The 72,089-nt window shown below is 37.2% G+C and overlaps 3 protein-coding genes and 1 non-coding gene across 6 annotated transcripts in view; 3 read left to right on the top strand and 1 right to left on the bottom strand.

Moving 5' to 3' along the window:
• The window catches only part of LOC140888969 (uncharacterized), a 1,947-nt gene extending 1,655 nt beyond the window's left edge, over nt 1-292 (top strand). Inside the window, exon 1 of the mRNA XM_073296662.1 lies at nt 1-292. This exon is cut by the window's left edge and continues 1,655 nt beyond it. Coding sequence (XP_073152763.1) covers nt 1-292 — 292 coding nt within the window.
• An 11,208-nt stretch (nt 293-11,500) lies between these two features.
• LOC140891053 (cycloartenol Synthase-like) lies at nt 11,501-47,533 on the top strand. Of its 3 annotated transcripts, XR_012152411.1 has the most exons (21): nt 11,501-11,601; nt 12,126-12,335; nt 14,705-14,890; nt 15,288-15,377; nt 15,502-15,696; nt 15,804-15,888; nt 16,713-16,879; nt 21,250-21,438; nt 22,132-22,245; nt 22,511-22,633; nt 22,742-22,864; nt 22,942-23,040; nt 23,537-23,593; nt 24,059-24,105; nt 24,409-24,552; nt 44,263-44,440; nt 45,480-45,560; nt 46,004-46,087; nt 46,791-46,927; nt 47,052-47,103; nt 47,186-47,533. XR_012152411.1 is itself a non-coding variant. In XM_073299297.1 (20 exons), exons 2-19 carry the CDS (start codon nt 12,138-12,140, stop codon nt 46,902-46,904), a joined length of 2,274 nt encoding a protein of 757 aa, XP_073155398.1. In that variant the 5' UTR covers nt 11,501-11,601; nt 12,126-12,137; the 3' UTR covers nt 46,905-46,927; nt 47,186-47,532. The 3 variants fall into 3 exon arrangements, 2 of the variants coding, with proteins under 2 accessions (XP_073155398.1, XP_073155397.1); XM_073299297.1 differs by lacking the exon at nt 47,052-47,103 and having other exon boundaries at nt 47,186-47,532; XM_073299296.1 differs by having other exon boundaries at nt 47,052-47,532.
• Nucleotides 47,534-48,295: 762 nt separating this feature from the next.
• On the bottom strand, nt 48,296-52,417 carry LOC140891054 (probable serine/threonine-protein kinase PBL17). Its single transcript, XM_073299298.1, has 6 exons — nt 52,064-52,417; nt 51,274-51,581; nt 50,249-50,384; nt 49,624-49,760; nt 49,319-49,442; nt 48,296-48,994 (listed from the first exon to the last, which is right to left on the bottom strand). The coding sequence occupies exons 1-6, from the start codon at nt 52,134-52,136 to the stop codon at nt 48,567-48,569; spliced, it is 1,206 nt and encodes a 401-aa protein (XP_073155399.1). The 5' UTR covers nt 52,137-52,417; the 3' UTR covers nt 48,296-48,566.
• A 9,376-nt stretch (nt 52,418-61,793) lies between these two features.
• Nucleotides 61,794-61,989, top strand: LOC140893916 (U2 spliceosomal RNA). The gene has a single exon (XR_012153475.1). It is a non-coding gene; the product is annotated as a U2 spliceosomal RNA (small nuclear RNA).
• Nucleotides 61,990-72,089: the final 10,100 nt, after the last annotated feature.

Genomic DNA, 72,089 nt, shown 5'->3' with positions numbered 1-72,089 from the left:
GCCTGGTGCTGCTCCGATTTCGAAAGCTCCTTACCGAATGGCACCAGCGGAACTCAAGGAATTGAAAGAGCAACTACAAGAGCTGTTAGACAAGAAGCAAATTAGACCGAGTGCATCCCCGTGGGGAGCCCCAGTCTTATTTGTCAAGAAAAAAGATGGAAGCATGAGAATGTGTATAGATTACAGAGAGCTCAACAAGATCACAATCAAGAACAAATATCCTCTTCCAAGGATAGATGACTTATTTGATCAACTTAAAGGAGCTATTGTTTTCTCCAAACTAGATCTGTGATCGGGCTATCACCAGTTGAAGGTCAAGACAGGAGATGTTCAAAAAATGGCTTTCCGAACAAGATATGGGCACTACGAATTTTTAGAAATGCCGTTCGGCTTGACGAATGCCCCTGCAGCATTTATGGACCTCATGAACCGAGTTTTCAAGCAGTTTCTTGATAGGTTCGTGGTGGTTTTTATTGATGATATCCTTGTATACTCACCTAGTGAAGAGGATCACAAAGAACATCTTCGTATTACACTGCAAACCTTAAGGGAGAATAAACTCTATGCCAAATTCAAGAAGTGTGAATTTTGGTTAAGAAGTGTGGCATTCTTGGGACACATTATCTCAGCAGCCGGAGTCTCGGTGGATCCCAAGAAATTTGAAGCAATAACAGACTGGCCCAGACCCAAGTCAGTGATTGAAATTCGAAGCTTCCTAGGGTTGGCTGGCTATTATCGAAAATTTGTTGAAGGATTTTCTTCAATAGCTATACCTCTTACGAAACTCACCCAAAAGAACATAAAGTTCGATTGGAACAAGGACTGTGAAAAGAGCTTCGGAGTCCTGAAGGAAAGGTTAGCATCTACACCAGTACTAGTGATACCCAAGGGAGGAAAATATTTTGCAATTTATAGTGATGCATCAAAGGAAGGTTTGGGATGTGTGCTAATGCAAGAAGGGAGAGTGATCGCCTATGCATCTAGACAGCTGAAACCTCATGAGCAAAACTACCCCACTCATGATCTAGAGTTAGCAGCAGTAGTGTTTGCACTGAAAATTTGGAGACATTACCTCTACGGTGCCAAGTGTGAAATTTTCACTGATCACCAAAGTCTCAAGTATTTATTCACGCAAAAGGAGCTGAATATGAGACAAAGAAGATGGATCGAACTCTTAAAAGATTACGATCTCACCATAAGCTACCATCCAGGTAAGGCCAATAAAGTTGCTGACGCCTTGAGTCGAAAGAACATGAGCAAGAATATTCTAGCTTCATTAACAGCACAACCGTGTCTTCGTGAAACAGTCAAGTTGAGTCAAGACCTAGATCCGTCGTTGGCTAAGTTCAAGGAGCAAATCAAGGAGGGTAAGTTACCAGATTTTCAAGTGGATGATAAAGGAATCCTATGGATGAAAGGACATTTATGGGTACCGGACGTCAATGATCTTCGGAATGAAGTCATGTCTGAAGCACACAAGTCAAAGTTTTCAGTACATCCGGGGAGTACAAAGATGTATAGAGATCTAAAAGGGAATTTTTGGTGGAATGGAATGAAGAAGGATGTCGCAGAATTCGTCTCTAAGTGTCAAGTATGCCAACAGGTTAAAGCAGAACATCAGCGACCTGGAGGGCTACTCCAACCATTAAAAATTCCGGAATGGAAATGGGAGCACATTTCCATGGATTTTGTAGTGGGACCCCCGAATCAAAGCAGAGGCATGATGGTATTTGGGTGATCGTAGATAGACTCACAAAATATGCGCATTTCCTACCGGTACGCATGACATATACTTTGGACAAATTAGCTACGCTATACATGGATAATATAGTACGGCTACATGGGGTTCCAGTCAGTATCTTGTCTGACCGAGATCCAAGATTTGTATCACGCTTTTGGAAGAGCTTTCAGCAAGCTATGGGGAGTAAAGTCACACTCAGTACGGCTTATCACCCCCAAACTGATGGCCAAACTGAGAGGACAATCCAAACCCTTGAAGATATGCTGGGGGCATGTGCCCTGGATTTCAGCAGCAATTGGAGCGAACATTTACCTTTAATTGAGTTTGCTTACAACAACAGCTACCATAGCAGCATTGGAATGGCTCCGTATGAAGCATTGTATGGGAGAAAATGTCGTTCTCCTCTTTATTGGGATGAAGTCGGAGAGAAGGCTGTCATTGGACCCGAAATTATTCAGGAGACAGTGGGAAAGGTTGCAATAATCAAGGAGAAACTTAAAGCTGCACAAGATCGCCAGAAAAGTTGGGCAAACCTGAAAAGAAGACCTGTCGCATTTGAAGTGGGTGAAAAAGCTTATGTCAAACTTTCACCTATGAAGGGAGTCGTACGTTTTTGCAGAGCTGGAAAATTAAATCCGCGATATGTGGGACCATTTGAAATTCTCGACAAAGTGGGAACATTGGCATATCGACTAGCTTTACCACCTTCTATGTCAAGGGTCCACAATGTATTTCATGTTTCTCAACTAAGAAAATACATTCCCAACCCAAGTCATATTTTGGAAGCCGAACCATTAGTGACGGATGGTAATCTGAATGAGGAGCTGAAGTACAACGAAGTTCCTATACGAATCGTGGATACCATGGACCAAGTTCTTAGACGAAGGACTATCCCTTATGTCAAAGTTCAATGGTCAAATCACACTGAAAGAGAAGCTACATGGGAGTTGGAGGAGAAGATGCGGGAGAAGTATCCATATTTATTCGAAGCACAAGTTGATTCAAGTTTCGAGGACGAAACTTCCAATAAGGAGGGAAGGATGTGAAGACCTGATTTTCCTTACGGTTAAGATTTTTAATTTACTTATTATTTTGTTTATTAATGTATTTTGTATAATTAGTATTAGATATAGTTGGAGATAGAATATATTTTAGATATCTTGATAGTTAGTTTACATATATTATGAAGATATAAGATTTAGATTTAGATGCAATCAAATCTTGGGAGATATATTTCTATTCAAACTTTGAAAATCATAATCCTAGTCTATCATTAATTCTTGTGTACCTATAAATACAGACTCAACCTTCACAATATTCACGCTCAAAAGTCTCTCACTTTCTCTCTTTATTTTCGAAAAACTTAATTAGCTTATAGGTTGAAACGCCTACTACTAATAAAATGCGGAAAAACTTTTTTTTTTTTATAAATAATACTATACATATACGCCCATACATATATGTATATAAAAATAACATATATTTCTTAAATAACCTGAAAAATATTAAATAAATAAATAAATCCTTAAAAATGTTTCATGCATCAATTTAAAATGATAAACAATGCTGCTGAAAAATCTCATATGCGGAATAATAATAATAAAATAAAACATGTTTCAAAATTCCATCATAATAGAATACATAACTGCGACGGTCACGGGGTCCACTGCCATGCTCGCTCATACGTCCTCGCCACCGGTAGGAGCTACATAAGACATCATCATACTCACCTGCACCATATAAGCGTAGTGAGCCTAGAGGCTCAACATGTCTAATCCTTGATAACGAGGTTTAAAATAATGCATCACATAATCATACTAATACATATAACTTACGTGGACATGCATGCATGATCTTAAAATAAATGCATCATAAAAATTATTCATCATCAGTCGTACATACATCATAACTAATCATACATAACATAATTGAGCATGTCATAATCATAAAAACTGAGTATGGTCATATCCATGAATGTGACTAATAACTGTGCCGACTGATCAGTCTAAAGAACCATCGTACGTGGCGGTGGATAAATCCACCTCTATGCTGGTAGTAAACTACCTCTGTGCCAGTGGTAAAACCACTTCTATGCCGGTAGTAAAACTACCTCTGTGCCGGTGGTAAACCACCTCTGTGCTGTCACACCACTTCAATTTCCATAAAAATATTTTTCATGCTCAATTCTTAATCATAAACACATCATAAAATATTTCATGTATGCATGCACTTAAAATATGTCCGTAATATATATTTAATTAATTTTAATAATAAATATACTTATACTTAAAATAAACTTCATGCATAAAAAAAAGAATTAAATATATATTCCGGACTTAGTTAATTTTCATGGGTTGGTCCAGACTGCTGACCACTCACTCAAAGCCCATTAAACTTAAATAAAAGCCCTATTATCATATTTTAGCCCAAATAACTTAACTAAACTTAACTGGGTCTAAATAAAAATATTTAAGCCTACTAACTTAATTAAACTCAATAAAACTCTAGACTGGCCCAAAAATCCACTTACTGGCCCAAAAATTCCCATGGGCTCCCAAACCCATAAAAATAATTGAGCTAACTTAAATAAATATTTAAGGCCCAAATAAAATTATTTGGAATCCCAAATAATTTTCTAAACATTAAACTGGCCCAAAAACCAATTAAACTCTTAATTACTTAAAAATTAAAATACCCGAGCCCGGCCCACCTAACCCGGACCCGGACCCTACTGACCCGATCCATGACAACCCAGACCCGACCCGGACCACCCAGCCCGAAATAAAACCCAGAAGTTCAAAACTTAACCCAAGCATATTTCTGCACAGAACCAACTCCGTGCAGCTGTACTAATTCCTTTCTTTCTCTCTGATCAGACAATATTTGACCATGAAACCACTTCTAGGACTTAGCTAACATCAAGAAGTTTCCATCAAGCTAAAAATCAGCCCAAACGGTGGTTCGAGGAAGGAGAACGAAGCCCTGCAACAGGCTGTTCTCCCAGCTCGCGTCCAGCCCTGAGCGGCTGCCGTAAATCCGATCGTTCTCCCTACTCCGGCCATATTTTTCCGTGAAACCACTTCTCAATCCTAGCCAACATCTATGGGGTTCAAACCCTTTAGACCTCATCCAAAACCATTGAATTAGGAGTGAGAACGAAGCTCTGCACCAGATGCCTTCCTCCTCCTCGCGCGCAGACTGAGCAGTCACCAAACTTTCGTTCGTGCGGCTTCCTCCGACAACCAAAGACCGTGAAACCACTTCCAAAACTTAGAAAACATCTAGGAGGTTCTAACCTAACAAGGTTTACCCCAAGTCGTGGTCTGAGGAAGGAGGACAAAGCTCTCTTCCCCGAAACCCTAATCTACGATCCTGGGCAGAAAACTCCATCTTTGATTTTAGCCTACCCCAGCTTCAAATCCCGACTTAGCTCTACCCTACAGACCCTTACTCACCCTCTGAACCATGGACCAGCAGTTGGTTCGAACCCATACCATAAAAACGTGATGAACATGCATCAAACAAGAGCAAACTCATGAATCAAAGGAAAAACCATTAAATTCTTGCATGAACTCATAAAAATCAGTGTCAAACTCATACATTCTTATAAAAAAGTGATTAGTAGCTTATATGGTGGTAAAGGAAAGGAATTAAACATGCCTTTTTAATTGATTGACGAAAGTGGATGCGTATACGGGTCCCCGGGACGACGAACGAACCAAAATCTTCAAAACTAGAGCTTGATCGGCTATGGGGATGAGTTTTCTGCTAAGAGGCGTGAAAAGGGATTGAAGAAAAGGGTGGAGGCGTCTGATGGGGTTTGGAATAGATTAGAGAGTGTTTTAGGTTTAAATTTTGGGTAGATAATATATTAATAATAGATATTACTCAAAATAAAGATATTATACCTTAAGCAAAATTTTTAAAACTCTTAAAAATAATAATAATCTGATACTAAAAACCATTATCCCGAAATTAAGATTTAAGAGATTTTTAAATATTAATAAAAGTCAATAAAATGACTTATTTTGGCCAAAAATAAACTATTAAATAAATATATAACTAAATACTAAAATTTTCTTGACAAAATACCTTAAAATAATATTTTAAGGCTCATAAAACTCATAAAATATTTTTGGCTCAAAAGTTGGTATATCGTCCGTCCACGGTCCCGTCTACGCGATCAAATAACTTATTTACTCAAAAATCTAAAAATACAATAATTACGGGTTAAATGCTAAAATAAATTTTAAATCATGCATATAATTCACATATTAACACATAAATGTCATTTAAACCAAATATAAATTTTTAAATAATTATTTTCCCTAATTATGCATGCGAATTTACGTATTAAAATTTCCGGGTGTTACATCTGTTCTCGGCTGAGAATTTCCATAGAAATTCATTCAATTTCTCCAATTGTTTTATCGTTTAAGGCTGCCACTTGGGAAAGGTACTTTGTCTTGTTTCCAATTTTTGGGTTCTCTCCATATACACATGGGAATATAGGGTAGCCAATTTATGTTTTGAAATTCTGTCAGCTTGTGCCATCAATTGTTCGAGAATTGGCCTAGGGAATTGAAGGATCTAGTGCATGCTTGTCCAATAAGCTTTCAACACGTGGTCTAGGAGGCATAGTGGAATTTTTGGAGATAATCAAATTCCGAATTTTCGAGTTTTCTTTTGAATTCTCGATCCAGGCTTTGCAAGGTTGTTTGATTTCTGTACATATTTACAGTAAGTGGGCTTTGTTTTAAAATATTATGTATGATTTAAAATTTCGATCGTTCATGATATTCCTTCGAATTTTGCTATGTAATTGATATTCTTGATGAATTTGTTATAAGTATGTTTTGACACTGTTATGACTCAAATTAAGAGTGGAAAGGGAATTTCCGAACCATGTTATGTTATGGCCTTGATGCGGTGGGTAATAATAACCGTTCTATGACCTCACCCCTTAGAGGGATTACATATAGGGGACTGATCAGTTAGCCACGAATAATGAGATGAATTTCAGTGTCTTGTCAAAGATTATGTTATGTCATGTCAAATATGTTATGATGTTATTTATGCTATGCTATGTTGAGACATGATATGAAATGTTTATGATTTAAATTAATTCATGAGTTTTTTGAAATAAATATATATGTATATATTTTGGTATGAGCGATCGGCCCCCACTTGCTGAGTGTTTCCCAAAACACTCACCCCCTTACTTTTCCCTCCCAGATGAAGATGCAGATGATGATTTAGAAGAGCGTGAACAAGATATGTTTTGGGGGTGGTGATAGAAGAATTTTTAAGAGTTTATTTGGTTATTTCATTTTGGGATTAATACATTAATATTTTGTTATTTAAGTTTATAGACGCTTCCGCAATTGTTATTAGTTTTGGATTATCGTGTTGTAAAGACAATATTTTTGGAGCATTCATTTATGAGAAAAGACTGGTTTGCATATACTGTACTACGAGGCTTGTTGTTTTATAATTTGTGTGAATTTGAAACAACGCCGGTGGCACGTCTCGGTCTCGGGGCGTGACACTATCAGTGATACCTAGGGAATCATGGGGCGATGTTGCTAGACGCTCTTACCATGATTCGTTGGGCAAGTCGGAAATTGTTGTTCCGAGTCACAAGGAGTTGTGAGCCCACGGCTAGCTGTATCCCTGAACCATTGAGGGTCACACAAGTAATGGATTACTAAACCCCGTTGAGATAGTTAAATTTAAAGAGTTAAATTTAATGAAAGAGAAGTTGGACTTCTTAACTAAAAGGGAGTGGAATTTCCTAAAATGACATAGGGATGGGCATTTTTGGAAATCACTGAATTCGGATTCAGAAAAATTATCTTGACTTTAAAAGGTGCAGAAATGGTTTCTGTGCACATTGGTGAAATTGGTTTATCAATCGGAGTCATGATGAATTTTATATTAATTTATATAACAACGGGCTTGGCTTGTTGGGCTTAAGTTATGGATTGTGGGCCCTAAGGAGTTAGAGTCCTAATACAATTATAACTTAATCTAGTCTAGAAATTATCTATAAATACATGTGTAGTATTCGAAAATTGACACAATTCATTCTTGAAATTTTCGAAATCACATATATATTTTAAAGGGGAATTTTCGAAAATTCCTCTGTCCCTTTTGAGAAAATTCGGTCTGTGATTTTTGTGAAAAATTATATTCCGAATTAACAGATCAAATCTGTTTATTCTCTACGATAAACTTCTGATTGATTTCTAGTGCAATCAATCAGAGGGTTTCTGTTTTCTGTTCATGGACCTTATTCCGAAGATTGATCGTGAAGCCATCGGTTCCGTGGGATATACAAGAAGAGCAGATTAAATTCTGTTGGTGTCCATAATCAAGCCGTTGCTTGAAGAGGTAAAATATTATTAATTGTGATTATTATTATTTTACTTGCAACATAATTTAATCGTAAAGTTTTGATACCCATGATATGGAATTGTTCCATATCGAAAAATAAAAAATTTTAAACTTCCGCTGCACCGGGTATCAATTCTTAATTGATCTGAACACGTTTTCCAACATAGAGTACGTGAAATCTATGAATTTTTGAGAAAATGTCATTTTCCAATCGCGTAGACGAGACCGTGGACAAACGAGACGAAGAATTTTCACCCAATATATTTTTACTAAGGTTTCAGGGGCCATAAATTATTATTTTAAAATTTTATTTTCAGAAAATGGAAGTTTTAATACATATATATGTATAAAAGCCCAGTTTTTACTAAAATAAGATATTTTAAGGACTTTTAATAGGCTTTAAAAATCCCATAGCCCTATGTTACGAAAATTACATATTTATTATCAGATTTTTTAGTGGTCTTATTATATTTTAACTTGGTTATTTACTTGATTAAAACCCGGCCCATACTACACAAAAAATACCAAAACTTGGCTTCCATTCTTCAACACCCAAACTTACGATACCCTAGCTTCCATCAGTTCTTCAGCCTCCATACACATATTCACACACAATTTCACATGAAAATCAGAGAAAACTTGAAGGTTCCAAGCTCCGTTTGTCCCGGAAAATCGAATACGCGACCATACTATTATTTCGAGCATATAAATACAAAGGCACGTTCGAATTCCTTCTTGACCACCATTTAAGTCATATTATTCTAATTTTATCATGAAATGTTTGATCTTGCATGTTGTATGTGTTTTTGAATGAAGAACATCCATGTTAGCATGAGCAGTTCATGATTTCATGCTTTTCTCTCATAATTCTCACGTTTTTTCTAGCATGCCTCGTTCTAGACTGCTGATCATTGGCTTGGGGGTTGATTTAAGGTCCCTAGGGTTGGTCTATGTTGTGTTTAGAACCTGGTCTAGGCTGAAAACAAAATAAAAACTCAGAAAGTTGACAGCAGCGCGCAAGTTGAGCGGTTTTGGTGTAAGGGTTCGTGTAGGCTGTAGGGTGCGAGTTAGAGGCTGGTTCTAGTTGGGTTAGATCCCCAAGACCATGGGGAAAATCTTCACGGTGGTGCTATGGCCGGTGGTGGCCGGATCTGGGCGGTCGAACGGCCTGAAGTCGGGGGTCGTGTTCTGTACGAGCGAGCAGAAGAGGGGTTGTGTTGTTTTGGTTCGTTCTCCTTTAGTGAACGGTTTAGGGTCAGGTTTGTTGGGTTAGGACCGCCTGGATGTTGACTAAATTTGGGCGGTAGTTTCACGGCCAAAGGTGGCCGGAGCAGGCGACATGAACGGATTTGCTGCACTTGCTTAGGGCTGCACGCGAGTGGGGCATAGGGTTGTGGTGTTTTGGTTCGGGCAGCGGTCAGGGGGCTCGGGCAGCTGGTTCCCGGGTTGGATTAGATATTAGATGGGTAAATTAAAGTTAGTTGGGTCTGGGTTCGGGTTGTATTAGTTGGGCTCGGATATTTTTAATTTAATTTAATTAAGAGTTTAAGTATAATTATTGGGCCTAAGTAATTTTAAATAATTATTTGGGCTATTAAATTTTAAGTGTTGGGCTTAATTAATTATTTAAGTGAGCCCATTAGTTTTCATGGGCTTGGTGATCCATGGGAATTATTGGGTCGGATCATGTTGAGTTAAGTTTATTGGGCCCGAGTAGGTGTTAATGGGCTAGATGAAGTTTAAAGGGCCAAGTTAGGTGTTAATGGGCTTGAATAATTTATTTGGGCTAAAAAGTTAAGTTAATGAGTCTAAGTTTACTTATTGAGCCAGCCTATGATTGTTTGGACTTAAGTCTTTGGGTCAGCAGCTTGAACAAGTCCATGAAAAATACATTGTCGGTAAATATATATTTAATTCATGCATGTGTTTTTATGTATAAGTACGATTTTATGAAAATTAATTAAATATATATTTACGGGCAAATTTTTATGAAATATGATATCATGAAGAAATTTCAAGTTCATGCATAACAAAAAAATAACTTTTATGAATAATGTTGGGCATGTAAAAATATTTTAAGGAAGTTGAAGTGAGCGTGTGACAATCCATGGGATTGGGGATGTGATGCCTTGGCCCGGAACCCTTTCCATATGCTACGGGACTGTGAGTCGGGATATTGGGGTCTGATTGCCTTTCCACATGATTATGATTATGCGTCTATGGATCCGGGTTGAGCCTGGTATTGAAGTGAGCGTGTGACAATCCATGGGATTGGGGATGTGATGCCTTGGCCCGGAGCCCTTTCCATATGCTACGGGACTGTGAGTCGGGATATTGGGGTCTGATTGCCTTTCCACATGATTATGATTATGCGTCTATGGATCCGGGTTGAGCCTGGTGAAGTGGCATAAGAGGTGAAGATCTCACCGCCACATACGTTGGTTCTAGATTGATCAATCGAATATGTCACGGTCACACGACATTGATACAATCTATATAAAAGTTTAAGTTTATTACATGACATACGTCATTATGTATAAAGCTCAAGTTCAAGATATGTTTATATACTCGATGATGTGTATGAAACAACATGATAATAAATGTTTAAGTTGAGATATGATGATGTTTAAAATGCATCATTATGACATGTTTTTAAGATCATGCATGTATAAGTATATTCACGATATTTTATATGATGCGTGCATGCATATGGTTTCATGTTGTTATGTAAGGATAGAACGTGTTGAGCCTTTATGCTCACTAAATTTAAATGGTGCAGGTGAGCAAGAGTCTATTGAGGATGTTGTCCCAACTGGCGGCGATGACGTATGAGTTTCATCAAAAAATTTCCGAACTTCTTTACAAATAGTGATATTGCATCACTACTCAATTGCTCAACAGTCTTCTCAACCGAAGTTTAGACCTTGGTTGTCGCAGTTATTTTAATTTATTATATATATCAAATTTTGTTCTCAAATTATTGATTTTGGGAAAGTTTAACATGAAAAAATAGAACTTCGAATATTAAATTTAGTATAAAAGGTACCCTAAAATAATTATATATATGATTGTGATTATTTTTATATATATATATAGAGAAATTTTCAGCTGTCCAACCATGTTTTCTCACTTGGTGTGGGTTTTAGTGATGCAAAAAAAAAACAAAAACCACTAAAACCCGTCGCAGGCCAAGTAAAAAAACATGGTTGGACAGCTAAGCATTCCTCTATATATATATTTTTTTATATTAAAATAAAGGGATGATTTTTTAAAAAAAAAAAAAACAACAAATTTGATAAAAAAAAAATATATATATAGAAATGTGCAATTGTACCCTTTTACCCCTCATTTCCTAACGTCCAGGAGAGCTATCAGCCAGCTTGTCTTCAGTTCCGCCGACTGGAAAATCAGCAGCAGCTTGCTTACAAATCTTCACTCCATTCCTGATTTTTAGGGTTCATCTTGTATGTTTAAAAATCCAAATGCGTTTTTTTTTTAACAAAAAAAATCTAAATGCGTTGATATTTTGTTCTCAGAACATTTTACGGAGTGAATTTTGGATAATTCTTCACGATTTGTATTATTATGTTGTGGAATTTTTTTGTTACTTTATTTTTTTTATTTTGCGGAATTTGGTGGTGCCTGATATAACTAGCTGTTGATCGGACCTCTGAGCTTATTATTTAGTTTGATTTTTTTGTCTAGTGAAAGGAAAAATTCGGGAGATTGTTAATTTTGCAGTTGGCGGATCAAAGAATTTGTTACGTTCTTATACTAGTGACAGTTGTCATTTTATCTCTGACTTTGAATTTTATTTATTTGTCTTGTGTGAGTCCTAAAGAGAATTGCATCATCTGACGATCTTTACTTTTCTGGATGTTATTGCTTAAAGTTGCCTGATGTTCTGTTTCATATTGTGTTTGGGCTGCTGGTTGCAATTTGAAAAGCATATACAAGAATCTGAGAGAAGATTCATCGTATCTCACAGGTGAAAGTTGAAATGTGGAAGCTGAAAATTGGGGAGGGATCAAGCCCCTGGCTGCGGTCAGTAAATGGACATGTTGGCCGCCAAGTGTGGGAGTTTGATCCAAGTCTTGGGTCTCCTGAAGAGTTGGCTGAGATTGAGACCCTTCGAGAGCAATTTCATAACCATCGCTTTGAGAAAAAGCATTCCTCTGATCTTCTCATGAGATATCAGGTTCAGTGAGGCACTAATATAGTTTTCTTTGTTTAAAGGTTTGATATCGCTTTTACTTGTTTCCTGTTTGGCACTATTATTTGTGTCAAGAGTATGTTTGAGGGAGCCGGATCATATATGTGGAAAGCAAAGAGAATGTCCTTTTCTCCTTAGGATATCTTTTTGGAGTTTCCCACTGAATTTGCCTTCATGAATTGGAAATGTCAAGCTTGTGAACAGATAACTTTGTGGTAATTAGTTATTCATTGCACCTTCTACTTTCTGGGTGGCTGATATTGCTCTGAAAAGGTTGGTAATAGTTCAATTGGCTATAAGTGGCTTAATAAGGTGGATGAAGTTTTACCGGGATTTAGGATCATATGATGATGCATTAGAATTGTGTTGAAGCCAATCAATATCCATGCAGTTAACTTTTTAGTTTGTGGTGTTTCATTCTTCTATGGAACTTATTCCGCATCATAAAGATCAGAAGAAAATATGATCCATTCAACAAGATCTATTATATTTTTCAATTTGTGCAGTGAAATTATTGAGGATTCAGATTTTTAAGGAATGGGGAGAGTGACAGGTCTTGTATCCACTTGGAGAAAATCTAAAGTGAAGGACAGTGTCTCTTTCCCTAGGAATTTCACTAAACTATAATTTTGGAACTTGTCATGCATTTTCAAAACCCACTAAAAGAAAAGTAATATGGTAAAAAAAAAATGCATTATATTCTCAGCGGTATTCACAAGCCCAATGTAGGTTGGAGCTGCTTACTCTTCTGCTGTATTCATAACAGAATGCCATATTTAATATTCATATGTCTTTCATGTAAATAATATACATGCATAGCTCTTGAGCAAATTATACAATTCCATTGTCCAAGACTCCAATGCATGTGCACAGAAAAGTTCACTGTTTGTCTAATCTACCAGTCAAATTCAAAACTCTTGATTCGGTAAAGTGCTGCAAGTTATTTAATGACGAACAAACAGAAGGATATAATAATACCGCATGATTGGATTTATTCACCTATCTGGAGTTGAAATTTTCAAAATTTAATAGAGCCTCTACATCATTAGAAAATGATAAGTTTTGCAAAAATAGGGTACCTTTTTTGACAGGTGAAGAATTGGAAATTTTCTGTTAGTCATATTTGATATAATGTATCGGCCTTTTATGTTTTGGTTTAGATTTGGATTGCTTGGCCTCATTCATTACAATGTAGAAGTATGATAAGAGAGTGATGGTTTAATTTTATCGATTAAGACTAATTGTAATGATTTTATTTTATTTTTTGAAATGGTGATGAAGGATGAATTTTATTTGAACCTATCCAGTGGATAATAATTCCCTCACGTTAAAAAACACATGTTAAATTTCCTGGATATATATGTTCAAGAACTATTTTTTAGGTGTACGTCATACCACCAGCGCTTACGATATATTTTTAGAAGTGTGCCTAAATTTTTTTCAAGCATCAAATTGGAGATGAGAGGGTGTTTGACTAAACTTATTAAAAATAGCTTATAAGCTCCTATAGCTTAAAGCTGTTTTTGGAGCTTATAAGTTGTTAGGACTTATTTTAAAAATAAGATGTCAAAGCTTTTAGATAAACTTATTTTAAACAACTTAAAGATGTTGATATGTTTGGTATTATAAAATCTTTTTATTGTTAAAATTGCCAAAAAGAGTATAATGTTATGAAGATGATGTAACAAGTTATATATATACGAAAATAGTTTTAGGGTGAACCAATATTAAAAAATTAAAACAATTTTATATTTTAATAGAAAAAAATTTGTCATTTGAAAAAATTTTAAATTAATATTTAATGGGTGGAGGATATGATGGGGATTTATGAAAATATGCAAGGATATTTTGGAGACATAAAATGTTAAAATAAGATCTTTTTAAATAAATTAAGATCACCCTTACTTTTTTAAAAAGAGTTTATGAGTTGTTTGGAAAAAATTTTACCAAACAAATTTTAACAGCTTAAAAGCTCCAAAACAGCTTATAAGTTGTTTTAAAGAGCTTATAAGTTCAGCCAAACATCCTCGAAGTTCAGGCCATACTCAATGCAGTCCTATGAGGATTTCAAGTGGATAATCTCATTCATCTTGGTATTACTTTTTTTATTCTAATTCGACTATAGTTTTCTCCATTAAAATTAGAAAATATCGTTTGCAAGATTATAAAACATTTTTGGCGCAAAATCGCTAGAGAGGACCTTTATGAATTTTGTGCAACTTTTCAATTTCTGAAGTGCCGATAATGTTTGATTTGTGATTCCAATGATGAATTGCCAAATACAAGGATTATCAAAACTTTAAGAGGCTTATAACATTGAGTGACTTTCAGTTTTCATTTCATTTTGAATTTAGTTTACCAAGGAAAACTCCAGCACTGTACAATTGCCCCAAGAAAAAATTGAGGAAGCAGAAGATATTTCAGAAGACAAAGTAGCCAACACATTGAGGAGGGCCATAAATTACCATTCTACTCTGCAGGCTCATGATGGTCATTGGCCGGGAGATTATGGGGCCCCAATGTTTCTAATGCCTGGCTTGGTGTGTTGATTTTCTCCCGACACTTTGTTGTGCTCTATATTGATGGTTTCAAAAAAGGAAGAGAATTAGTAGTAAAACATCAATGCTTGAGAAGATTTATCCCAAACGTAAAATGTAAATAATTTTTTAGTGCTTTCATTGATTATTTTTGTTGACTACTTAATCTCATTTGAATTCGAAGTGTAATAAAGATTTTTTCTGTAGATGAAATTTAAGATCCGGGTGAATCTTTAGGATTTGACGTAATTGTTTACAGGCCAGAAGTCTAAGAAATTGAGTCTACCGTCGGCCAACATGTCTGGCACTTATCACTAGTCAATAATTTTGAATTTTTTATTCCCTCCTATCTGTTTTGCATTTTTCAATATTTAGTGTGTTAAACCATATTATCGAACAGGTTATTACATTATCCATTACTGGGGCATTGAATGCTATATTGTCAAAAGAGCATACACGTGAAATGTGTCGCTATCTTTACAATCATCAGGTTAGTCTGTAGTTAGCATTCAGCTTTTCCATGCCTTTACTTGTGTTGAGGTCACCTTCTGCTTTAGTTGTCTTCCATACGTGAGGGATGACACATGCTAACTCCTATTTATATGATGCAACAGAACAGGGATGGTGGATGGGGTTTGCATATTGAGGGTCCAAGCACCATGTTTGGTTCAGTCTTGAACTATGTGACATTAAGGTTACTTGGGGAAGGAGCAAATGATGGAGATGGAGCAATGGAAAATGCACGAATGTGGATTTTGGATCATGGTGGTGCCACGGCAATAACATCATGGGGAAAAATGTGGCTCTCAGTTCAGAACTCATCCTTCACCCACTGTTTTATATGATTTGAATTCAATTGGACTCTGTGCATGGCAACTGCTGATTCTCTTTCCTTGTTTTGTTTTAATGGTACTAGTTGCTTGGGGTTTTTGAATGGGCTGGGAACAATCCTTTGCCTCCTGAGATATGGCTTGTTCCCTACATTCTTCCATTCCATCCGGGTAATATTTACTTTGTATATGTATTTCAACCCCCTCCCTTTCCCTTTGTTTGCAAGTATTGGTAAAATTAATCTATAGATTTGTTTACTTAAAAAAAAATCTAAAGATTTATTTCTTTTAAGGCATTAGTATATCATGATGTACTTCTTTGATCAAGAATGCTTGATCTCTGTCTTTAGTCTGACAACTTTGTTGAGTCAACACAGAAATTAAACTGCGGTTTTGAATTTATATGCTCCTAAAATATGTATAACCCGTTGGAGTAAATTCCACGCTCATTGGTGTGATGATGTGTATGCAATGCAAATATAAACCAACACTATCTTTATATTATCATTTCACATACTTGAGATTCTGAAATGGAGAATTAAAAATACTGTGATTTTGAGATTTTTTATCATAATCATGGAGGATTTGATGATATCTTTTTGGCATCAGCTTGTCATATCTCTTGGCATCTAGTTTTTAAGAAAAATGTTTGATAAACACAATCCCTTGTTATGTGACCCACCAACTAGCTCAAGTGGTAAAATTGTTGCTTTCTCACTGTTAGCCATGAGTTTGAGACGTATTGGACATGAGTACAGGCTACAGACTACAGACTACTGACAAAATATTCAATAAATTAAGAAATCCTTGTATTTGCTTTCTGAAAAATGAATTATGATGATTTAATTAATCTGTCAATAACAGTTTATGGATGTATTAATTAAAGCATTCTCTTCACGAAGGAAGATATTGAAACAGTCAAATGGTTCTAAGCTAATTCATTTTTTTGGAATTTTTGTTGATGAAATAAGTACTTTCACGCATTTATGTTGCAGGACGGATGTGGTGTCATTGTCGAATGGTTTACCTCCCCATGTCATACTTGTATGGGAAAAGGTTTGTTGGCTCAATTTCACCAACTGTTATGTCATTGAGGAAGGAGCTCTATACAGTTCCCTATCATAAAATAGATTGGAATAGAGCACGGAATGAATGTGCAAAGGTGAGTAAAATGAGATATATTAATTTCTGTTGAATAATAAATATTAGACCCTTATCAAGTAGTTAGATAATAACTTATCTGCTAGTTAGGAGTTGTAGGACTTGTATCTCATCAGATTCCCCACTGGGATTATGTAGATGTAAATCTTTGAAATACTTGTACACTTTCTATTCTGAATATTTATTGAGAAGAACTACTTTCTTTATGTCTTTAATTCTTACAAACCACACGGTATCAAAGCGCTAAAGACCCACGACCAAATACGGCACGGCGTCTCCATCGGAACCCCTGATCACGGGCGCCACCAAAACCTTCTGCACCCATTGCACTAGTAGTCGCCGACAACACTTCTGTCCCAATCACTAGCCACAAATTAAACGGACAGGATTACCTTCAGCTGTCACAATCCGTTGGCCTGGAATTCGGAGAACTATAGTCATGTCGTGGTTGATTAACTCCATGACTACAGAGATCGATGAAAACATCCTCCTTTGTACTACTGCAAAAGATATTTGGGATGCAGCTCGAGATACTTTTTTCTCCAAAGAAAATACGTCCTCGTCACTGGCAGCAGCTAGACCTCTTTGAGGTCCATGAATAGAAATGTCCTGACGATGAATGTAGTTATAAGACAATCATGATTCATGGAGAAGCGACGGATCTTCAAATTACTATCAGACCTTAACAGTACACTTGAAGTTCTGGTTGAATTTTGGGCAACAAACCTTTACTCAGCCTCTGTACTGTGTTCTCCAAAGTTCGACATGAAGAGAGCCGCAAGATATGATGGGTCTCACGACCACTCTACCTATTGACAGCCCATCCGTTACTGCACATAAACCCTCGGTTCCTTATCCTGATGATTCTGCATCTGAACACCACTCTCAATCATCCAATAATGTAAAATGAAGCCGAGCCACCCTTGGTGTGACAAATGCAAGAGTCATTGTCACAAGTTGGAAATTTTGGAGGATCCATGGGAAAATGGATTGGAAGCCTGCTCGGGAGAGACAAGCAAATGCTGTTTTGACAAAAAATAATTCAACAGCGCGGCAATCATTCACCAAAGAACAACTGGATATACACCAAAAACTCTTAAGTTAGTCCAACTCTCCGCCTCCAGGAACTAGTAATGCGGTGCATCGAGGTAATTTTTCATATGCTTTACTTTTGCAGCATGACCTATGCATCTCTTGGACTGTTGACTCGGGGTGCCTTGGACCATATGACTGGAAATTTGTAATTTTTTACATCATTCAGTCCGTGCACGGATTCACATCACTTCGCATTGCTAATGAGTCGTGCTCCAAAGTGGTCGGTTATGGACCAGTTCAGTTAACTCCAGATATCTGACTTCAATCTATTCTATATGTGTCTGATTTTAATTGCAATTTATTCTCAGTGAGTAAATTGAATGCTGAACTCAAGTGCACGACTAAGTTCTGTGTTAACTTGTGTGTTTTTCAAGATTTGGCATCGGGGAAGACGATTGGCAATGCTACTCTTTGTGTTGGACTGTATCTCCTCAAGACGAATGTTTCCAAGAGAAGTTTGACTCCCTTTTCTTCCCCACCCTCGATGTCTTTGTTTTTAAATTTGTGCTCAAGTAAAGATAGTGACATTATTTTATGGCACTAATCACTATCGGTTAGAGCATTCGAATTTCTTGTATCTTGAAAAAGTATTTCTCTTTTTGCTCACTAACAAAGTTTCTCGCTCTCTTCAATGTGATAGTTGTCAATTGTCTAAACACGCTCGCACTTGATTCACACCGCATTGTTATAAACCATCTAAGTTATTTACAATTTTGTACCAAAATCCAGATTTTAAGAACAGATAGAGCCCAAGAATATTTCAATTTAGCCTTGGACGACTATTGGAATCCCATGACATTGTCCACCAAAGCTCGTGTGTTGACACCCCGCAACAAAAAAACTCCACCACCTTGAAATAGCCCGATCCTTGGTATTCACAACTATTGCTCCAAAACGTTTTTGGGGGATGTCATTCTCACCGTCACTTACCTTATTAATAAGATGCCTCGAGTCCTCAATTTCAAAACTCTAATCTAGTCTAACCTTGCATTTTATCCCAACGCGCACCTTCTCCACGATCTTCCACTTGAAGTGTTTGTTTGCTCATCCTTTGTTCACATTCATGCACAAAACCGGGGTAAGCTTGAACGGCGGGCGGTCAAGTGCCTCTTTTTTCTTCGATATTCTCCAAATCAAAATGGGTACAAGTGTTATTCTCCCACCAAAAAAATTATATTCATCCATGGATGTCACCTTTTTCGAACCGAACCCTTTTATCCCATATCTTCGCTTTAAGGGGAGAATTTTAGTGTCGAACCTCAAATTGGGAACGCATAACACTATCCACGCCACAAATTAATCCACCCACAAATCATATTGATCCCTCACCAGAAGCCGAACCAAATACAGCTATTAGCGAGCATCTAAACCCGAATCAGCCACTCTAGGTCTATTCTCGAAGGCAACAATCTCATTGAGGGAGCATACATGATCTTGTGCAAGCTCAACCTGTCCAAGACTATTCTCTAGAGCCAAACCCCACCCTCTATGCAATTTTGTCTCACTTGATCGATTTTCTCCTGTACACCGTGCTTTTATCTCAAATTAGACCAGGTTCATGTTTCGTCAATTGTAGAAGCTTTGAATGATCTGGGTTGGAAAGAGGTTGTCCTTGATGAAATCAAGGCACTTGAAAAGAACAACAGATGGGAGATTACAAATCTCCCATCGGAAAGAAAACAGTTGGGTGAAAATGGATCTTCTCGGTAAAACATAAGTCTGATAGAAGAATAGAACGGTTTAAGGCATGACTTATTGCCAAAGGATATACACGATTGTATGGTATTGACTATCAGGAAACATTTGCTCCAGTGTGTAGGCTCAACACAGTTTGAGTACTCTTGTCAACTGTTGCTAACTCAGACTGGCTTTTGTATCAACTTGAGTGAAAAATGCATGAGGAGGACGTGTATATGGACATTCCTTAAGGTTTTAAGTCAGAAAAAAAGAAAAAAAACAACCAATGAGATTTGCAGATTAAAGAAGTCATTTTAAGGTGTCAAACAATTACCTCAACCCTGGCTCTATCGATTTACCAATGTTTTGAAAGGAGATGGCTACACACAATGCCAATCTAATCACACCTTATTTGTCAAACATTTTGAGGAAGGTAAAATCACAGTGCTCATAGTCTATGTTGATGACATTGTAAGAACAGGTAATCATGGAGAAGAAATTGTCCATGTGAAGTCTATGTTGTCAAAAGAATTTGAGATGAAAGACCTTGGGGCACCTAAAGTACTTTCTGGGAATGGAAGTGGCAAGGTTAAATCACGTGGTATCTCAATCTCACAACGAAAGTATGTGATAGATCTCTTGAAGGAAAATGGCATGCTGGGGTGCAAGCCAGTGGATACACCAATGAATCCAAACATCAAGATATGATTGAAAAAAGATTGTCCACCAGTTGACCAAGCTATCAAAGACTAGTTGGCAAATATTGCACACACAACCAGATATTTTCTTTGTTGTGAGTGTCATTAGCGAATTCGTGAACGATCTAACTGAAGAGCACATGGATGCAACATATCGAGTGTTAAGATATCTAAAAAGAATTCCGGGGAAGGGACTATTTTTCAGAAAAAGCCTCCAATAGAGGTATCAATGTGTACATTGATATTGATTAAGCTAGATCTCCTATTGAAGCAGTGCCAAATATCCAATAAATCATTATCAAAACCAAACATGTTAAGTGGATCGGCATTTATGAGTGAGAATATCGAAAATGGGAGTTTCTACCTCAACTACATTCCTACCAAATGGCAAGTAGCAGGCATTCTAACAAAAGCACTTTTTCGGCTAGTTATGAAGATTTGAGTTCCAAGCTAGGCATGATCAACCTATTTGACCCCACTTGAGGGAGAGTGTTGAATATTAAATATTAGACCATTATCAAGTAGTTAGATTGATAACTTATCTGCTAGTTAAAATTGTCAGGAGTTGTTAGACTTGTATCTCATCAGATTCCCTACCTCAAAGGATTAGGTTGATGTAAATCTTTTAATTACTTGTACGTTTTCTATCCTGAATAATCGATGAGAAGAATTATTTTCTTCATGCCTTTAATCTCATAAAGTACAATTTCTTCTAAGTATAGATGACAAGGTTGCTAGCTGGTCCTGGGAATTATAAGCAGAGTTCCTAAAGAGGTCTGCAAGTCATGGGAATAAATTTTACAAAGTTTTGTCATGACAGATGCAACAACTACCTGATTTCTCACTGATAGTATTCCGTGAATTATTCTATATAATCTCTCATCATGTGACATCCCTGCAGGAGGATCTGTACTACCCACACCCTCTGTTACAGGATGTACTTTGGGCTTCTCTTGATAAGGCCGTTGAGCCTATTTTGACACGATGGCCTGGGAAGAAGTTAAGAGATAAGGCTCTTCACACAGTTATGGAGCATATACATTATGAAGATGAAAACACCCGATATATTTGCATAGGCCCTGTAAACAAGGTATTCTTGAGACATTTGCTGCAAATAATTTGTATTTCGTTGAAACTTGAGTTCCTACTGGGATTGGATACTTTTTAAAAACATATTTCAAGATACAACATCACAATGGAGTATTGCAATGTTACCGATATACTTGAAGAAAATTTGAAGGGTATTATAGTTATTCTGTGTTTATATTTGGATTGTAATTGTCTAAATTAATCATTTAAATTTAAAAAATAGATGTATCAATACATATGTTTAGTTTTTATCATTTTAAACGTGGATACTTTTTTTGAATTAAACTATTTGAAACAATGTGGTTTGTTAAATTTACATAGATGTTAGCAGAACAATAAAAGGATGGTTCCTTGCCAAAATACTATCGTTATAAGAGCAAGGGAACACTATCGTTACAGGATTTCAAATATGTTGTATTTGGAATCGATATGCGACTTTTGTATGTCTCCTTGCGATGGGCTTGCAAATGAGATATGGGCCCCCATAACCTCATAATTTTTCATATTTAGCCTCAACTAGTAAAGTTTGGATAACAAATGACAATTGATGTGAATTATCTGTGTAATTAGAAGTTATTCAAGTCACGTCTAAATATTTCTCCTGATTTGACTTTGTGATGCGACAGCCAAATTTTACCATTACTAACAAATATAACCTCTTTCTTTTTGTGGTTTCCAAAAATGAACTTTGCAGGTGTTAAATATGCTTTGCTGTTGGGTGGAAGATCCAAATTCAGAAGCTTTCAAGTTGCATCTTCCCAGAATCCATGATTACCTATGGTTGGCTGAAGATGGCATGAAGATGCAGGTCAATTATATGAAGAATATTATCTTCTTACCTGGGAAATAACGTTCAATGTGTCACTAGGTTTCAAATACAACAACTCGATGTCCATGACAAATAGTTATGGACCTATTTGAGGCAGAAGTTGGTAGATTTCAATCTAGAATGCATATCTATTTCAACTTAACAATTAACTAATTGTGGTTGACATTTGATGATAGTCAGAGTGAAGTTTTCATTAAATGACCGTAGCAGAAATAATATTCTTATGAGAAATATATTTTTGCAGGGATATAATGGAAGCCAGTTATGGGACACGGCTTTCGCTGTTCAAGCCATAGCTTCAACAAAACTCATTGAAGAATTTGGCCCAACTTTGAATAAGGCCCACGCGTACATAAAACGATCACAGGTCTATTTCATTTTTCGTGAGGATGTCTTGAATGGTCAAATTTTCTTATCACTCTCACTTCTGATTTTGCTTGTTATTTTTAAAAGGTTTTAATCCCTTTGTTTTAAGGTATTGGATGACTGCCCTGGAAATCTAAATTTCTGGTATCGTCACATCTCCAAAGGTGCTTGGCCATTTTCAACCGCCGACCATGGCTGGCCTATTTCAGATTGCACTGCCGAGGGGCTGAAAGTAAGAACTTTTCCTAATCTGGAGAAAGTATCTGTATTCCATAAAGTCCTCCTAGTAACCTGTACTTGTTGGTTTAGGCAGCTTTGTTGCTGTCCAAATTACCAGCGGAACTTGTTGGAGAAACAATTGAAGTAAAGAGGTTGTATGATGCTGTGAATGTTATTCTTTCACTGCAGGTACTAACAAATTTGTGATTTGATTTTTTATTTCGTAGCTTAAATGGCTAGCAACACTATTTAACTTGATCTAAAAACGTTAAAGACGATATAAGATATTAATCTTGAACACAAATATAAGATTATGCCAAAGAAAATGCTTAAATTGATCATTCATTTCTTGGTAGAAGTGTGCACTTTGGATACTTGACTATACTGAGTCATTTTCTTGGCTTTGGAGTAATTTCTAGCTATTAAGACCGCTATTTGTTGGGCTGACATATTAATACAATTATTAGGAAAAAACGCCATCCACTATTGTGACATTTGTAAGAAATTTGACAGTGGCAGAACTTTTATTGTAGAACCGTAAAACATCCAGAAAACTCCTTTTAAAGTAAAACTTAGGCAATCCTGGAACTACCACGTATTAATTTTTTTACAATTGATATTTTGCACTCAACCCTTCTACAATTTTATGCAATCCAAAGAAAGTGTTAGCTGACATGTTTTGCAGAATGATGATGGCGGCTTTGCTACCTATGAACTCACAAGATCCTACAGTTGGTTGGAGGTACTTAATTCCCTGTATACGAAATGTATTTATTTGTTATAACCTACATTTCTTTCATCATCCATATTGTTTAGGGGACGTGTTTCCTAAAATCTAATATTGTTTCGTTGATTCTAATATTTTAAAATTTATTACTGTAAATGGGATGCAGATAATTTTCTGTCCATGCTTTGTCGTGATCTGGCAGATTAGTTATATACTAAGTGGGCTAATTTTTGTGCTAATTCAAGTGTCTGATTCTCTGATCTCATTGTAGAAATAAGCTTTCACATTTTTAATTGGTGATTTAGTAAATAGTAGTAACAATGTCCTAAACAATCACTTTGCACATTGAGTGATCTATTATTAACTTTTATGTTATTCTCTCAGCTACTCAACCCTGCTGAAACATTTTTGGTGTCATTGACTATCCGTAACATGTCTGCAATCGAGTGTTCTATTTTAACTTTTATGCTATTCTCTCAGATACTCAATCCTGCTGAAACGTTTGGTGACATTGTCATTGACTATCCGTAAGATATCTGAACTTTTGAAATTTATTATCTCTTCATACGTCACTTTCGTCACAAGTTCGTTTCTAATTCTGTGTTCTTGAAACCATTTAGAAGTGGGTTACAGTTTGTCCTGCCCAAGGTTTAAAATATTCCAGTGTTTGAAGTACATTGTATCCTGATGAAATAGAATAACAGGAGCAACACTAGGAAAATTTTCGATGCATTAATTCCATTTGGCTGATATTGTTTTTTCAAAGTTTTAATTGCAGACACTAGTTTCTGGCAATATTTTAATACATTTTTACTTCAATGACTTTCTAGCTATGTCGAATGCACCTCAGCTGCTATTCAAGCATTAACAGCATTTAAGCAGTTATACCCTGGACACCGAAAAGAAGAAGTGGAACGTTGTATTGAAAAAGGTGTTAAATTCATTGAAAAGATTCAGGGATCAGATGGCTCCTGGTTAGTTTATCCTTATGTTGCACTTCTCTTTGGATGAATTGTTTAATGATGTATTAGACTTGGTAACGCATGTAATTGTGTACTTCCTTGCCACGATGCCATAGTTTTTGCGCTTATTGTTAGAATACAGCCAATACTTTTGACAAAAGTTAAGAGAGAAAAACATAACTCGTATGATTAATAATGATGATTACAACGATTTATTATATACACAACAATAAAGATCTAAATTAGGAAGATTAAATTCTAGAGAATATTTACTCTAATCTAAATCCCACACGATTTGGGATATACATTGACTAAATAATTACAATTATACACACAATTCTCTTTGATTGGGAGGAGATTTTCCCACTCTCCTGCTGAAGCTGGGGAATGGATGTCGTTCATTTCAAGCATGCTTACTAGTCTATGGAAAACAGTCCCTACCAATCCTTTGGTAAATACGCCTGCACGCTGCTCTTTCGTGGAAATGGAGGGGATGCAAATCAATCCACTATCCAACTTTTCTTTTATAAAGTGACTGGCACTTCAATGTGCTTTGTACAGTCATGCACAGGATTATGAGCAATATTAATAGCTAATTTGTTATTACAAGAAAGCTTCATTGGACCTTTCCGTTAACCTTTTTTTTTATAAGAAACTTTATATATTATATCATAGGGTAAAAATTTACAAGAGGTATGCGGACAAGATATCCGCTAATTGCAAAAGAACCTAACAACTCCCTATTATATCAACAAAAAACAAAAGACCAATCCCTTAATAAATCCGAAATTGCTAAGTTCTGAAAATCTTTAAACGCTCTACTCCACATAGCTATCCGTATCTTAATCTTTTCCCAGCACTCTTCCGCCGTTTGTTCCATATCCTCAAATATTCTTCCATTTCTTTCCAACCACACCGACCAACAAATACCATGAACCACCAAGGACCAAAATTTTCTCCTCCTCTTTCCAAAAGAAAAGCAAGATCAGTAGTGTATAGCTCCTGTATAGATCGAGGTGTCACCCACATTAACCTCAATTCCGTCAAAGCTCTTGACCACAATCCATACGTGAAAGAACAATGTATAAGCATGTGATCCTGAGTTTCCCCCTCTCTCCGACATAATACACACCAATTCGGGTTCAAAGCACATGAAGGCCATCTTCTTTGCATCAACTCCGAAGTCGGCAACTTACCCAAAACTGTTGTCCAAGAAAAAATTTGAATTTTCGAGGGAATCGGTAGTGTCCAAATAACATCGAAGAAAGAAAACAAAGGATAATTAGTATCAGGAAAGGACTCCAAAAAGGATTTGACCGAGAAAGTGCCAGAAGGATCCCCAACCCACACTCTCACATCCTCAGTCCCCTCAGCTAATCTAACTCTCATCAACTCCTCTAACAATACACCTACCTCCGCTATTTCCTGATCACTCAAGTCCCTCCGAAAATGAAAATCCCACGAAGTGTGACCGCTATTCATCGAGTTTTCCTTTGACACAAAATGAGAAATATGCATATTATGTGCATAAGAAATCTGGAACAAGGCTGGAAATAGAACTCGAAACGATGACTTCCCCCACCAACTATCTTCCCAGAACCTCATTTTGTTTCCTCCTCTAACCACCGCCCTTACCAGAGGTTGAAAAGACGAGTAAGACCTAGAAATAAACTTGCATGGGCTCCTAAACGTAACATTTATAGCCAAACCAGCATCCCAACCATTATCTTGTATTCCATACTTGCTCTTAATCACCCTTTTCCACAACGTCTCTTGTTCCACTGAAAATCTCCACCATCATTTCCCCAACAACACTCTATTCCTTTGGCTGATATTCCCTATTCCCAGGCCCTCTAAATGTTTTGGCTTACAAACCTGCTCCCATGCCACCAAATGACAATGCGACTCCCCGTCTACTCCGTCCCAAAGAAAGTCCCTCATATATTTTTCCATCATATCTGCGACACCCCTCGGCACTCGAAACAGTGACATAAAGTAGATCGGCATGGCATTCAACACTGCTGATATGAGTGTCAACCTCCCCCCTTTAGAAAGAAATGATTTCTTCCAACTCGCCAATTTTTTCGACAAACTAGTCAAAATAGGCTCCCAAAAAGAGATTTTAAGTGGATTGCCTCCCAGAGGTACCCTAAATACTTGATAGGCCATGACTCCTTCACACATCCTAATTGTTGTGCTAGCTCTTCCACCTCTCCTTCCCCGAGATTAATTCCCAGCAACGCACTCTTTTCCCAATTGATTTTTAACCCCGACATACCACAAAACGATTTCACCACATCAGCTAAAAACAAAACATGACATTTCTCCTTAGCAAAGAACAAAGTATCGTCCGCAAACTGAATATGTGAAACCTCCACCTTCTTCCTGCCTACCTCGAGACCCCGAATGAACCCCGTAACCTTAGCTTTATCAATCAATCTCCCCAAAACATCTGCTACCAAATTAAACAAAAAAGGAGACAAAAGATCCCCTTGTCGAAGCCCTTTATGTCCCTGAAACTTACCCCTCGGTCTCCCATTAATCATCATTGAAAATGATACATTCGATAGACACCTCTAATCCACTTCCTCCAACGAACGCCGAACCCCTTCTTCGATAGGACAAAATCAAGGAACTCCCAATCCACATTATCATAAGCTTTTTCAAAATCCAACTTGAAGACCCAACCACTTTTTTCCCTCCACCTCATCTCATCCACCACCTCGTTTGCTATTAGGCAACAATCTAGAATCTGCCTCCCACTTACAAATGCATTTTGTGACTTAGCTATCGTGAATGGAATAGCCTTCTTTAAACAACCTGACAACACTTTGGCAATTATTTTATACAAACTTGTAGTTAAACTAATGGGTCTAAAATCCTTTACCTTACTAGAATCTTGTTTTTTGGGAATCAAGCAAATATAATTTTCATTGGTGATACCATTAATAATATCACCTTCAAAGAATTCTTCGAAAACCCTCTTCAAATCATCTTTTACAATGTCCCAACACTCTTGGTAAAAAGCTAAAGTAAACCCATCCGGTCCCCGTGCCTTGTCACCTTCACACTCTAACACTGCTAATTTGTTCTCTTCTTATGAAAACGGTTTTTCCAATTCCAACCCCATTTCACCCTCGATAGGACTCCATTCCACCCCTTTAACTCCCCATCCCCTCTCCCCAATATTGCAATATAACTCTTTGTAGTACTGTACCAGCTTATCTTCTATCTGAACCTGGTCGTAAATGACCGACCCGTCCTCCCTTTCCAATTTGTTAATGGCTGCCCTACTTCTCCTATGGCTCAATAATGAATGAAAGAAATTCGTATTATGATCTCCTTCTTTCAACCATTTCACCTTCGCCTTTTGATTACTAATCTGGTTCCTTCGACACAATAACTCATCTATTTCATATCGCATTACCTTCCTTTGTAGAGCCACCTCTTCTGAACCCAAGCCTTCACTCTCTTTCTCGTCCAAAATCCACACTTAGTGTTGCATATCGACCAATTTAGCTTCTACTACTCCAAAGACCTCCTGATTCCATCTATAGATATTATCCTTTAAAGTTCGAAGTTTCATCATAAACTTATATCCTTCCCACCCCTGAAAATCTGCATTATTCCACCATGACAGAGCTGCTGATCTAAAGCTCTTATGCTTCAGCCACACATTTTCGAATCTAAAGGGTGCTGGTCCCCATTTTACCTTCTCCGCATCAAGTACAATTGGGAAATGGTCCGAAGTAACCCGGGGTAACACTGTTTGTCTATGAAAAGTATAAATCTCCGCCCACCCTGACAGGAAAAGAAATCTGTCCAGTCTAGAACAAATCGGGGATGTCCTCAAGTTCGACCAAGTGAATTTAGCATTCAACAAAGGTGGGTCGCACAACTCCAATTCCTGGATCAGCGAATCGAAGGCACACATATTTGCTGTTAAAGTCGGAACTGTTCAATTTTTCGCTCAATGATCTTACCACATTAAAATCCCCTCCCAAACACCATTGCTCTCCACATATCACTCTTAACCCTGCCAATTCATCCCAAAAGTTCTGCCTCTGGCTCGGCTTGCATGGCCCATACACCGCCGTAAACCACCACGAATTATTGTTCTCCAATTCTATTTTAATAGAAGCTGAAAAATCCCCAATTAGATTATCTGTGACACACACTGATCTTGGGTCCCACATGGCCAAAATACCCCCTGATCTACCCTCCGCTGGTAACACAATCCACTCCACAAATCTGGATTTCCAAACACTGGCGATAAATCTCCTATCCACCACTTCTCGCTTAATTTCTTGTAGGGCCACCACATCCGGTCTTTCTCTTCGTAGAATTGCCCTAATAATTCCCCTTCGTTTCCCTGACCCCCCTCCTCTAATATTCCAAGAGCACGCCTTCATTAAAACCGTTCCAGCCCCTGATGGCCAGCCTCGTTCTCACCGATGCATATCACAAGAAGCCTCTGACCCTTACTGCCATCTTTGCTCCATCTTGCCCCCTCTATCTTAATAAACAGCACTTTTTTGACTCCCATCTTAATCAAACACTCACCACCAGCCTCAACTACTGACCTATCTACACCCGCCCTGTCGTCGATTCCCACAATGTTACATTTTTGTTCTAGCCCAGGAAGTTTTTCACTCGATTTACCCGACTCTTCCCTCAGTAAAGACTGCCTCTCATTCTCCAACCCTTTCTCACTGACATTTTTGGAAAAGGAAGACGATGGGAGAGAAAACGAAGGCAATATATGAGGTGACAAAGAATTGGACAAGGAACATACCTGACCCGTTTGAAAATTCAAGTTTTCGTCGTAACACTTACTAGATCCAGCAGATTGCCCGGCGAAGATGCAAAGAGACCCCCAATGTCCTCCAAGCCCAAAGAAGCTTTTGTTCTCTCCTCTCTTCCGACTCTTCAGAAAACTGGCTGCCAGACACGCTAGAAGCACTCCCTTCTTCATCGGCATCCTCAATCATTACCTTCAGCAGCTGGTCCTCCCAATCGGCATCATCCCTAGCCCTTGGTGAATTATCTGCCTCCCTTACCATCGCTTCTTTTAATAATTCACCTTCTCGAGAACACTCCAAACCCGTCATTTTCTTCAATCTCCTTCTAGTATAAACCCACTCAAAAGCTTGCTCCGACTTTGATTCCACCTCACCTTGCTCCAAAGGATCTTTTACTACTTCCACAATCTCAATAGTGGACTGAATAGACCCTCTGACAAATTCCTCCACTCCTTTAGGATGCAATCTTTTAAGAATCTTCACCTGTTTTTTCCCCCCATGGCTCTGATCCACAAGATCTTTTATGAGGACTGCTCAAGGTTGTAGTGATCTGTGTATGGTTTGGCTTAAGATTGGCCCCCTTTTCCACCTCATCCATAGAACCTACGATTGCACCTCCCTGTACCAACCCCTGCCTATTACAATCAGCCATATTTTCCTGCTCTCAAACTTCCTTTGGCACATTCTGTATCACCTCCCCCTCTCGACGACTCACCCTTGTTGAAACCCACACCGCCCTTATCTACGTCACAAAATCCCGGTGTTTCCCTACACCCACTCACCATGGCACCTCTACCCCCCAGCCAGCCAGCACCGTACTCCCATTCACCACCACTTGAGCATAGGATTGTCGCTCGTAGGCCTCATAAGCTGTGACATCTACCAAATCCATAGCAAGACGAACTACCATATAAGCGATACCAGGTCTTTTTGTGAGATAGATATATAAGTCGTCCCACCAATTCTGATAAGATCTCTTGTCCACGGTTGGGTCCTCCACACTATCTCCAAGCTTCTGGTTGAACTCTATGGGTGTCTTCGTTGGTTTGGCACCCAACTTACCTGCTTCCATCAACAAATCTGTTGTTTACTTTTGAGATATGAAGATTCCTTCTTGAGAATATGCCGCCTCAATTCCTAGAAAATATGTGAGTCTTCCATGCTCTTTTATTTCGAATTCTGTCATCGAGCATTTCTTCAAACTCTCCATTCCTTCTCAATCATCAACTATGACTATAATGTCATCGACGTAGACTAATAATGCAGCCACTCCCCCTGAACTCTAGTGTTTTACAAATAGGGCATGATCACCATGGCTCGGTTTGTACCTTGTATTGAGCATCGCCCTAGTAAATCTCCCAAACCAAGCCCTTGGGGATTGTTCCAATCCATATAAAGACTTTCTTAATTTGCATACTTGTTTGTATTTGAGCCAAACCCCGGTGGAACGTCCATGTAAACCTCCTCCTCAAGTTCCCCATGTAAAGTTGCATTTTTGACATCAAATTGCTTGGATTTCCATCCTCAATTAACAGCTAAAGGCGACACTCTCACGGTGTTCATTTTTGCAACAAGAGCAAACGTGCCAAGGTACTCGATCCCATATGTTCGAATGTAACCTTTGGCGACAAGTCTTGCCTTGTATCTTTCCCATGAACCATCTGAATTGTATTCACTGACCGAAGATAAGGACAATGATTTTTTTCCCCTAAAGATATGGACTAGGAAAATATGAATTGTCTTAATTAAAAGTGACACCGGCAGAGACTTTCCTTGTGGAGGATGGTTATATTTGTACTATTTTTGAGTGGAGGAATAGCCAAGAAAACAACATTTGAGAGCCCTAGTATCAAGTTTTCCCCTACTATGAGAATGAACATGGACAAAAGCAACAAACCAAATATTTATGGAGCAAGATTGCAAGAAGCATTAAAATTCCTTGAAAGAACTTCAGCAAGGTATGCATGAAACTCTGAAAATCAAGAACTTTGGTGGGTAATCTATTAATGATATGAGCTGGCGTTAAGACTTCCTCCCCCCAAAATTGTTTAGGAACATTTTTTTGAACCAAGGGTGACTGCAAGAATGTGTCATTTATTTTATTTTTTTTCTTGGAAATATGGTGGCTTGCCCTCAAGCCACTCCATTTTGTTGGGGTATATTAACGCAAGAGGATTCATTTATAATGCTTTTTCTTGGAAATATGGTATAAGAACTTGATTAAAATAGTCTCTCAGCATTATCTGCGGACTTTAAATATTTTTCGCTGTGAGACTTGTACAGGAATTGGAGCTTCATTTTGAGTTAGTGAATTGAGGTGTTAGTTTTGGGTAGTGTGTTGACCCTGGTCCACATCGTAATTATCTACCATTTTATTATTTATAATATAATATTCGAGTTTTCTATCCAAAAAAAAGAAAGTCCCTTTGATCAAGCGATTTGCACCGTATAAAACCACAACGATAATTTCTCAATTAAGCTCGATATAATCTCAAGTGCACGAGTCAAGTTATAGTAAATCGAACAAAGCACAAGTATCGTCCCACAGAGACTGTATCACGATAATTTCTCCTATACATATTTCTTTAGCAAAATTTCAGAAAATATTTCGGAACTTCAAGGGATGTATACTTAATACTTCCAAATTCAAAAAATGAGCCCGAAATTAAGTCTTTGAGTACTTGGTGAGAATAATATATTAAGTAATTTTCATTCATGTAATCAATGATGATAGTTGATATGATAATTTGCGGTGAAGTGAGATTTACAGGGGATGAAATCATAGAAAAAAGTGACAACAAAGACTCCAGAGGTGAACATCATGGGCTAAAGAGAGAGCTCCCACCGAAGTTGTATGGTGTAGCACTTTTCCCCACGAGTCACGTAAAATCTATATGGTCGATCATTTAATGATCAACGAGGCAAGGTGAACCATTCTCCGGACCGAAATATTTGGTACGCGTTGTTTAGATGAATCATATACCTAAGTCTTTGACCCGTTGTTCATTGAAATCAGTTGGCTGAAGCCACGTTGTTCAATTGACTCAATTCCAGACCGGAGTCCGTTGTCCAGAGCTGAATTACAATCAATCACTGTAAACGTTCAATCAATATTTCATTATAAACATTTCAATACCAGTGATTAACCAGAATATCGTTCATTAGAGATTTTTAAAGAATGAGGATCAACTCAATAATACCGTAAAAACGGTATGATGGAATATTGGGTGTTTAAGAATAAGTTGAACAATTAATAAAAATATGTTCAATAACATGAACCTATCATTGATATGCAATAATATGGTGGAACAATCAATAAGATATTATCAATATGATGGACGTTCAGTAGAAATGAAACAAGCATAAAAGAACAATTGGTACAACTGAAGATACAATCAATAGAGGGTTTTCATAGTACGTCTCAGATCTGAAGGCCTGCGTCTCTTCTCCTTCTTCTCCTCCATCTCTCGAGCAAGGATGGACTAGAGCGCAGGGGAAAGGGTGGCATTGGGCATCGTCGAGTAGAGACCCTTGGCTTCGGCAAAGTTGGGTTAGGTTCGAGAATGGCTTCCAGAGTAGGGTTTCAGACAGGTAGAGGGGTTTACTATGAGCGGCCGATTTCGAAGGTGGTGGAAGAGGTTAGAATAGCTCAGAAATTGTTTCTTACTAGAATGGGGTCGAGGGGAGCTTCGATTTGTTTGACAGAGAGAACTGGAAGGCCAGTTATCTTCTGGAGCTGGACTTCAACAAAGCTCGATGGTTATGGGCTACGATTTGGGACCACATCAAGAGTCCTAAAGCGTTCCCAGCATTCAAAAAATGGAGAGTCAAGGACGAAGCTTTCTGCATCCATCGAATTAGCAATGACAGAGGCAGCTCGATGGAGGTGAGCAGAATTTCTCAGAATGGGATTAAGCAGCGCATAATTATTCCTAGCGGGCGCGGAAATTGGGGGTGGAAACGTCTGGCAACCCAGCTTCACTTCTTCATCAACCACGGAATAGTTCAGAGATCGGATTCTCGGGAAGCCAGAGGCAAAACTCGGGGGCCTCAGAAGACGCAGGAGACTCAGCAGCTTCAGCAGCAAAGAATCAAGGTTCCACAAAACGAGAGGGAGGGATCATTAGAAGCGAAGGAGAATATTAAGCAGTGCTTAGTCAAAGATTGGACAAAAGCTATTATTATTACTAAGGCGAGGGTTGACACTTCATGGGACTTGGTTAGATCATTACTTGGGAAGGCAGTGAAGAGCAGGTTAGAGTTACTTCCTTTCCAAGCTAACAAAGCAGTATGGTGGCCTTACAAAGCAAAAGACGCTTCATCCTTCTTGAAGCTCAAGAAATGCTACATAGAGAATAGAGTTACTTTATCCTTCGAAGAGTGGAGACCCCTAATCAATAGGGAACAGGAAGTTTTCGCTTGTTGTAACAGCTGGGTTAGCATTTTAGGGCTCCCGTGGGACTTATGGTCCAATGATTTGTTCAAAACAGTGGGCGAGCAGTGTGGGGGATTGTTGGATATCAGCTTGGACACCATCATGTTCAAAGATTTGTCGGCAGCTAAAATAAAGGTGGTAGGTCCTGTAGGTGGCTTTATTAACAGTTTTTTGCAAATCCAAACGGATCAAGGACCCTTGGTGGTTCGCATTGTGGTGAATTCTGTTAATCTAGATGCTTATGAAATCTATGAAAAACGCTCGTACGCCCAAGTGGTGGTCGATGGTGTGAAGGTGCCAGTTGTTTGGGGAGGTGGATTAGAAATTCGATTAATAAATCGGTAGATAAGACTGATTTTGCTGCGAAGCCAACGCTCAACAACAGTGGTCAGCTCAAAATAAAGACTACAGTAACGGAGAACTGTCCTGGTTTGAGAGAGGAGGGAGTGAAATCATTGTCCATAGGTGATCGCATCAAACTTCTCAACAAGATTAGCCCTAAAGGGAAAGAGGATTTTTGTAAGGGTGTTATCCAGTCTAGTTCGGGGTTAGCAGCGGCGGCAAATGAGATTAAGTCGTTAGATGTTGTGACACCATTCAAGCATCAGTCTCTACCATGTTTCAAGAAGGTGTACTCTAGGAGAAAACCTATCGTGGCTGTTCAGCAAACTTCTGGATTTGCGGAGGGGGGCAGCGTAGTGTGCCCTTTGGATCCAGAGGTCATTTTGTCTAGTAACAAGGATCCCGAGTGGATTAAGGAAGATTCGGTCTTAGAATTCGGCGGAGATAACTTGTCGGAGGTCTCAGACTCGTTTGCGTCAGACAGTGATCTAGAAGGGGGATCTGGCAACAATTCACAGATTCAAGATGGATTGGAGGACATCATGGACCTCTTTGGGTCTCCAGCAGGTAAGCATTCTTTTCATCCTTTGGTTCATGTTAATATTCCTGATCCTGAGGGGGTTTCGACTAGCGATCCTTTCAACCTTTGCCTTCCTTCTCTTTCGGGCCATTCTTTTCATTATGTTGGGGGGGTGAGGAGTCAGTGGGGGAGGGGTTAATCTCGCTGTTGGATAATAAAACGGATGATCAGATTGGAGATGTTCTGGGAAACCGGAAAACCTTAACTTCTCAAGGAATTGAGGAGGACAGTGCTCTTCTGGGGAAGAAAATAGGGATCAACGATTGTCTTGCTAGATTGGAGGTTAGTCGGGTGAACTTTAACAAGCCAGAATCAGAGGGCATCCTTCATAGAAGCTCATTTTACCTTAGAGATCCTACCGCTGATAAAGCATCGGTGGGAAACCAGCAGTTCTCGGGCCGTGGGGTAGTTTAATGCAGATTTTCTCTTGGAATATTAGAGGGGGAGGCTCCAGCAGAAGGAGGAGTTTGATTCGTGCGATCCTTAGGAGGGAGAAGCCGGACCTAGTGGTCTTCCAAGAAACCAAGCAAATGAGGGTTGATAGGAGGTTTATAGCGAGTTTGTGGAAGTCAAGATTTATTGAGTGGCTGGAGTTGCCAGCTTTGGGCAGTAGAGGAGGGGGTATTCTGGTGGCATGGGATTCTAAGACGGTATCAGTGAAGGACAACTTAATCGGAGAATTCTCAGTTTCGGTTAAAATAGAAAAGGGCAGTAATTCTGATTGGTGGTTTTCAGGGGTTTATGGCCCATGCAATCCGAAGGATCGGCAATATTTTTGGGAGGAATTGGCAGGACTGGAGGCATTGTGTAATCCTAACTGGTGTGTAGGCGGAGATTTCAATGTGGTGAGGTCTCTGAGTGAGAAGTTGAACAGTACCACCTTGACCAGTAGCATGAGAAACTTTGACTCTTTGATCAGAGAGTTAGAGTTGTGTGATCCTCCGCTCTTGAATGGCAAATTCACTTGGTCCAACATGCGAGTGTCCCCTATTTGCAGCAGACTTGATAGATTTTTGTTCTCAGGGGGTTGGAAAGAGATGTTCAAGTTCAGTAGACAACGGATACTGCCGAGAATCACTTCAGATCATAATCCAGTAATTTTGGACACCACAAAAGGGGAATGGGGTCCAACTCCTTTTAGGTTTGAAAATATGTGGTTAAAACATAAGAACTTCAGAGAAGAGTTCGCAATTTGGTGGTCGAGTAAAAGTTTGCAAGGGTGGGAGGGGTATAAGTTCATGAGGAAATTGAAGGATATCAAATCGGACATTAAGAAATGGAATTCAGATAAGTTTGGGAACTTAGATGCGAGAAGGAAGGACTTGGAGAGCAAGATCAGTGAGCTGGACACTAAGGAAAGCGAGGGACTTTGGGAAGACAATTTGGTGATAGAGAGAAGAGTTCTTAGGAGTAAAATGGAGGAGTTAGCTTGCAGGAGTGCTCAAAAGGAATTTCAGAAAGCAAAAGTAAAGTGGTTGAAGGAAGGGGATTGTAACACGAGATTTTTTCATTCTTTACTCAGCCAGAGGAGGAGTAGATCGAGAATTGAGAAACTGGAATTGGAGGATGGAACCTTTTGCACGGACAGTGAACTTATCAAGGCGCATTTGATCGATTTCTATCGCAACCTCTTCAGTAAAACAGGTAATGGGGAGGGGTTCGGCATAGAGGGAGTGGAATGGAGCCAAATTGATCACGATGATATGTTACAGCTTGAGCTTTCGTTTTCAGAAGCAGAAATCAGAAAAACAGTCTTCGAGTGTGATGGATCGAAATCTCCGGGCCCCGATGGTTTCACAATGGCAGTTTATCAGGATTGTTGGCAAATAATCAAGGGGGATTTGCTTAAGGTATTTGAGGAATTTTACGAAAAAGGAATAATTAACGGTGTAACAAACGAAACCTATATTTGTTTGGTCCGAAAAAAGAAAGATTCAGAGCGTATCAAGGACTTTCGACCTATTAGTTTGGTAACCAGTTTGTATAAGATCATCGCCAAGGTGCTAGCTTCGCGTCTGAAAAATGTAATGGATTATACGATTGCAGATTCACAAAGAGCTTTCATCAAAGGGAGACAGATTCTTGACTGCTGTCTCATTGCTAACGAAATGGTAGAAGAGTTCAGATTGAAGAAAAAGAAAGGATGGGCTTTTAAAGCAGATTTCGAAAAAGCATACGATAACGTGGATTTCAGATTTCTGGATTTTGTACTCATGAAAAAGGGATTCGGTGAGAGGTGGAGAAGATGGATAAAGGCTGCCTAGACAACGTCAACTATTCGATTCTTATCAATGGCAGGCCTTGTGGCAAAATAAGAGGAGAAAAAGGTTTGAGGCAGGGAGATTCTCTATCTCCCTTTCTTTTTAACTTGGTAGTTGATGTTCTGGCTAGGCTGATGGACAAGGCTAAGGCCATGAACTTTATTCAAGGCTGGGATATAGGGAGGGGAGGAGTCGAGGTTTCTCACATACAATTCGCAGTTGACTCTCTATTTTTTGTGAACGACGTAGGACATCTAAGATTTTTGAAGGACATTCTGTTTTCTTTTTGCGAAATGTCGGGTTTGAAGATCAACCTGGATAAGAGTGCTTTGTTGAGCATTAATTGTGAGGCCGAAGTGGAAGTAGAGATGGCTAGAGATTTTGGTTGTTGGCTAGAGTCTTGGCCCATTACTTACCTGGGGTACCTTTTGGAGGAAATCCTCTCAAGATATCCTTTTGGGAGCCGGTGTTGTTCAAAATGTCAAAAAAGCTGGCGAGTTGGAAAAAATCTTTTCTATCGAGAGGAGGTAGACTAACCTTGATTGAGGCGGTGATGAATGACATTCCGTTGTATCAGTTATCGCTATTCAGAATCCCTAGGGGGGTGGCGAAAAGGACCATGGAAAAGTTAATGAGGATTTTTTTGTGGGATGGGCCGGACGGGGACAAACATTGTCATCTGGTATCTTGGGAAAAGGTTAGCTTGCCAAAGAGTAGGGGAGGGCTGGGGATCGGCAATATCCGTTCTAGGAATAGAGCTTTGTTGGGTAAATGGTGGTGGCGTTTCTCGGAGGAGGGTAATTCGTTGTGGAAGAGGATTGTGGCAAGCAAATACGGCATGCATGAGAATGGATGGGATGCGGGACTGGCAAAATATAACACTTTTCGGAGTCCCTGGAAGTTCATCTCTAGGATTTATCCGGATTTTATTCAATCAGTGAGGTTAGAGGTCAAAGGGGGAAATAGAATTAGGGCAATTCTCATTTCAGTTTCTGTTTCCTTCACTTTTTCAGATCTCTAGCGCTCATAATAAATCCATTTCTCATTTTCTTTCTAGCGACTCCATCTCTTCGTTAAATTCTCCTTCGTGGGATTTGCATCTTCGTCGTAATATTAGGGATGAGGAGCTGGGTGAGTTGTCTAGTTTGTTGGAAGTTTTGGGTAGGGTTAGCTTAGTGGAGGGAGGGGAGGATGTTCGGAGGTGGAAGTGGGTTGATTCAGGAGTGTTTTCAGTTAAATCCTTCTTTGATTCCTTCTTCTCGGATGATTTGTATCCAAAATTCGATCTTTTCCACATAATCTGGAAGGCCAAGATTCCCTCTAAGGTAAAGGTATTCGCATGGACAGCGGCGTTGGGAAGATTGCCGACTTGTGATGTGATTCAAAGGAGGTTTCCGAATTGCTCCTTGAGCCCTAATTGGTGTGTATTGTGCAAACAAGGGGCAGAGAGTCAAGATCATTTGTTGGTTCATTGTACATACACAAGTTCCTTATGGTGGTTGCTGCTGCAGGAAGTGGGTTTGTCATGGGTGGCACCAGGTTCCACGAGAGAGCTATTCGGAGCAGATTTGGGTTGGTCACTGGGAACTAGGGGGCAAATTTTGTGGGGTGTTTTAGGGCATTGCGTTTGTTGGATTGTTTGGCTAGAAAGAAACAGAAGGATCTTTGAAGATGAAGAAAATTCGATTGAAGTTACTTGGGACAAGATAAAGTTGAGCGGATCAACTTGGTTACACAATATAAAGAATTTCAACATTTTGCTATTTCAGATTTGTATAGGGATTGGAGCTTAGCTTTGAGCTAGATTTACTTGAACCTCTTTTGAGGATTAGTGGATCACTGGTCCACAATTTGTACTTTAATTATTTTAATTATTAATAATATTTATGTTTCTGATCAAAAAAAAAAAAAAAGATACAATCAATAGAACAAATCATTACGATGATATGATCAATAGGTATAATAATAAATATGCATGTGCCAGATTTCAATAAATATGATGAAACAATATTTTAAATTTATCATATTATAATTTTCAGGTCAAATGCCAAAGGGCTATAAAAGAACCATAAAAAATCCTCACGAGAGGAACCTCACCTGAGTAACTTATTGTATGGGATGGGCGACAAATCTTAGGCTAATAAAAATCACAAGGAAGAGCTTATTTGCTTTTGCGCTTTCTTCCCTCTTCATATTAATCACAAACCAAACCTAAAGTGGAAAAGAGTCTTGAGTGATGAAATATGAAGAGACTTAGAATGGAACACGCAAGTTGGGTGATTGATAATATGACTAGCTTTATATAGGCATTAGAAAACATGTATTGATACATGTGCTTCGGTATTAGATGCATGAATGTTATCTTATATGATTTATTCATAAATCTATCTATGTACCTAATTATTTCACAGATATAATGTACCTAGTTATTTCACATAAACATTGTATCTAGTTATTTCACATATACATTGTACCTGATTATTTCACAGAGACAATGTACCTAGTTATTTCACATATACATTGTATCTAATTATTTCAGATATACACTACCTAATTATTTCACGGATACAATGTACCAAGTTACTTCAAATATACATTGTATCTAATTATTTCATATATACATTACCTAATTATTTCGTAGATACATTGTACCTAGTTGTTACAAATATACATTGTACCTAATTCTTTCACATGTACATTACCTAAATTAGTTTAGGTGTACATTGTATCAGTAAGATAAGATATTTAGCATGTTTCTTAGAAACACTAAAAGAGAGAATTTATTAATTTTGGTTATTTTAAATATTTATGTATTGTTAATAGATAGGCATGGCTTATAGATAAACACGACATAGAGGTAGATATGATTAGTAGATAACCATAGATTTATCAATCTATCTAAATTCATTTTTCTAGTTGGTAGTCAAACGTTGGTAAATAATCATTCTTAAGTACCTTAAATTTTTAGGGTGTTACAGTGCCGCCCCTAGGTTTTTTTTATTTTTTTACTCCATCCAATAGTCCATCAAATCTTCTCCTCTTCGGCCCACAAAATCTATGCAGAATATTATTTGACGCGACTTCTTATATAAAGTTCCTTCGGCTCGCGCTAAGGCGGAGATTTTTGCATGCCCTAGCGCGAGCCACTTTGATTCAAACTTCAAATTTCCTTCCACGCACGTTGGGGCGTGCATTGTTGCATACCCTAGCGCCCAGTCTTCTGCCTCCATTCTTTTTCTCCACCACTTGAACTCATCTTTCTACCACTTTTTACCTTTCTACCAATTTACCTATAAATCAACAATTATCATGGGTGGCTCGTGGGCATAAACTTCAAAATAAATGAACAAAAATGCGGACTCGACACTAAAAATCATGCAAAAATCAACCTCACCATGCTAACATTTTGCTTGCCCTCGAGCAAAATAGGTTACAAAACACAACTAAACACAAAAGGAAATAAGGCCAATTCACAGATGATTCCATGGCTAGTATTCATGCCTCGGCGAATTTTCTGACACACTTCCCAAAGATTAAAGCACAACTGTAGTTGTTGCATACCCATTGAAATTTTCACAATACATCTCTAAATGTTACGTGAACGTGTTGTTTCCAGTGGCATGCACTTCAAGTAGAATTCATTTGCACACGTGTAAAATAACACGATTAACAAGTTGGTGCAAGTAGACCTCTCGTGTATCTCATTTCTACTACTTAACACCCGGCAAACACAAATCAGCAGGACTTTTAGGCGTATAGTAGGTGTGTGCTACCAAAGAAAAGAAGCGGTGTTTGCAAAGAAGGGAGTATAACGATCAAGAATATATTATGCACAATTAGATTTTTTATCTGACTTTCTTCTACTCCATACATTCCCCCTTTTTTCCTAGCCTTGAATTCGTTTTGAATTGATTTCAATATATTTTTTTAAGGCTCCTCTCACCTTACATTCTTATTTTTTAGATTCTTTTTGCAAGAAACAATTTTCAACTGGTGCAATTATGAACCACTTGTGTACTCCCTATGGGTATAGGATTGATCTTGTATTTTCAAGTGGATGATAGTGGAACGTAAGGCTCGATTTTTAAATGAGAATATTTTCGAATGGGGTTAAACCACTCGATTCTCCACTAGGCTCAAGGGGGGTTACATAGGATTACATGTTTTCTCTGTAGGCTCAGAACGGTTCAAGTGTAACAAAAAATATGACTAGATCATATTCATGCTAATAGAGTGTAAGAAATGTTTGAACGGGTATGCATTTGAGTTTCCCAAGTATTGGCTCAAGATTCAAACAACTCAACAAACTTCATCACTATCCGCATAATTCACTAGTTACTACATACATGCTTCAAGACATTCACCGCACAATCAGAAACTTCATGATTCAACACAAGGGCATCCTAAACTTATGAAATGATAAAGTTCGATAGGTATGTATGTCATTAATTCATGTTCGTCATGGACCATGTGTCACCATTTTATCGACCTAAATTAGTGTGCAAATGACTAGACATGACTCGATGCATGCAATTCTTTTTTTTTTTAATCATGACATGACAACTAAAAATCACTAAAAATCAACCTACCCATACTAAAACATTGCATTGTCCCCGATGCAATAGACACAGTACAACAATGTAAAATAGAAACAAAATGAAAGAGTAAATGCGAAACGGAATTAAAAAGGGAACACCCCTGATCATTCGTCCTCCAGTGGTGGTACACCTTCTTGGGAGCGGCATATTGGAACTGAAAGGTGGCGGGTATTGTGTTGGCTGTGGGTAAACGGAAGTGTCTAAACCCATCTGTGTCGTCATGCTTCTCATCAAAGCATGCATCGAGGTGAGATAAGCACTGTTAATTGACTGACATTGATTTTAACGGGCTGCCAGGCACATAGTTTATCATCTTTCGAATTGGTAGTGCGATGGCGAGGCGTGCGGCTAGTGCTGGTGCTGGTCGGCCTGATCATTCCTCTTCTTCTTCATCCTTGGAGAATTCTTGAGCATGTTCCCCCTTCTTGCCTTTGAGATTCGAATTGTCTTCATAGGTTGCAACCGTTTCTCATCCTCTCAAAAAACTACCCCTGCTTGGACGCATAACTCGATGATTATGGTGGGGAAGAAGAGTCTGATAGTTCTACTATGGATGGATCGGTGGATTTGGGAACAATCAAACGGCTGACGTTAATCGGAATATCTTTCATAAGGGTATAAACCACCACGACTCGTTCCTCCTGCACATCGCTCGTGTGAGAAGCTGGCATCATACGCTTCATCAGGAATGCATACCACGCTGCAGGTTCGACCGTAAGAAACCTTTCTGGTAGGTTCAAGAGTGTGTTGGGATCCCTTCAAGTCACACCCTCATGGCATAAAGCATCGATGATTTCAAAATATTCCGGGTTAGCTTTTAACGCATCATATGCCATCTCATCCACCAGCGGTGTTTCCAAAAACTCATTCAGTGTGGCCGCATCAAAGGACACCAATTTTCCCCTCACAAATGCCTTACTATCCTCCGAAATGTCACTGTATATGAGATTAAATCGAACTATGGTTCTTTTATTGCTTATTGGGAATGAGGCATGTTTGTGTGTTGCTAGTTCACAAACATCACACTTAAAATTATCAATATCCAAATCTTTGAACAACAAAGGAAACATAATCCTAAGGACCCTAAACGATGGGTGACCAAGACGAAGGTGTCGGAGCCAAATCTGGTCTTTATTGACTTTAGAAAACTCCGAAAGCAATGGAAATGGGGAGAGGTTCGTAACTCTATCCCGACCACTCGTTTCTTCAAGATAGTAGAGATCAGTTTATTCTCAAGCATGTCCAATCGTTGTGGCCTGTTCCTGAAAACACAATGCGAGACAGAAAACAGCATTGTAATTAGAGTCTTTTGTGAGTTTTTGGATTGACAACAGATTTGTAAATAGTTTAGGGACATGAAAGACCTTTTTAAGAGTGAGGGTATTGTTTAACAATGTCTCCTTGTCCTGCTCCTGTTGTTGCAGAACCATCAGCCATTGTTATCTTTTTGTTGTTGTTTCAATGAAAAATCAGGCTGTTTATTATCCTTCCCTACCGACCGCTCAGTCCTAAAGTTCCTCCCTTCTGTGGTTGCGAGGACTGTACTATTCAAATGAAATGTGTTCTATCATAGCACACCTTCTTCCTTCTGCAGCTCAAACAATTGCAGTGGTTTCATGTAGTGTCGATAGATGTGCTTTCCAAGAATTTGTACTCACAGCATCAAATTCAATATTTAATCCAGCCAATAAGTCATAAATTTGATCTTTTTTTACCAACCTTTTAAGATGTACTGTGTCATCACTGCATTTTCATTTGTATGTATTGATAATGATTCATCCCTTGCCACAAACTTTGTAGAAGATTGGAATATTCTGTGATTGACCAACTTCCTTGTTTAGTTGTGAAATCTTTGTCTTGATTTCATAGATTTGTGCAACATCCCGGACTTTAGAGTATGTTTGCTTCACTATCTCCCATATTTCTACAGCAGTGATGAGGAACTTGCACGTGTCACTGATTTCAGGCAAAGTAGAGTTCCATAACCAGGACATCACCATCGAGTCTTGCTCATCCCATAATTGAAATCGAGGATCTCCCCCTTTGGGCCAGTACCAAGTAGATGACTCAGTTTGCGTTTTCCCTTCAAGAATGTTCAAACCAATTGAGATCATTTTAGGTAGTTCTTCCCATTCAACTTCTATGCTGAGTGTGAATGTTTTGTAGCTCTCTGGTTGACATCAGATTGCTGCCCGCATTCGATGGGATCTCTATGGTGGCCTTAGCGCTGTAATTGTCAGACACTTTTGACATATTTGTGGTGGCCTTGGCGCTGTAATTGTCAGACACTTTTGACATATTTGTGTGCCAACTAGTTACGGGATCGAGGGGAATGGAGTGATCAGCGATATAATGGTGACGGTGTGAAGATTCTTCAAAAAATTCCCGGATTTTTAACCTAAAACTCTCTGATACCATGACAAAAGTTTAGAGAGAAAAGCATAACTCCTATGATTAATAATGATGTTTACAACGATTTATACACACAATAATTAAGATCTAAATTAGTAAGATTAAATCCTAGATAATATTTACTCTAATCTAAATCCCACAAAATCTGGGATATAAATTGACTAAATAATTACAATTATACGCACAGCCCTCTTTGATTGGGAGGAGATTTTCCCACAAAAAAAATGAGTCATTATTTAAATATAAAGTTGTGTTCTAATTCGATATGTTTAATGTAAGAATTTTTTGACAGGTATGGCTCTTGGGGAGTTTGCTTCAACTATGGAACGTGGTTTGGAGTAAAAGGCTTGGTGATGGCAGGGCGAAACTTCAGCAATTGCTCTGCCATTCGTAAGGCTTGTGATTTTCTGTTGTCTAAACAGCTTACTTCGGGTGGTTGGGGAGAGAGTTATCTATCATGTCAAGACAAGGTTGGAAATCTTTATGATCTATTTGTTATATCTCTCCTAGTTTTATGGCTTCTTGTGATGTTTGAGAACTTTTTTCTTTTGCTGATTGTGTCCCTTGAATTCTATTTAGGTCGAAAATCATCTGTAACAGTCGGTATGAGTTTAATCAGTGTCTAGCTGAGGGAATCTTGAATGCTTCGGGGAAACCGAAATAGAACTAAATTGATAATTTATGGAAGAATGTGATCATTTTGTCAAAATAACTCTGACATGCTTAAAATGAATGCACATCATCATAATAGCATATACAGAGAAATGGGCAACACATTGGCTGCAATTAATATTGTTAAAATTTTGAACACGGAAATGGAAAGACCTGGCTTTGATGATAATTTCTTGCGAAAGTTCTGGAAATTGACTGGTGTTTTAGCAATTGTCAACCAATAAGTTGAAAAGATTATGATGTAATTGTTTACCTTAGCCTGCATGCTTTGTTGCTTTGCCTAAGAAGATTATCCAATTGAAACTTGATTAGTGCTCATATTTTTTGAGTCCTTTAGCTAAAATTGGGAAGAGACAAGAAATTTAAGTATTGCTGCTTTATTTTCATTTGAGTGCATGTTTACAGAAGAAAATGTAAGGATTCGGGCTCAAATGCTAAAATCTGGCTGACATTGCCAAATGCCAACTAGTTTCATAGTTGTAGAATCCCATTTATAACCTGTATACCCAGTTAATTATTGATCCAATTTTTAAATAAAAACAAAACTGTAAAAGAAGAAATAAGATGTGAACTCTTGCTCTGAAATTGTTTTCATAACTTTGATGTGATGGGACAACAAAGGACGTAGAACAAATAAGATGTAAACTCTGGATCTGAAATAGTAACTAATAAGTCATTGTTGTTTATTCAGCAAGAAATGGGGATTGCAACTGACACAAATCCTGCAAATGTACTGAAAGAAATATCAAATTTTGCTGAGTTGCTAAACATTCCAGATATTACCTTAACTCAAAATCAAATAGCTGAAAGACTAATAGAAATTGTTTCTCTGTACAGGTGTATTCGAATCTTGAGGACAACAAGTCTCATATAGTAAGCACTGGATGGGCTTTGATGGCTCTCATTCATGCCGGGCAGGTAAAACAATGTCCAGCAACGACAATTCGTTGGTCTTTTTTTAACGTGTTCTCCCATTTCATGCCAGTTTCATCTTGAGAATGCAATTGATTTGCCAGATAATATTTTTTTGTGAATCCTATATGTTCCTGGGAGGTTTTGGCATGAACCTGTACAACGAATACATAAAAGAAGACCTGAGCTAATAACTTGCACAAAATAAAGCAAGCATTAGTCAATGAAGGGAGAGCAAAATTCTTATATTTGAGGCTAAATTAATGCATTTACTGGAAGTATTTGAAAAATTAAAATACATATAGTTTTGTGTCAATTGATTTCCCTCGACAGAATTTAAACATTAATTAAATTTCTTTATTTATTGCTAGAAAGAAATAAACACCAGTCTTTTTTTTATTTACTTATATACAAACCCACCAATTCTTCATCATTTTGCTCACTTTCAGGCCGAGAGAGATCCCTCTCCACTGCACCGTGCAGCCAAACTCCTTATAAATTCTCAATGTGAAGACGGAGATTTCCCACAAGAAGTATTTCCTTTTGCTTAATAGTTTTGACTTGTATTTCTTTTCAATTATGTAGCATGCCTGAATTTTGATTGTTAATGAAAGTTCAAGGTATTATGGGTATGGTCTTAAAAAGCGTTCAACCTGCTAAAAACTGTATCTTATAGTTGCTCCCCATTTCTGTACTTCAGTTTGAAACTATTTTCTGATGGAAAAAAGTGGGAAAAAATGACATTACTATTTGAATCTATAATTTTGGCAGTTGATTTGGTACTATCACCAAACAGCTTATTCATGATTTCTGAAGGCTTAAAATTCAACCCAAGCAACATTTGTTCCATGCTGCTGCGAGTTTCATCTCATATCTCTATTTTTTAAAGAAAACTTCAGCAATCTTTTCCAAAATATGGTAGGAAAGAGGAGTATACTATTCTTTTGATGTTGATATTGAATTGACCGATAAATGTTGGAATTTATGTATTTTTGGGGTGTCTGTAGCTTTTAATGTACATTTATTACTTCGTGTTTTGCGAACCCATCAATTATTAGCTCCTCTGCAACTGAAATACCACAAGCAGTCTTGCATTTCACAATCTGTAGTTTTACTCTCCTGTCTACTCTTGTCGAAGAGCACCACACAGACCATGCTAAAATACGTCAATAATTTACTCGATAAATTATTATTTCCTAACATTCTCCTTGTGTGACATCTTTTTTTTTTTCTCAGGAGATCATGGGGGTCTTCAATAAAAATTGTATGATCACATATGCTGCATACAGGAATATTTTTCCAATCTGGGCTCTTGGAGAATATCGTTGCCACGTTTTACAAGCCCAGTGAATCTAATGCGAGTGAATCTTGAAGTTAGTTTTCCTTCTTCCTTCAGTTACAGCTTATTCTCTTCAATACCAACTTTCGTGGCTTTTGTTTTTTCTCTGTTAATTGTTACTGCTCTTTGTTCTGATATTGGTTTTCCGGTATATTCAGATGCTGCGCAGCTTGTGTTCTTGTTTCTGTCATGTTCAATGGATATTTGAAGGTTCCATTGGTTTCCTGAGATTATTCGACGTTGAAAATTAATGTGACAGAATCAAGAGTTATAGATCATTCCTCTATTGCAGATTTTTAAAAGGTTGGTTTTTATACTTGGTGGAACTTAAGCTATAACATGTGTGACTGCTTGTGCTCTCCGGATCAAAAGGCAATCTTCTTTATTTATCCGGTGATGTTCGAGGTATACTTGGAAGAAGCTAGCCATGCGTTTTCAAGAAATTAATTTGTCATTTCTTGAAGTAATTTATGGATATAGTGCTCGTGGATGAAAGATGTGAAATTTGATTATTTTCTGAAGAACAAGGCATGATCTTTGGATTGCAACCAATTAGTTTTTGGATGCTTTGTTTATCTTTATTAAATGCATAAATTTAATTAGTTCAATGAATTGCGATACATTTTATTATTATTTTATTCACCATTGAAATAGCCTTCAATTCAAATAGATGGAACCATAACCGAACCAGGGCTGGAATTGTTAGGAACAGAAATCCCCATAATGTAAGAATCCAATGTTAATCCATAAAAATGTAGAACTACCGTGAGCCAAGGAGTAAACAATTCTACTTTGCCAGGCCAATTATGGATTTGAACCTTTGACTGCTAGATCCAAAGTAGGTCGTTCTAAGCCTCGTGTCTCTTTTCAGTGTTCTAAAAGGCATCGTCTAGGGGTTTGGTGGTTTCCCACCGTCTCGATTTTTAGAAAGGCAATGCCTCTCGGACTTGTTGATTAACATCGTCTAAGCAGTTGCCTAGATTTTGTTTTAAAATATATTATTTGTATATTTGTCCATTAATTTGTATATGAAAGAGGATAAATATGATGTGGATTTTGATTTTGAATTTGATATAGATGAATTATTAGAGAAACATGGAGATAAACATAAAGAATTAAATATTTACTTTAAAAAGCTGCCTAGAACTTTTAGAGCACTGTTTCTTTTCTTCAAAACAAGTCGCGCTCAAGGAGAACCAGACACACGTACTTTAATTTAGAACTGACATTTATATCTTGAATCACCTGCATTATATTGAAAACGAACGTCTACTTATAACATAAATCAATTTTACCTTAGTACCTTATTTCATGAAATTTTTAAGCTAACCCTGGTCCCTGGATTCGTATCAGTCTATCAGATTAAGCACAGCACTTATAAATAAACTAGAAACCAAGAATGTGTTTGGAATTTGTTTTGGTAAATGTTTTCCATGTCCGATATTGACCATGTATGTGTTCTATTTTTATACAATGCGAATTTCCGCTCATCTCAAGTTCCTCGACATGATTGCAATTCTTCATTGTTATTTACGGCAAAGGAATCAGATCGAATCGAACGAACAATAGAAAAGGATAGTTAGAGCACAAGTTATCACTCTTCATAGGAACTATAAAGATCATTGTTCTTTGGAGGCTCACTTTTGCTACTTCCACTAAGTCACTATCCTCTCTCACTTCATGTCAAGGGTATCTTTCTTCTTTCCGTTTGGAGTTTCGGGTAAACTTTTTGGAATTTCATCGTGTGTTACACTGCCACTTCCGCTCTGTAACAATGTTTCCTCCCTGATCCCTTCTTGCATTACAAGGGGTTCTAGTATCTCAACTACTTGACTTATTGCAGGTCTACCTTTTGGATTTTGGCTTATACATTGATATACTACATTAGCCACCTTCATAAGGATTTTAGGGGAGTATTGTCCTTCCATTCTTGGATCCACTATTCTCAAAAGCTTCTTGTTGTGGTTAAGGATCGGGCGGACCCACTCGACTAGATTGTGTTCTTGACTAGGCCTGCTCTTATCCATGGCTTGTCTTCCGATGAGCATCTCAAGTAAAACAACACCAAAGCCATACACATCGCTTCTTGCTGTCAAATGTCCTGACCAATCATGTAAAACTGGTTAGAAGAAGTCAGATAGAACTACAGCTGTTACAATGTTCAGTCATTTGTGTTATTTAAGGTCGAAAAATGCTAACAAAATAAAGGACTGTTGAAGACTGGTGGAAATTTAAATTGATTTTATAAAGAATGTGCATACTGAAGAAATCAAGCATTTCACAATGAAGATAAGGTAACAATTTCACATTGGAAATTCAGAAAAACTTATCTTTTTCAACCATCAATTCTTGATCCTATTTCATTTTTTTCCAACATAATTTGCATAGAGATACAAAGTGGTTTTGTTAATGAAGAAGAACTCACCGGTCATTATATACTCGGGCGCAGCATAACCATAAGTACCCATGACTCGAGTTGATACATGAGTTTGATCTCCTGTTGGACCAACTCTAGCCAGTCCGAAATCAGAAAGTTTTGCATTAAAATCCTGCAGGAAATCTGCACAAAGTTAACTCTGCACGGTATATGGGTGCACCTTAAAATGAAATTAGCCAAAAACAGAATTCTCATGCTTTCCTTTTCTTTCAATGGGACATCTCTTTTTTATTGTGCTACAAAATCACTAAATTTGCTTGTTGAATCTCTGAAGAAGACGAGGCTTGACTTACCGAATCTAACAAAATATTTGACGTCTTAAAATCGCGGTATATGATTGGTTTGTCCACACCATGAAGAAAAGCAAGCCCTTTGGCTGTATCCAAAGCAATCTTCAATCTTTTCTGCCAAGTTAAAGCGGCACGTACTCCTACAAGCAAAAAAAAAAGAATACAGCTATGGAGGGCATGTCGAAAATGTCTCATCTTCATTGGTAGCAACAAATATAATTCATTTTCAGCATCATCAAGTGTCACTAATCAATGTTAGGCAGCATATGCAGCCATTTTTATGGTAAGAGATTATGATCCAACCACTCGATACAACGATCTATTAGATTGACAGAAAGAAATAATAGAAAAAGAGCTCCACTCTTTCTCTTGATCATATTTGCCTCTTATGGGATAAATACTACTAGTGAGTGTTGGTGTCATCTTGAACAAACAGAAACTCAAAATCTTGAATAGATGAAGTTCCTCTCACTTAGCTATTGATCGGTTCTCAAATCAGTAATCAGTGTTTGAGTGATTACTAAACTAATATCAGATTAAGTGAATAAGGGATGCTGATTTACATTCACATGAAAACCACTTAACCATCATCTACCCATAGTGCATGGAGAAATCCAATTGTACTCACTAAAAAAAAGGTGTTTCTCCAAGCTCCCAGAAACCATATATTCATAAACCAGCAATCTATGGTCACCCTCGCAGCAGTAGCCGATCAGTTTCACCAGATGAGGGTGTCGAAGCTGCCCCAAGTAATTTACCTCCGCCTGCAAGTGAAAACCATATTGGTAAAGTTGATTGACAACATTTTCTGCATATATGACCTTTGCATTAGAGCCAAGCAGTTACTAACATGCTATCAAATGCCCTAGTCATAAACTCAAGACCCACAAGGATCGCCTTAATATTTCAGTGAGTTGGTCTTGCTGTTTATTTCAGGGGTTTTTGTTGTCTGATAACATACCAACAGACACCTGGACAGATCGTCGGAAGTTAGAACCAATACTCTGCCTACAGAAAGTGTGGATGGACGCCTTGAGATTTTAATTCTGGAGATATGTTCCCCAATCTCTAGCTTACACGTGAAGGGATGAGTTAGAATTCAAAATATTTGTGCGCCAGCTCTCATGAATTCAAAATTTCGAGACAAGTGGTTTAGTAACAAAAATCAAGAGAGTGGAAAAGGGAACATAGGAAATATTAGCTGAATAGACACATTGGATTGAACGAAGTGATAACAAGAAAAATGTGAAGGAAGCATTTGAATAAAGTATGCAAAAAAAACAAATATTAGATGGAAATTTTGAGGGGCAGAAGTTATATGGTAAGAAGTTAAGAAACTCTCGCCATCCTGTAAGTAGAATGAACAAAGTTTGGTTCCACTCTTATAATCTTAACACAAAAGGACCATATTTACATATTATTCAGAATATTATGTAATAACCCGGGCCATATTTAGTAAATATCTTCTCCATCTGACAAATGAAATTCTTGGCACAGTGGATTTATACACTCTACTGATATATTCAGAAATCATGTTACTTGACTCTCTACATTTTATCACTTTTTTATACTATAGCTCCATTCCCAGAATTTAAAACAAAAACAAAAACTCAGTACCAAGAATTTAAAAGCCTGATGAATCAAGAAAATTACCAGCCACTCTCGGTCTCCTTGTAGACCTTCGGGATTAAGCTCTTTGATGGCTACTCGAGTTGTCTTGTAACCAGGTCTGACGTTCTCATCAATAACTCCTTTGTAGACAACACCGAACCCTCCATCACCGAGAACCTGATCTGGTCGGAAGTGCTTAGTGGCCAGCTTCATCTCCTCATAAGTGAATATGCAGAGATCACCATGACCAGGACTTGCACGTAGATCCCCCACATTTTTGGATATCACTATAACAGGGTTTGAACTCACAAAGCCCATTTTCATTGGAGATGAGGGCTCTGCACACATAACTGCAAAATTTTAAGATTTAACAAAAGAAGTTAGCACTGACCATGGATACTACTCTTTTCTATATATCTGCACGGAGGCCATGATTCAGAGCATTCCAAAATAATCATGATTCATGCACGTTAACTTTGTTGCATGAGTATAAAGTTACACCCAATAGTAGTTAATGGAATCCTAAAACTTAGAAAAATGGATGAACTCTATGATTTTTATTTCACATAGTTACCCTTTGTACGGTCTGTAAATGCAACTGGAGTGTAGATCCTATTACAGAACTAAAACTTTGATTTAAGGGACAAAAAACTTTTCAATGGATGATATCTAAGTAAGACCAGTGCCACTAACCAGTCAAGTTGGGGTACATAAACACTTGGAATTATATTGAGTCCATTTCTCGATATAGGAATTGTGATTCATGAATATCCCATATTTACCAGTTGAAGCACGATGGATATAAACATCGCAAGGAGTGAAAAATCAAAACCTGGCTTGCGATGGGAAGATTTGTTTTCCATTGGCTGCCGTTCTTCTTCTTCGACACTAAGACAAGACCCCATTTTCTCGATAGAACAAAACCAGATTCACATACCAACTTCAACGGATTCACAAAAATCAAAGAAAGGATTGAACTTTTACGCACAGGATAAACTCCATTTCCCCCTAGAAAACAAGGCACGGCTTGCAGTACACCTGAGGTCGGAAAAAACCCAAATGGGTCGGCGGAGAGTGGAAAATATCCGCCGGAATCTGATGAGGATCGCCGGAATATTACCTACAGAACAGTTGCATAGGTTACAGCAGAGCAGACACGGAATACAAGAGTGTGTGAACACTGACACGACGCTATTAGGGGAGGGAAAGAAGGGGTCATTTGATTGTAACGTTTTATTTTTTAATTATATTTGAATTTTTTTAATTATTTTTAAAAAATTGCTTTTACCAGAAAATTCCAAAACTTTGCCACTTGGTACACCAAATAAAATTTTATTTTATTTATTAAATGATTGTATTTCAAACTTGTATCCCTATAATTATATTCTCAATAGAGAAGTACATTTTTTTGTTTAATTCTTGACCATTATTCTAAAAAAAAAAAAAATTTCTTGATCATGAAGTGGCTTGTTGATGGATTACACCTAAAAATTCAACTGGGCCTGAGCCCAATCATGAAGGTTAACTCCAAATATTTTTGAGGCTCAAGCATATTTAAATATTACATATATTTAATTCAAGCAGACCCTGAATTCTACAAAAAAACCATAAGAGGTTCAAGTCCGTGAAACTCTCCGATCATCTATAAATAGCTGAAGTCACCTCATTATTAAGGGACACACTTTCTTTAGCACTATAACGCTCTACTCTCGATTATTATTTCTTGAGTAATCACTGACTTGAGCGTCGGAGTGCCTTCGCCGAAAACTCTCCCGGCTCCTCTGACTTTATTTTGTTACGTAGAAACAACCTACTGAGGATCTCCACAGGGAACATACAAGGAGTTGCTGATACTCCGGACTTTGCGGAAGCAACGTATTACGTACAAGTGATTTTTGGCTACATCACTTGTATTTGGGTGTCAACTAATCGAATCGTCTTATGAGCTTTTCGAGTTCGTTTAGAATATTTGATTTGTATTTAAAATGATCGAATTCGAGCCGAAGTCAAACATACTTAATAAATTTTTTTAGTTGATTTAAAACGTACATTATTTTATTTGAATGATCACTAAGTGGTTCGTAAGCTCGTCGGGTAATGTCGATGCTACCCCCAGGGTAGTGCCCTGGGGTGGCGTGACAGATCATGATTGGCCAAAATTAGTGGGCCCACGTGGGACCCACTAAATTTGACCAATCATGAGATTACATTTTGCCCGCAGGATAGTACCCTGCGGACATCATGAAGGTTCACTAATTTTGGCCAATCATAAGATTATATTTTGCCCGCAGGATAGTACCCTGCGGACAGCATGAACAAAACCAACTCGTCGCATGTAATTCAATCAAAAAACCTATCTTCAAGATGTTATTTTCTCGAGTTCTGACAGATTGACTAATTATGCTATGGAATCCGTGCTCCTAAAAATGATAGCATTTTTTTGGGTTCTCGATATTAGCAAAGACAAATCAAGAATTTCATAATTTCTAATATAAAATGTGAATATTGTTGTAAAATTCAATTAGTTTTCCTCTAATTTTGTAAATTTGCATGCTTTTCTTATTTTTTCTTGAGTTTGGGCAAGAAGTTAAGAGGCATTGTACATTATGGCAACCAGGTTGTCGCCACAATGCAACTTTAGTTTTGTGTTTTAAGTAATATTTTATAATGCTTCTAGAAAGTACTTTGAAGTAGGACTTTAGTTATTGTTTATAAGACTTACATTGTTATTCTTGGACAGTTTATAATATTGCTAATAAAAATTAAAAACTAGAGTTTGTCTCAAACTCTAGTCTCATTTGTATCTCAGTTTACTTCAGAAATGAAATTCAAACTATGATTCAATCCCAACTTGTTCATACCCTCATTTGAACCTCGAAATGGCTCAAAACTCGCATTAGGTTCGAGTTATTCGATTTTTAATTTGAGAATGCTCAATCTTAAGCTCTAAAAGAACACAAACTAATAATTACACCAAGGTAGTGTTTTGAAAAGTTTCTAGAAAGCACTTTTGAGAGTTTCTTTAACGAAATAATATAATGCTTCTAGTAAGCATTTTTTAGCATTTTCTTAACAAAATCTTTGTTAAAAAAAAACTCAAAAGTGCTTCCTAGAAGCGTTTCAAAATACTACCTTAGTGTAATTATTAGTTTGTGTTCTTTTAGAGCTTAAGATTGAACATTCTCAAATTAAGAATCGAAGAACTCTAACCTAATGCGAGTTTTGAGCCATTTTGAGGCTCAAATGAAGGTCTGAACAAGTTTAGATTGAATCCGAGCTTGAATTATATTTCTGAAGTAAACTAAGAAACAAATGAGACTAGAGTTTGAGATAAACTCTAGTTTTTAATTTTTATTAGCAATATTAAAAACTGTCCAAGAATAATAACGTAAGTTTTATAAACAATAACTAGAGTCCTACTTCGATTGAAAGAGCAAATTAAAAGATACCAAAATAATAAATAAATCAATCCTTAAAATAAGTTTAACAGAAATACGAATAAAAATAAAGATCAATATCTTCAATCATCACTTTTATACGCATCAATTTCAAACCGAGTTTGTGCTAAAATCAGTTGTATTTTCCGAATTTGAATCGAATCTCTCACATATTTTTCGAGTTAGAAGTTGATTATCAATATTTTCTATAGTATTCAATTCGATTAAGTTTGTTTAATTTGCATTTGTACCTTCTACTATCTTTATAGTACACTTCTTAACACACACACATATATACGATTTTTAACTTTAATTATCAAATTATTTCATAATTAATTATTAAAAATATTTTTATCTTATAAACTCGTATTGTATTTTATGATATATTTTTTGAGATTACGAGTGAATTTTTTTTTTTTTGAGCCAGATTACGAGTGACTTGATTTCTTGTAATCTGTCATTATATACATAGGTTGCATTTACTTGTTATGATAAATATATAATTATATTAATAATCTTATCAATCTCACGTTTACTTGATTTTTGAGGGTCCATATTAACTCATAAAGTTCATCCTTATTTACCTTATTTAAAATTTAAACCTTGATGATTTATCACAAATAAATGGTGTGATAAATAATTATTTTTAACTAATTATATTTTCAATTGAAAAAATTACATTTATATCATTTATTTCCCAAAAAAATTATATGAAAACCCCATTTTAAAAAATTATAAAACATGAATATAAATTTCAAATACTTGAAGATATATTTAATAAATTTCATTTGATGTTAATATATGAAAAATCAATTTAAAAATTATAAAAGATGAATAAAAATTCTAATAATTTAAGATATGATTAATATATTTCATTGGATTTTATCCTTATTCATGAAAAACTTTTTTTAAATCAATTTATTAAATTTTTTTTTAAAAAAAATAAGTAATATTCATACTCAATAATTTTGGTCAATTAAAATAATTTACATGTTGATTAATAATAATGTACATTCTTCAATAAAAACCACAATATCAATTTTACAAATACAAACTAAAAATAAGATCATATATTATAAGTAAAGGGCAAAATTGTAACTCGTCACTTAATCATAATATCAATCACAAAATTGATCCATCAAAGTAAACATATGATTGTTTATCCATCATTATTCAACATCCTATAAAATTATTCATCAAGAATTATAAATGTAAATATTTTAATGTGGCTAAATGTTAATGTAAATTATAAATATGCTTTTTATAAATGATATGTGAAAAGGGTAATTATGGTAGCTTGAGTTAAATTAGATCGATGGATATACAATCACACCAATTAAAAGAGATTAAAAATCATTACCTAATAATATTTATTTCGGGCTCATGTATTTATTATGAATGATAAATTTTCTAGTAAACACTTGATAGATTATGATAATTAATCAATCCAACTCTAATCAAACTAAGTAAACACAACCTAATAGTCTTAGTATTATTTATCTATATATAATTAATCTCACTAAGTAAACACAGTCATAGTGAAACCACGTTGGTTATTATATAATCTTTTCTTTGTTCAACTTATAAATATTAATGAATCAAGTCGGCTCCTGAGTTTTTTAAGTTGACTCGAAAATATTAGATTAATATATAGAATTACTTTATTCGAGTTGAATTCAAGTCTAAATTATATTGTTTGTTAGTTCAAGAAGCGTTCATGATATTTAATAATTTATTATTATTATTAATATAATAACATTATTATATATTAAATAAATATATTTCAAGTCTGTATTCTTTAACAATAATCAAAATAACTTGCAAATATTCCAGCTTAAGCTGAGTTTAACAAAAAAGTTATATCATTATTTGAGTTTCGAATTGAGCTAAATCTTTAATCCTAGGATTAAAATTTTATTGATATTTAGCTCGGATTCGAGTTCTATTTTCAATTTTTCAAATTAATTAAATAAAAAAACAATTAAAAATGATTTTTTTTATATTTGTGAGATCAATGTATTTTTCATTAATTCTGCAAGAACAAACTCTGATACAAAAATTCACATAATATGAATCATATTTAATTGCAAAAAATTTGAAACAAATGTATTCGACTATTTAACAAATAAAAAACAGTTACCTTTATATAAATATTTATATTTTTTAATTTGATTTCTTGTACAATCATCAATTTTTGAATGCATCAAACTACTAAAATTATAATCACTATTCTAAAAAAACTGAAAAATAATATATATATATATATATATATATGTTAGTATGTCATAGATATATTAATTAGATTAATTTAACTATTTCAATTTTAATTTTATAGAGCGTAGAGTTTTAAGTGTTAAATTTGTAATTAAATATGGAAGATTAATGTTTTAACATTTATTCGTTGATATTACACTTATGCATATTTTATTCAAAATTTCATAATAAATTTAATCACTACTTAATTTGAAATTGTATTAAAAAATCGAATATTGTAATTTATCTAAATATAATATAAATGTAAATAAAAAGATTACATATTATTTTAATTTTTAATCTGCATGTTAAATATTTTCTTTGCAGTGATTAAAGTTTTAATTTTAGCATCTAAATATTGAAAAACTTTGAAATAGTTGTTTTTAACTTTTACATATTTTAATATGAAACCACATGTTTAATTTTTATTTTAAATTTCATTATAAGAAATTCAGTTTTTTTTTTCAAAATTTTAATAAACTTTTCTCAATGATATGAATCAAAAATTATTTTTTTATTTTATTATGTATATATATTTTAATTTTTTAATAATCAATAATTATATATATTAAGTTCGTCCCCTCACATGAAAATCCTAACTTCGTCTCTGCCCCTAGTTCAACCTCATTTTGATTTTTTTTTAAATGTTAGAAAGTTACTCTAAATGCAATGACTTTTTTGCATGGGATTATCGGTTAAGTCGATGTCACCCACAGGGTAGTGTCTTGTGAGTGGCGTGGCGAATTTTTATTGGTTAAAATCAGTGGGCCCTACATGGGACCCGCTGATTTTAACCAATCATGGGATTACACGTCGCTCGGAGGGTAGTACCATGCGGGCGGCATGAACAAAACCGGGATTATCATACCACATTTATTTGTCCTATCGGTCTTAATTACCAATTTAACATGATCAGTCCAAATTATTATCCAGCGAAATTTATTTCTCTAGCAGAATTCGATCTTTTATAACATTGTTTTCCAATATCGAATCCCTGTCCAACATATAAATTTTTTTTTTATGTAAAACATATTTTTCATGCAAATACATTTTTTTTTTAAAAAATAAAGTGTAATAGAGGGGCTAAATTAATTATAAGTAATTCTATTGTGAGATGGTCTCATGGATATTTATCCGTGAGACAATGGTTCGTAGTCGTTACCGCGGAAAGCGTTGCGAAAGCTGCCGTTCCAGTTTTATTGACGTTTCGTGAAACGGTCGCGGTTATTATCGTGAGATATTTTATAATAAAAATATTAATAATTGTATAATTTGGAAAATTTTTAATTGAAGAAAATTGAAAAAAATATATAAAACATTATGCAACGGTCTCGAAGCCGCGATATTGTCGTTCTGTGACGTCCGTGAAATCGTCGAAATTTTAAATAAAAACAGTGTTATATTACTCAATCGTTTCACCCGGAACTTTTTCGCTGCAACTGTCGTTCTCGTTCCGGAACGTTAATTTCACACGTTTCGATACATTTTTCTTAAATCATACGTGAGGCGGGTCGATCATTATATATATAATAAAATATAATACAAATGTTTTAAGTCAAATAAGAAACTTATCTCACAAAATTAACATTTGAAAAGATCTCGGAGTTTCTATGATTATTTATTTAAAAATGATTAATCACTGGATGTATCAGTGGTTAAAAAAAATTATTTATATCTGGAAGACAGTGAAATTTTAATCAAATAATAAAACTAAAAAAAATCAACTAAATGTCATGCCATGGTTAAGGGTAATATTGGAATTTCATGCAGTAGTAGTTGAGTCACCTTGTTGTTATTGTTGCTATTACAAAGTCAACTGCTCTACAATACCTGCTACGCGCTTCGCACCCGTAACTCTGACTACATTTATTGTTAATCTTATGACTTGTGATAACTTAAAATATATTCTGAAAATTTCTATGGTGATGCACCTTTGACATATTCAAATCACAAAAATTCCAATATATAAGATGATATATTAATTTAAGTTTATTTCGTAAGAAAAGTTTTTAATTATGCTACATTTTTTAAAAAAAAATTCGACTCAATTATATAGTCTAGTTTCAATTTTAATGTTATATTTTCTATTATTTTAAAAATTTACCCATGTTAATTAATATTATTAATTACTTGTACAATTATTTTAGGGTTAATAGCATGCATTGTCCCATTAAACCACGAGATTGCTGAAAATCCCTTGTAACAGTTAACTCCACGTGTTTTATAATTTTAAGCACAAACACCACTGAAAAGTGAAAACACGAACGCAAGGTGGTGAATGCTCAGAGTTTGAAAACATGGGGGTGCATGTGTGTGAGAACCAAGCACTCAAATCAGTCGAGAACAATCTATGTTTTATTAAAGTTTATGTTCAGCTACGCTTTCGCAGTTCGCACTATAGTAAAGTTTTTCCTTGTAAAGACATTGATTTTCATTATGAAATAGACTGGTTTTGACAATTATGATGGCTTGTTCTTTGAATGTGAAAGCATTGAAAAACGCCGGATGTCGACGTTAACCCATGATTTAATTATATTAAAATTTTCATTAAATAAAAGAAAACGAAAAATTGTTTCACAAAATTTATTTTTCAAGCATGCACTTTCTTAATCTGTGTGAAAACACACATATGCCTAAATGAGTGAGACGTAGAGAGTATTATTTATGTCAAAAGTATTACCGATATGAGTCGAGTTGATTCGTTTCAGTATGTGTGTCTGTGCGTGCGTGCGTGCGTGAGACCGTCTTACAGGAGACCTAATTTATTCAAATATCATTAGTTTAAAATCAGTATCCATGGTAAAAATACTTACTTCAATATAGTTTATGTTTTATATTCAAAATATTTTTTGAAAATATTTAACATGTCAATTTTATGTTACAGATCTCTTATTATATCCGATCCATAAAAATATTACTTTTTATTCTAGATATAGACATGATCGACCTCTCTCACTATCATAAAAGACATACTCATAGCCCACAAGGGCATAGACGAGTTGGTAAGGCCTGAGGTGACGTGTGAAGAAATTCCCCAACGTTGCGGGTTCGATCCTCGTGTGGAGCATATTCCTCATTGAAATATTTTGGGGTATGCTCTGGGGGTTGGACCATGTTGTTCCCTCCCTCAGGTCCCTGCTTACTCGTGCACATCTCTCGATTTAAACCGCGCATGAGCCAATGAGCCTCTGATTCATGTGGGATAGAGTCCCCTTCGGAATCAATTTTTTTTTTGTATAAAAGACATACTCATAATAAAATGGTATAGTGTTATGATACAATTAGTATGCCACGAGAGTCGGAGCCAAAGAAACATGTACGCCACATAAGAAAGATTGAAACATCTCTCATCTCTGGTACCTTGATATACAACTTCGGTAAAATCATGCCACTGTTTATATTGATATCATATGCACATATTACTTAATTATTAATAATATAAGATATGTTTGCAACTTTTAAATACAAGTGTTTATGGATTTTTTCTTCACAAATTTGTGAAGAAAAAATTGGTAATAAAAAATTCATAATCACTTTTTTTAGAGGTTGCAACACTATCTAAGTACGATAAACTTAGAATAATCATTCTAGTATATGATATATCACACAATTTTTTTCAAAAAATAAAAATAAATCTGCCCGGGCATCATATTTGATACGTAGATCTTTTTGGTAGATTCATTAGTAATTTCATCATCTTTCACAATGTTTATTCACATTTGTCTCCACTAACCACTACTAATATAAATTCACTTTTAAAATTATTTATCCATGATTTATGTAGTTTTGATATTTTGGGCAACCACCGTGGACACCTACATGATCAATGACTGACGTGACATTTTGTACATCTAATAAGTGAATGTCACGTCGATCGTTGCTTATGTAAAAATGCCCACGATGGTTGCCCATGAGATCAAAATTCGATTTTATAAATATAAAATCGTAATTAAATCAAGAATTTTAAAAAAAATAAAACATTTTATATATACACATTACATAATATTCATATATTATATCACACACATATAACACGTATGACATGATACTAGAATGACCAAACCATATTGTGGAAAAAAAATACTTACAACAAATAAGTCATCTTCCTATCAAGGTTAGGGATCATATTATTTAAGATATTAACCCTTGCTTATGATATAGTAGTGTTTGAGAGAACTTCTAAGAAGCACTTCTTAGCTTTTTCTTTATAAAATTTCACAAAATTTCAAAATTTTGTTAAGAAAAAACTGAGAAGTGCTCCCTAGAAGCTCTCCCAAACACTACCATAAATGCATGGAATAAAAAAGCGCGTGCAACCGACCGCTTCATGAAACATTTTTTATTTTTTTTTCTCAAACAGTTTTTCTCATTATTATGCATGTTGATTTTTTTTTTTTGAATAAATTATGCATGTTGATTTAATTAAAGAGCAAGCATACAAATCTATTATTTTTCTTCGTATTTTTTTTCCCAAATTCTATATGTTTTTTCCCATAACTTAATTAATTAATAAAATCAAAATCGAGAAAAATTAAAATATTAAATTTCTTACGCACAACCATCATCTCCCAACGTGGTATCAGTATCACCAGTTTGGTTTCAACTAATTAGAAGCGTGGTATAATTTGGGCCGTGATAATGAAGGTTACCGACTTTCGGTGGACGCGGAGCCAACGAGTTCAGTCGAACAGCATAACGAGTCTAAGGTTACAAAAGCCTTCGCTTCGCGAACTTTGATAGGCATAGCATTGCAAGCAAATAGAGCAGAGAGCTTACCGTTTCTTTGGCCATGCAGTATCCCACATCGATATCTCTACGTAAGAGAAGGCACTGAAACGTTATAAAACGAGAAGTCTACACACATTAGAGCTCATACCTTTCTCGGCCTTTTGGCTAAGATCAAGTGTAGTATCTGTTCTTATCAGTTTAATATCTGATACGTGGACCAATGGTTCACACGATATTAAATTTATTTTTTTAGGGGGAAAGTTCATCAAGACAGCTTGCTGTCTGGGCCTTCGCGCGTCGCCCTAGCGTTGCACTATTGCTTGGGCCTGGCGCACCCCATCAATTCAGTTTGATATTTAATGAATAGTAATAATAATAATAAATAATAATAATAATTATAGTAATTGTTTGAAGGAAAAATTTTAACTTCTAAAACAATGTAAGTAACGGTTAGCGGCAAAATGAATAATATATTTAACCTCTAAAACAAAAGATTATGAGACTTCGTCTTCTTTTGGGGATAAGTATTTGTCGTAAAAGCATAGAGTTTATTGCACCAAATCCTAAATTTTGAAAATACAAATAGGCACTCTAGTCCTTGATTTTTTTGTAATAGTTGCACGTTCATACTTTTGTCTATCAATATTTCACAAATAGGCACTCTAGTCCTTGATTTTTTTGTAATAGTTGCACGTTCATATTTTTGTCTATCAATATTTCACAGGAAATTTTGATGCAAAAAAAAACTCTAAAAACATAAAATATATTATTGGAAACAGAGGGGAACTAAGAGGGGAACTACGAGATACAAGCTGAAAATATGTATCGGAAATTCTTGAAAATATAAAATGTGCATCGGCTTTGGAAATTTCTGTCGAGACACTTTTGTGAATTGAGAGAATTAGGAATTTTTTTAGTGAGTGATTGATGAATGATTGTGTGTATTTTTGTCGTCTCCTTTTCTTTCCCTTATGAACAACTCCCCACTTCTACACATGACATCAATGGGGCCACATTCTCCTTCCATTATTCCATGGTCTAGCTTGACTTGGTATCCATATTGAATTAAGTTGTGCCGCTTGGCTTATAAGACCCGGGCTTGTCTCTTTTTTATAATGGGTTGCCTCATTTCTCGGCCATTTTTCCTTTTATTGCATTACATGAGTTTTTTCGAAATTGAGCCACACATAATTCTCTCTTAATTTGGGCTGCACCATGATTTATTTTTTTTGGGTTAAACAATTGCTCCTCGCAGGCTGATGACCCAATAGTCATCGAGTTTGGATTGAACCCTCAATTTGTGTGGGCTGACTTTGGAGTGTATTGGGTCTGCGGGTACCCAGAACCAAGACAAAGCCTAAATGGATCACATTATTGATTTTTCAAAATTCTGGATTCCTCCCTTCTCGTTCCTTGTACTTGCACTCTTCAATCCCATCAATCAGGGTTTTGCCATTATTTTTTCCCTATTTTGAGTCTAACCCTTCATCTTCTCGTGCCTTCTTCGCTTAGCTTCTGCACCCCTCCATTTCCATTTCTGCAACTCGCCGACTAGTTATGATTTTTTTAGGTTGCTTCTGCTCTTCCTCAGGTATGGTTCCCTCGTCTTGCCCTTTTTTATCCAATTTCTTCGAGAACATGTAAAACATGATAAAGAACGAAGAAAGATTCTTATTTTCCTCCTTCTCGTTGGTTTTCTGGGCAGAGTATCCATCAACTCATCTATGATTTCTATTGGGTTGTGAAAGACAAAAAATCTTGATTTTGATGATAACAAAACTTGTTATTAAGTTTCTAACATATTTATTCTAGTGTGAAGTTGCTAACTCAAAATGAAAGTTTGAACTCGAATTTAGCCAAGCTGAATATCTAGCGAGATTTAGTATTTTGATGATATCTCACATCTCAATGATGAAAATGACTAGCTGACAAGATGAATGCATAGAAAACTCAATTTGTAACATATCGTATTTCACAACAGTTGAGCTAAATCGGATGTTATCTAGATCAAACAGACGTCTCAAAACTAAACTCGAACTGAACTAGATGAGCTTAAACAAACATCAGTTGAGCATGAGCAGTTCTGGTATTTTTGCCATATCTTATAGCTCGTTATCAAAATGGAACGATTCAATATGCGTTATGAAGATAAGACAATGAACTACAAATCATATTTACAAGTCAAAGTATGAATCGGAGCACAAGGATCTGATAAACTGCATTGAAGTATCTAGTTCTGCACTGAAATTCTGCAGAATTTCTGGCACAGCTGAGTGTTTTGAGCATATTTTTTTTCAACGAAATCAAAATTGAGTGATTCTTGATGGATATTTAATAGAAAGAGCTACAACTTTTGTATTGATCACATTGCCGAAAAATCATTAAATCAAGAGCTACAATCAAGAAAATAGATTAGCTACAGAACTGAATTCAGTTGAGCGAGACAAGTTGATCCAGACCAATTGATCTCTCCAGAAAATTAAGTATGACCGTTTCATGTAAAAAACAATACAAAATATTCTTCAACGGTCATATTCTTGCGTGTAACATATATATCACTCTTGGAGGCTATAAATACAACACCTTGAAGATCAAACAAGAGCTTTTGGATGTAGATCAAAAGAACGGGCGGTCTACTCGAAGAAATTAGCTAGAATGAAAGTAAGCCCAATATGTGAGGATGTATTTGAGAGATAAATACACTGCAAAGATATTAAATCTTTACACACAATCACTCACACATATACAAGAGATGAACTTTAAAGATTAGTTGAGTGAGTCTTACACAAAGACATTAAAGATCGTGTTTGTAGTCTTGGCATAAGAGACGTTAAACATTACGCGGATTGTGAGATTGAGGCTTACAATCGAGTGTGCTAGGAGTTCCAACTCAGACATTGGGGTAAGTCCTAAGTGTGGAGTGAGTTATATACAAGGGTTGTATAAATCAAAGTGTTCTAGTGTATCTTTCAAAGGAGAAGAAGGGGTGACATAGGAGTTTTATTACTGAATATCCATAAACAAATTTGTTCCTATTTATGTATCACATTTACTTTACTATTGCTACTGTTTTTAAGATGTATCGTTGAAGCATTTTATTTGTTCTTCAAATACCAAAATATTGAATACAAAGTGTTTGATAAAATGCTTCAACCATAAGTTTTTACACATTCAACTTGAAAATCTTTTAAAATGATTTAAAAATTGTTTAATCGGTTTCTCAGAATTATTATTTTGAGTGTCTTCCAGTTGTTTTGAAAACAAACTCTATTTAATTCATCGATGTTCAATATTTCAAGAACCAAGCTGTTGTAGATCAAATATTATCCCCAAATCCATCCTAACAGCTTATTTTCTGTTCGGTGGTTCTTTTGCTGCATCGAAAACCCTAGAGGTGATAAGGTAAGCGTTGTTTCTCCTTGCTCTTTCCTTGGATTTCCATGTAAGAAACGAGATTTGACTGTGTGGTTTATTTATAGACCCTTGAGCCTCTCTACTGAAAATCCTGAGTTCACTGAGAAATTGGCCACTGTGATCCACCCTCCATATGCAGAAGTTATTCTCCCCGAGCCAATTTTTAAATTTTTTTCCCACTCGCCTCTTTGTTCGAGTCCTTGTTGCTGTTGTCTAGTTCCCTAAAACCCCGACCAAAGATGCAATTCAAATCTCGTCCTTGTTTCACCGCTGAGTGGGTGACTCTTGTTTCATCGCTGAGTGGGTGACTCGGGTTGATAGGATAGAGCCTCACTTATAGGCTATGTGGAAAAGCCAAGGTTTGCACTACTACATTCAGCTCACCAAAGCCCCTTTTCCACTACAAATGGGTCTTGATAACTGTGTTTTGTGTGCATATTTTTGTGTCGTTTTTATTGTTAATTTGCATGAATTTGTGTTTTATTACTTATGTTTTTATGAGTTTTAGTCATATATCATTCATTGTGTTTACATAACATTCCCCTTGGTTTATTTGTAGAAAATTTGGAAAAGTCCGGAAATCGAGACATAAGACGTCTCGCTCGAGCGCAAATTCTTGCGCCCGAGCGAGCGCAACATATGGAAAAGAAAAAAATTACAAAAGATGTCTCGCTCGAGCGCAACTTCCTGCGCTCGAGCGAGACAACGTGCAAACTCCTAATTTTGGAAAATTCTTGCTCGATAGGAAATCAATTTTTTGGAGATATGGGGCATATAAATATGTCTTTTTTCATCAGATTAAGGGTTCCGGACGTGTATTATCTCAAGGGAGGTGGCTAAATCAATTCGGAGTGAAGATTTCTTCATTCTTTCTCATCTCTTCTTATTTTTGATTCTTTTTTTTTTTTGGTTGAGAAACTTGATTTTGGATTATGTTTACTTTGGAGTAGTCGTTTAGTTTCGATCAAGGCCACGTGATTGAGCCGAACAAATTTGTGTTGAATACTTGAACGTTTATTTGGGATTTTTCAGATTTTATTTTAATTTTATTGATTGTTGGATTTAAATTTATCTTGTGAATGATCTGGCCAATTGTTTGCTTGAATGTTAATTGATTCCGAGTCGAAAGGTTAGGAATTGATTTCGATCACCTCAATAATCGACACAAGGTTAAATCGACTAGAAATAGTATTCGATTTCATTGTACGACATTAGGTGAAAACTGAATTTTCATAATTCTCAATGAATTTGAATTTGATTAGAATTAATAAGAAATAATTAATCCGTCAATATTTGAATAGGTTTAACTGTTCTAGAAATAGACTGTTAAATAGTTTAGGAGAATTCGCCGTAATTTAAGATTTAATCTGGATTCTAGATTTACTACTTGTTGCATGATTTGTTCGGTACCTACGTGTGTCTTTGATCGAATTTCTCATCATTGAATAAAAATCCAAAATTCTTGTTGCAATTATATTTTCATCTTTTCTATTTATAATTTAATTAGTAGTTTAATTCAAAAATCACTTTTATCGTTTAGTCTAGATTAAGTTGAAATAATTATATTTTGGTAATTACAAGAAATCAGTCCCTGTGGGTTCGACACTTGAACTCAACATCCACTTACTATTACTTGACCTAATATACTTGCTATTACCGAATTAAGCGGTCAATTTTTTGGCATCGTTGCCGGAGACTAATTGTAATATCAGAATTTTTATTTTACTTGTAGTGGCTCGTAACCAAAATCAGTGATTAAGAGATTAATCAACGCTAATTAAATAAATTGAGTACCGGACGAATCGGAAGCTCCGATGCAGGATCGGACGTTCCGATCGAGATCGGAAGCTCCGATGCAGGATCGGAAGCTCCGATGGTATTACGTCAGGCATGATGTGTGGCAGGATCGGAAGCTCCGATCAGGATCGGAAGTTCCGATCACCCCTATCCGAAGTCAACAAGTGATATTTTGACACGTGGCAGATCAGGATCTTCGGAAGCTCCGATGGCAGGATCGGACGTTCCGATCGAGGTTCGGAATTTCCGATCGAGGATCGGAGGCTCCGATCGTTGTCTATAAATAGAAGGCCGAGAATTCACTTTCAATTGCCAATTCCGGATTTCCTCTCTACTCTAGTCGTATTCGAGTTGTTCTAGCCTTCCTAGGCTTGACCCGGGAGTCATCGAGGCGTTCGGAAGTCATAGCAGAGTTGTGCCCAAGTTCTTGTGGCATCGACATCAAAGGGCTAACGACGGACGAAGGTATAGATTTTGCTTCCTATTAATATTTAGGAGTATGCAATAGCTTAGTTAAGGCTTTTAGAGCACTATAATGATAATAGTATCATTTGACAGTATAGAGCAGACTATAGGCGTGGACCTAGAGTTGGTAGAGCTTGCACTGATTTGAGGTACGAAAATACTGTTCGAGATATCCTGACTGAGTATGCATGTATTATGTGACTGCATGGTTTATATGTCATTGATTTATGCTGCATTCATTTGCATACTGAGCTATCTCCTTCGAGATGTCTGTTAGTAGGGTTTTTCCCAATCCTATTAGTGGTTGGACTTCCATCGATTTGGGTCCGGCATATCCACTGGTATTATGGTATGGGAGCCACCTCCTGAAGCGACGGCACAGCGTGCTACATACCAGGGCCCGGTCTGTCTCTGTTATCTGATCCTTGACCTCGAGTTTATAGGGAGTTCACTTTTCATGCATGTATACTCATACTCTCGTACTGAGCGTTTTATGCTCACGTCTCCTACTCTGTGTTTCTGGACACCCTATTCCATGGGGCAGGTTTGCGATTGGATGAGGCGGGTGGATCCAAGAAGGGCTAGGCAGTGGTTGGTCAGCTGGAGCTTCGCTTAGGTTTTTATTTCTGTTGTTATTGGATTGATACAGTTGTTCGATCTGGTTGTATTATATTTGGTTATTTACAGATTCCTTACCTTGGGGATTGTATAATGTTTATGGTTTCCGCAGTTTTATTCTGATATTCGTTTAATTAAGTTAATTGCATGCCTAAGTTCTGTTTAGTAGGTGATCCAGGTAAGGGTCACTACATTTATGGTATCAGAGCATGCAAAGTATTCTTGGGATTTAGATTCTACATAAGATAACCGTTAGGTTAATTTTGTAGATGGCAGATCGTGACGACCAGAGTTCTCATGGCAGTATTGGTGGGCGTTGGTGTGATGCCGACCGGGAGCCTCGTCGGGAACGCCGCCATCGTCATCGAGATGAGGACCATTTCAGTGTACGTCGATTCTTGCAGATGGGGCCTAAGCCCTTGGTTGGAGGTGAGTCTCCGGAGGATGCGGAGAACTGGTTAGACCGCATGGAGACGACTTTTCTGACTTTCCAATGCACCGAGGAGCAGAAGATGGAGACCCTTGGTTATCTTCTGGATAGACGTGCGCGCAGGTGGTGGAGGTTTACTTCTGCACCTTTTGTTGCGGCGAGAGGAGTGACCACCTGGGCCGAGTTCCGCACAGATTTTCAGAAGATATATTTTCCTCATGCACTCCGTCAGTCGAAGGCGGGCAAGGTACTGTGTCTGCGACAGGGAGCCATGTCTATTGATGAGTATCAGCAGTAGTTCTTTGATCTGCTATCCTATTGCCCCGATATTGCCGACAGCTCCGAGATGAAGTATAATCTGTTCCTTCAAGGCCTTAACCCTGTGATCCATGACCGTGTGGCGGTTGGTGACGACATGTCCTACGAGGGTTTGGTGAGCCGTTGTCACTAGGCGGAGGACAACATTCGACGGAACATGTCTTTCTCTCAGTCGAGACCTGCGAGTTCTTTGGGTCCCCGTGCCCAATCTTTCAAGAAGTCTGGATCTACTTCTTATTCCTCTGGCTCTGCTGTTATTGTCCGTTTCGGAAAGAAGGACAAGTGTGATCACTGTGGGAAGAACCATCCATCCGACAAGTGCCATAGAGCTTCTGGAGCTTGTTTCTGTTGTGGAGAGACTGGTCATATCCAGAGGGATTGTCCACTATCTGGGGGAGGCGGTTCTGGCTCAGGATCTGGTTCTCAGGCCACCGTTCAACAGAGGTCGCAGGGACAGCCTGCTGGGAGTTCTCATTTGAGGCCACGAGCTTCTGGCTAGGTGTTTGCCCTGAGACATGATCAGGCAGTGGAGGAGAATGAGAAAGTCATCGCAGGTACATTTTTGCTTTATGGTATACCTGCTCTTGTACTTATTGACACTGGTGCATCTCATTCCTTCATTTCTGCACGTTTTGTTAAGAGACATAAGTTACCATGCATTGCACTAGACGTAGTGATGTCTGTTTCTACTCCGACGGGCCAATCTGCTTTGGCTAAGCGTCTAGTGATGGGTTGCCCTTTAGAGTTTGAGGGGAACATTCTGTTAGCGAATCTCATGGTTCTTGTGATGTATGATTTCAATTGCATTCTGGGAATAGATATGTTGACTACCTATCGAGCTTCAATGGACTGCTATCAGATATTAGTACGCTTTCATCCAGAAGGGAGTGAGAGCTGGTTTTTTCTATGCAGAGGGAGCGCGACCCCCGATGCCTTTGGTATCAGCTTTGAGAGCCTGTCGAGCTCTAGAGTCTGGCGGGGAAGGCTACCTTATCTATGCAGTTGATTTGTCCGCTGAGAGTATTGGGATAGAGAGTATTCCTGTTGTGGATGAATTTTCAGATGTATTTCCCGATGAGATTCCGGGTTTTCCTCCTGTTAGGGAAGTCGAGTTTGGCATAGAGTTGATGCCGGGTACTTAGCCTATTTCTCGAGCACCGTATCGTCTGGCTCCGTCAGAGATGCGTGAGTTGAAGAATCAGCTACATGATCTTTTGGACAAGGGGTACATTCGTCCTAGTGTATCTCCTTGGGGAGCTCCTGTTCTTTTTGTAAAGAAGAAGGATGGGTCGATGCGGCTGTGCATTGACTATCGGCAGCTGAATCGAGTCACTGTGAAGAACAAGTATCCTTTGCCTCGTATTGATGACCTGTTTGATCAGCTGCATGGCACTTCAGTTTACTCCAAGATTGACTTAAGATCGGGGTATCATCAGTTGAGAGTCCGAGATCAGGACGTAGCCAAGACTACATTCCGTACTTGCTATGGGCATTACGAGTTTCTAGTGATGCCCTTTGGTTTGACTAATGCGCCAGCTATATTCATGGATCTGATGAACCGTGTCTTCAGGGAGTATTTGGACAAGTTTGTCGTGGTCTTCATTGACGACATCTTGGTGTATTTGCGTAATACGGAAGAGCATGTTTCTCACTTGCGGTTGGTACTGCAGACTCTTTGGGATGAGCAGTTGTACGCCAAGCTGAGCAAGTGTGAGTTCTGGATGGATCGAGTGGTCTTTCTTGGCCATATCATATCCAGGAAGGGGATTTCTGTTGATCCAAGCAAGATTGAAGCGGTGCTTAATTGGTCGCGTCCGACGACGGTTGCTGAGATCCGTAGCTTTCTGGATCTAGCAGGATATTATCGTCGCTTCATTTTGAATTTCTCTCAGCTAGCTCAAACTTTGACGCAGCTTACCCGCAAGGGTGTGGATTTCGAGTGGTCCTCCGAGTGTGAGGAGAACTTCTGTGAGCTTCGACGGTGGTTGACTTCTGCGCCGGTGTTGGCATTACCGTCAGGATCTGGAGGGTATGTGGTGTACACTAATGCTTCTCTTCAGGGGTTAGGTTGTGTTCTGACTCAGAATGGGCATGTGATCGCATACGCTTCTAGACAGCTGAAGCTTCACAAGGACAACTACCCAGTCCATGATTTGGAATTGGCAGCCATTGTGTTCGCTTTGAAGATCTGGCGTCATTATCTGTATGGCGAGAAATTTGAGATCTTCACCGACCATAAGAGTCTCAAGTATTTGTTCACTCATGCGAAATTGAACATGAGGCAGAGACGTTGGATGGACTTGCTTAAGGACTATGATTGCGAGATTAAGTACCATCCGGGAGCTGCTAATCTCACCGCTGATGCTTTGAGTCGCAAGGTGCGACTATCCGCACTTCAGACTTGTTCGATGTCTAGTGCGATCATGGACTGTTGTACTTCAGGATATACTTTCAAGCATAAGAAAGGTATGCAGAGTATCCAGATGTTTGCGATATTATCTGAGCCAGCTTTGTATTCGCGGATTTGAGATGCTCAGATGTCTGATTCGAAGACCCAGCATTTAGCTCGTCTAGCTAATGAGGGTAGCTCGTCTGGATTTCATTATCAGTCAGATGGCTTTCTGTGTTTGTCTGGTAGGCTTGTGATTCCGTAGGATGTAGAGTTGCGAGAGGAGATTTTGTCTCAGGCGCATCGCACTAAGTTGAGTATTCATCCTGGGAGCAACAAGATGTACAAAGATCTACGTACTCGTTTCTGGTAGAAGGTAATGAAACGCAGTGTTTATCAGTTTGTTTCGAGATGTTTGGTGTGTCAACAGGTCAAGGCAGAGCACCGACGACCTGGAGGATTGCTTCACAATCTGCCTATTCCGGAATGGAAATGGGAGTTTATCACAATGGACTTTGTGACCCATTTGCCGGTATCCCCGAGGAACTGTGATGCTATCTGGGTTGTGGTGGACCGACTCACCAAGCCAGCGCATTTCATTGCCTATAGCCGGGAGTACAATGTGGATCGTATGGCTCGGTTGTACATTCAGGAGATCGTTCGACGTCATGGAGTGCCTGTGACCATTGTCAGCGATCGGGACCCCAAGTTTACTTCTAGATTTTGGGGGAGTGTTCAGCGTGCGATGGGTACTACTCTCAGTTTGAGTACTGCCTATCATCCGGAGACTGATGGTCAGTCAGAGCGCACTATCCATACTTTGGAGGATATGCTTAGAGCGTGCGTCATGGATTTTGGTTCAGCCTGGCAGGATCATTTGCCATTGATCGAGTTCGCGTACAACAACAACTATCATACTAGTATTGGGATGGCACCTTTTGAGGCGTTGTATGGGCGACGATGTTGTACTCCACTCTTCTAGGAAGAAGTGGGAGAGAAACAGGCCGAG

The sequence above is a fragment of the Henckelia pumila genome, chromosome 3, assembly GCF_033568475.1.
Source record: "Henckelia pumila isolate YLH828 chromosome 3, ASM3356847v2, whole genome shotgun sequence".
Lineage (NCBI taxonomy): Eukaryota > Viridiplantae > Streptophyta > Magnoliopsida > Lamiales > Gesneriaceae > Henckelia > Henckelia pumila.
This window is presented reverse-complemented; position numbering and strand designations above follow the sequence as displayed.

What these genes read in the sequence shown, in the direction of transcription:
- LOC140891053 (XM_073299297.1), top strand. Translation starts at nt 12,138, where the DNA reads ATGTGGAAGCTGAAAATTGGGGAGGGATCAAGCCCCTGGCTGCGGTCA. An exon ending in CACGGAATGAATGTGCAAAG is followed by an intron (nt 16,880 to 21,249) that starts GTGAGTAAAATG and finishes ACATCCCTGCAG; the next exon opens with GAGGATCTGTACTACCCACA. An exon ending in ATGTTATTCTTTCACTGCAG is followed by an intron (nt 23,041 to 23,536) that starts GTACTAACAAAT and finishes CATGTTTTGCAG; the next exon opens with AATGATGATGGCGGCTTTGC.
- LOC140891054 (XM_073299298.1), bottom strand. Translation starts at nt 52,136, where the DNA reads ATGGGGTCTTGTCTTAGTGTCGAAGAAGAAGAACGGCAGCCAATGGAA. An exon ending in ATCTTCCCATCGCAAGCCAG is followed by an intron (nt 51,582 to 52,063) that starts GTTTTGATTTTT and finishes AAAATTTTGCAG; the next exon opens with TTATGTGTGCAGAGCCCTCA. An exon ending in AAGGAGACCGAGAGTGGCTG is followed by an intron (nt 50,385 to 51,273) that starts GTAATTTTCTTG and finishes TTTCACTTGCAG; the next exon opens with GCGGAGGTAAATTACTTGGG.